This window comes from Dasypus novemcinctus, chromosome 8 (genome assembly GCF_030445035.2).
Source record: "Dasypus novemcinctus isolate mDasNov1 chromosome 8, mDasNov1.1.hap2, whole genome shotgun sequence".
Lineage (NCBI taxonomy): Eukaryota > Metazoa > Chordata > Mammalia > Cingulata > Dasypodidae > Dasypus > Dasypus novemcinctus.
Window position 1 is genome coordinate 33,393,682 of NC_080680.1, and position 72,089 is coordinate 33,465,770.

A 72,089-nucleotide genomic window follows, 5' to 3' on the forward strand; every position below is an offset into this window, starting at 1 on the left:
ATTTTCCAAATTACAAGATGCCTTTGTCCCACTTAGAGCCTTCCTACCATCACTTTCTTTAGCCCAACACACTTTGAAGTTTAGAGAGGCAACATTTTTACTGCATGTCTCCTAAGTCCCTCACTTCCTGCTGATTCTGAAAGTCGGTTTTGGGTTTGTCTGTCTACCATGGGGCTAGAGCAGGATTATAAAAGCACTAGACATGAAAGGGAGAGTAAGAGACAGATGATCAAAAGTCCCCAGGGACAAAGAAAACCAGATATGAAGGACAGAAGCATTGGAAGTGGAGAACATGGAAGGCCAAAGGGGAAATAAACATAGCCAGTATAAAGGTGGATACTCCACGTTTGAGACAAACAAATCTGCCTTTGACAACCATCTAATTTCATAATTTGAAGGATCCCCTAGAGTCACTGAGGTCTAAAATCCTACCACCTTCTCCCATATCGTTGACGCTTGGTAAGTCATTACAATATCTACGTATGGCTATCTCTCACTGTAAGAAAGTTCTTTATGCTTCCACTGTGTAAAAACATAAAGCACAAGTCACATATGGACTTTTGTTTTACATTTAACATCAAATTAAAAAACCCAAAATAAACTATAATATATAAGAAGGTCACTTACAGATTGTTGTGCAAACCAAACCTACTGGGCTTCAGTTACTAAATAAAGACACTCACTTTATCTTGCTTGTGCTGATGTCCAGGAGTGTTATTAAGTTTTATATTTAGAACCTTTTAAATTCAGAATGTAAAAACAGGAAAGCTCTGCTTTCTTCAAATTATTCTATCAGCTCAAAATATTAGCTATTTTTCAACTCTGTCTCCTTAAAGTAAAACTAAGAATTTATAGGTAACAGAAATACCTGTAGTCCGTGTTTGAATAAATTCTGTACTAGAGGACACTTCAACAAGAATTCATACCTAATAAATACACACTGTAGATTCTGAGAGAATATCTAATATATAAGCAAGTTAAAACGGATCTTCTTATTGAAGAAGCTCTAAAAAATTATTACTAAATAAACGACTCTTTCAGGTTTCCCAGGTGTTCTATTCTATCTGGCTTGATTTTTAGGAGCCAGTTCTTGGTAATTCCTCACTGCACTCCAGGCGGACAGAGGAGCTTGTGATGGGACGTTCTCTTACTTAAGAGGGAGGGCTGTAGTGAGAGGGACAGAGGAACAGACTGAGCCGGTTCTTGATTTCTGGAGGACCCTGCTAAGGATGCAGGTATTGAACCCTATACGGCCTCATTTCTCTCTTCTCAATTTTTATTTTTTGTGTTATACATAAAGTTCTATATTTTAACCACTTTTAAGGGTGAAATTCAGTGGTATTATTACATTTACAATGTTGTGCTGTCTTCACTACCATTCACCCCCCCCCAAAACAGAAACTCTTTACCCATTAAGCATTAATTCACGAACCCCCTCCCTCCCAGCCCCTCGTAACCTCTAACCTACTTTTTATCTCTCCAAATTTGCTTATTCGAGCTATTTCATGTAAGTAAAAGCATGCGTATTTATCATTTTGTGGCATTTTAGTTCACTTAGCATGATTTCCAGCTTCATCCATGCTGTGGCATACATCAGAACTTTATTCCACTTTATGACTGAATAATATTCCATTGTATTGATATACCACATTTTGTTTATCCATTCATCTGTTGGTGGACACTTGGGTTGGTTGCACCTTTTGGCTATTGTGAACAATGTTGCTATGAACAATGGTGGGCCAATATCTGTATGGGTCCTTGTTTTCAATTCATTGGGGTATATACCTAGAAGTGGGATTGCTGGGCCATATTGTAATTCTATGTTTAACTTTTGGAGGAATTGCCAGACTGTTTTCCTCCTTTCTGGATTTTGAATATCACTTAAATCAAGGCTGGTAATTTTCCAGAATTTCATAAGGCACAGTGCCCATACATGGCTTTCCGCAGCTCTCCTTACCCTACTCTTGTCCACAGAGTAGTCTCAATGACCACTAGAATGATGAAAAACATGAGTCCCCACATTAGGATACTAATATGATTTCATCGTCTCTCAGAGTCGTTTCAGGAGAATGGACTTTAACAGACAGTCAGATTGGCCGTGGAGTATCCTGGGGAAATTTCCATGATAGAATCCCAAGAGCACACCCCTATCACTAATTTGCCTCAGTGTCTCTCTTAGAGAATAAGGTTTTCCGCAGTCCAGCAGCTATAGAGCCGCATGATGTCAGTCCTGAGATGGACAGCTCCTTTATGCTCAGGCATCTTTCTTTCATACCTGACTTATGGTTCTGGAAACCCATCTGACTGAAATTGCCGAGCAAGAGAAGAGCAAATCACCATTGTTATTGGAAGTGACTTGGGATACCAGCTCTTGATTTTGAGTAACACCAATTAGTATTGTGGAACTAAGGTCGTCACTGGAAAAAAATCATTGTATATATAAAATTAACATCATCACTGATGATTGAAGCACTGAGATGCATCCATTCATATCCAAAAGGAGCCTCATTTGTGTTTACACAACGTGTATTGCAATGTAGGAGACAAGTGGGTGAAGAATCCTTGTTGCAAACCTTTAGTTAGGAAATCACGTTGAAGTAATACATATAACTCTGACTCTGACTTCTAATTCCTTACTAGGGCATTTTTAAATACTTTGCCTATGCTGACTAAATTAAACATCTCTACCCTTGACCAAAATGGATGCCATCTTCTCTTTCCCCATCTCGGCCTCCTCTGTCCTCTTCCCTTCTCTTCTCTTCCACCCCTTCTTCCCATATCTCTTTTTTCTTCCCTTCTTGTATCCCTTCCTCCCTCCCTTTTCCCTTTCCATTGTTTCTTTTCTTTCATTCTTTCCATCCTCCTCCTTCCGTCTTCATCTTTTCTCTCTTCCCTTAAGAAAGGATATGTAAATTAAACAGAAAGTTTTCCTTTCTTCAAGGAGCTAATGAGTTAAAGTTAACAACACTAACATTAATGCATGTTGGTATATATACAGCATAGGGCATGGACAGAGTCTCTTCCAATCACTGGGGAAAGAGTCTTTGAAGAAAATAGAATTTTAATTGGGTTTTGAAGGTTTAGAAGATAACCAGGAAGCTGAATATGAAAGAAGTTGCACATGCCTGTTTAAAAAAAAAAAGTTTTGTTTTATCAAGTTTGTTTATTGTCAGAAGGAAGAGAATCTCTACTTTGGAGAGTAAAAGCATCTTTCCATTACAGATGACCTATATTAACATAAGGAAGTGAAGCCAAAGAATTGAAGTTCAGGACCTCAAGGCTAGGAATCTGCAATAGTTCCAGTAAACGATCTTCAAGGAGCGCACTGTCACTGGGAAGAGTAACATATGTTCAAATGTGGAAGTAATCAGAAGGGAAGATAACAGAAAAAGGCCACCTTATCCTGAGCCTAAAACACGGCTGGCAAAATGCCAGCTACGATAGGAAGCTGCTGGGAAGAACTGGATACAGTTTTTCAATTACAAAAAGGAATAATAAAAATTAGGCTTGGAAACGAAGGAGACATTTTGGACAAGCAAATCAGAATTTATAGAGAAATAAAGGGAGCTTATAGGTCAAACTCATTTGCTCATTCATTTTGAAAAATCTGCAATGAAAACCCCAAGGTATTTTAAACTGCAACTCTAGCCTATATTTGACCTTTAAGAATTTGTCACAATTCTAACCAATGTTTTTTTAAACAATCTGCTTGTATGGCAGGTCCCTCTTTCTCCTATGTTTTGTTAAAAGTGAAATAGTTTATGTTTCTATCACTCCTTGGAAGTGCTTGTCCCTCTTTGTTTTTTTTTTTTTATTGACTTTGTAATAATATTACATTAAAAATATATATATATGTGAGGTCCCATTCAACCCCACCCCCCCACCCCCCCTCTCCCCCCCCAACAACACTCGTTCCCATCATCATGACACATCCATTGGATTTGGTAAGTACATCTTTGGGCACCTCTGCACCTCATAGACAATGGTCCACATCATGGCCCATACTCTCCTCCATTCCATCCAGTGGGCCCTGTGAGGATTTACAATGTCCGGTGATTACCTCTGAGGCACCATCCAGGGCAGCTCCATGTCCCAAAGACGCCTCCACCTCTCATCTCTTCCTGCCTTTCCCCATACCCATCGTCCACCATGTCCACTTTTCCCAATCCAATGCCACCTCTTCTATGTGGACATTGGATTGGTTGTGTCCATTGCACCTCTATGTCAAGAGGAGGCTCAGATTCCACATGGATGCTGGATGCAATCCTCCCATTTTCAGTTGTAATCACTCTAGGCTCAATGGTGTGGTGATTGTCCTTCTTCAACTCCATCTTAGCTGAGTGTGGTAAGTCCAATAAATCAGATTGTAGGTGCTGGAGTCTGTTGAGGCTCAGGACCTGGCTATCACATTGTCAGTCCAGATATTCAAATCCCCTAAATATATCTTAAACCCCAACATTAACTGCACCTCCAGCACATTAGCATGAAAGTCTTATGAAGGGAGATCTCATCTGAGTCCAGATTCATTACATATAAGCACCATTTCCAAAGAGGGGCCATCTGCCCTGGTAGTTAACCCCATCGGCCATGACCATAACTCTCATGGGTCTCTTTAGCCTTCAAAGGAACCAATATCTGGGGGTTGTATCTGCTTTATCTGTCTCTCTGACTCTGCTCAGTTGTGCATGAGGGCAATCCTTCTGCCAGCCTCCAGACTCTTTTTTAGAAACTCGTAGCCATATAAACTCATTTCTCCTTTCCATTTCCCCCTTACTTTAGGTCAAACAGCATTTTAAAGTCATGTTATTTTATGTAGACATGGATATTCTGCTGATCTGCATTGAACCTTCTGTATAAGGTCCTTTTCCAGTTGCATCATCAGTTGGTAGTTGATAGTGGTCCCTCGTTGCCAGGGAGGCTCATCCCCGGGTGTCATGTCCCACGCTGGAGGGAAGGCATTGCATTTACATGCTGAGTTTGGCTTCGAGACTGGCCACATTTGAGTAACATGAAGGCTGACAGGAGGAAATTCCCAGGCACAATGTTGCTCTAGGCCTTGTTCTTATTTTAGGTTTATCAGCTCACAAGCATAGTCATTAGCATCAGGGGCTCACTGTTGAACCCTCACTCCCTCCCGGTCCCCGCCGCTGTACCTGGGAGACTGTCACTGCTCCCCTAGGGACCACGACAGAGCACCACTGGCCAGGAACCCAGTACCCCCCCTGCTGTGGTTTTTAATTGTTGCCACTATGAGTATATCCAATCATTACCATGCACCCTGGACATATGTTCTGTACAGCTCCCTGTCAGCCATATATCACCTGTCATTGGTATCCCATACCAGTATCCCTCCATTGCCATTGTTGAAACATTCTGTGATCCAGAACTCCCCGTAATTTGAAGCCCAATATAATGTCATGGTCCCTTACTAGGGAATGGCATATAGCGATGGGTTTAAAGGATAGATAAAGAACTTGGATAAAGTTAGATAAAGAACTTAGATAAAGAATGTTGATTTGAAAAAATTCCACATCCTATCCTTTTTTTTTTTTTTTCCCCCTAATTATTCAGCATTTCTTCACAGGAGTCCTAGACCACAGCAATGCATATATATAATATACAGCACTCCCACACATCCACCAGAAAACCTTTTCCCTTCCACAGTGATACTCTTACACCCTATTCATATCATATTTACTTAAGGTGATGTACAGAGTCTGAAATATTAGCTTTCTAACAAGGTAACATCTGTGCTTACATTATGGTGCATACTTTAGGATACACAGTTCTTTACATTTTTAGTTATCCTATGTTTTACATTATGATTTACATTATCAGTCTGTCATCTCCTATATGTTATGGTGTAATATTACATGTTTTATATCCATCCTTGTGTACTCTCAAGAAACTCCTCTCTTGCCCCCCATTTACTTTGGTTCCACACATTTAACGTCCATTTTCCCTTCCACCTTGGTGCCCACAGTGACAGCCCACCTCCGTTTCCTGAGGAGCCACTTCCAGAGATAGATGGAATAGTGTTCAGGGCCTAACTTGCTCAACTGCCCCAATGCCCTGGGAGCCACCCTTTCTCTCGAGGGATACAGTTCCCTCTATTTGATGGCATTAGTCCTCCCCAGGATGTGGGTCCACCCCCACTCTCACTACTTGGGATTCCACCCCATGGTGTCACCCACTCTGGCAGAATGAGCATTTAGACATTCCCCAGGAGCCCGTCCTGCATCAGACCCTCCCCTCCGAGCATTCTAAACAGGTAACCCTCTTTATTATATTTTGATATGATTTTCTCGGCATTTTACTCTCCACCACCTCCTGACCCTCTCCTGTGTTCGTATGTTACCCCTCCCTCCCCCCACTTTTGGGCAACGTTACCCATCCGTCCCTCCCCAGCCACCCTCAAACCCGTAAAGCCCCAACCAAAGGCAACCCCTTGCCCCCCTTTTATCTCTTCTTTGTGTTCATACTTACCACCATCTCGTCTTAAATTCCACCCCTGCAGGCTTGTCCCTCTTTGAATTCAGTTTACAGGTTGCCTTGTAACCTCGCTCTCTGAACGGCTCAAGAAATTTTATGATTTTTATCTCACGTTTTCTTCATGGGTAGATTAAAAAGGACATAGCAGCATTTTATATCCTAAGTGTATGCAGAAGTTAGTTTTGCCTCTTAGGAATAAAGCTGCTGTGAACATTTGTGTTTTCCTTTCTCTTGGGTAAAGGAGTGGGATGGTTGAGTTGTTTGGCAAGTGCATGTTTAACTTTTTGAGAAACTGCCATTAGATTTCCAAAGAGGTTGTATCAATTTACATCTTCAACAGCAGTATATGAGAATTTCAGTAGTCCTAGACATCCCATCAATACTTGGTATTATCTGTCTTTTAACATTAGTTTTTATATGGGAAGGTAAATAATGTTATCTCATCATGGTTTGAATTTTCATTTCCCTGTGACTAATGATATTGTGCATCTTTCCATGTACTTATTGGCCATTCATATATTTTCTTTTGTTATGCACCTGTTTAAGTTTTTTGCCCATATTTTTATTGGGCTGTTTAGGGTCTTCATCAGTTGTAAAAATTCTTTACATAGTCTGTAAAAAGGCATTGGCCAGATATAAGTATTATAAATATTTTCTTACATTTTGTAACTCAATTTTCATTTTCTTAATAGTGTCTTTCAAAAAGTACAAGTTCTTAATTTTATTAAAGTCTAATTTTTCAAATTTTCATTTTTGATAAGTGTTGTCTCTGTCCTAACTAAGAAATATTTGCCTGCCCCAATTCACAAGTATTTGCTCCTATTTTTTCTTCTATATGTTTTATAGTTTAGCTCTTACTTTTAGGCCTGTATTCCATTTGGACTCAGTTATTGTTTGTGTGTATATAAGGTAAGATAAGGATTGATGTTAATTTTTTCACAGATAAGCATCATTTGCTGAAAAGACTATCTTTTGCTGATTCAAATGCCCTGACACCTCTATCAGAAATCAGTGGATCACGAAAATATCGTTTTTGAGTTTCGAACTCTATCTTTTAGGCAGTACCAAACTATCTTAATTACTATAGCTTTATAATAAATCTTGCACACAGCTGATGTAAGTTCTCCAACTTTGGTTTTAAAAATGCCTTTGGCTTGTCTAAGTTATTTGCTTTTCCATATGCATTTGTCAATGTTGCCAAAATACTCATTCAGATATTAATTGGGATTGTGTTGAATTTATACATCAATTTAGGTGTATTTGGCATTTAATAATATTGCGTCTTCTAATCCATGAACATTTGTTTTTGTTTTATTTATTTGTTTTTGTTTTATTTAATTTTGTTCAGTAATGCTGTGTAGTTTTAGTGTAGTGGTCTTGCATGTCTTCTTAAATTTGCTATGAAGCATTTTATTTTTTTCTATATTGTTGTAAATTGCTGTTTCAAATTTCATTTTCTATTTGTTTGATGAACATTGATTTCTGTTTATTGACTTTATATCTTATAACATAAGCTTGTTAAATTTATTTATAAGTCCTTTGTATTAGGCTTACTTTCTGTATGCTTGCTGTTACTAGTCCCCCTTATTAGTCCTGGAAATTGTTTTGTACATTCATTTGGAAACTCTATACGTGCAGTCATGCCTTCTACAAACAGAAATAGTTTCACTTGTTATTTTCTGATCTTTATGCCTTATTGCTTTATTATAACAGTTAGGACCTCCAGGATAATGCTGAAATGATGTGGTGATCATAGTCTTCTTTCTTCTGTTCCCAGTCTTAGGGGGAAAGAATTCCGTTTTTCACCATAAAGGAGATTTTAGCTGTAGGTGTTTTATAAATGCCCTTTATCAGTTTGAGGCAATTTCCTAAAATTCCTAGTTTGCTGAAAGTATTTATCTTGAATGGGTGTTATATTTTGAAAAATGTTTTTTCTGCATCTATTAAAATGATCATATGGTTTTTAACTTTGATTCTTTTAATATGGTGAGTTACATTAATTGAATTTTGATTAGTAAACCATTTTGTATTCCTGAGAGAGACCTTACTAAATCATACTATATTATCCCATTATGTATTTACAAATTTTAAGTATCAGTTTCTATGTCTATTGTCTGTAATTCTCTTTGAAATGTATTTGTCAGGTTTTGTTAGGATTCTGCTGACCTCATAAAATAAGTTGAGAAGAGCTCCTTACTTCTTTACTGTCTGAAAAATGTTGGGGGTAAGATTGGTATTATTTTTCCTTGAATATTTCATAGAATTTTAAAGTGAAACCATCTGGACCTGATGGTTTCTTGGTTGGAAGGTATTTTAGTTTGCAAAAGGGCTGCAAAGTACCAGAAATGTGTCGGCTTTTATAAAGGATATTTATTTGGAGTAAATGTTTACAGTTCCAAGGCCATGAAATGTTCAACTCAAGGCCCCGTCAGGGGTACTTTCTTACCCAAGTCAGCTGCCACGTGTGGAAGCAATATGGTGGGAGATCTGTGCCTGGTCTCTGCTATTCCCTCTGGGCTGTACTGGCTCCCTGAGCTCAACTTTGGGCAACCAGGCGTAGGTCTCTTACCAGTCCTCCTCTCTCTGGCTCAGCAGCTGCACTTTCTTCCTGATTTCAGCCCCAAGCTATCAGATACACATCTCATCTCTCCCTAGAGCCTCAGCAACTTGAACCTCTCCTTTCTGTCTCAAGGCAGGATCAAACAAGCCAGACTGCTCTTTTCCTGTGTGTTTCCATTTTTTTAAATCAGACCCAGCAAGAGGGCAGACTCAACCTGAGTCATGCCTCCCTGAGGTAGCCCAGTTGAAAAATGTTTCTCACCCATTGGAGTGGACCAGCCCACAGACATAATCTTTCTTTTTTGGGATTCTTAAAGAAATTTCAAATTTCCACAAAAGGTGTTTGATAATGAAGTCAATTTAGTTAAAAGATATAGGACTATTCAAATGTTATGTTTCACTTTGTGTTGATTTGGTAACTTGTATTTTTTAAGGAATTTGTTCTTGTCTCCTAATTTGTTCAAGTTGTTGACACTAAGTTATTCATAATAGTCTCTTCTTTAAAAAAAAAAATCTTTAGGATCTGCCGTGATAATCCCTTGATTTGTCCTCTCTCTCCCTTTTTTCTTACTCAGGCTTCCAAGGATTTAATGATTTTATTGATTTTTTTTTTCCAAAAAAAACCACCACAACAACAGCTTTTGGAGAGCTAATGTGGCTTAGCGGTTGAACACTGGCTTCCCACATGTAAGGTCTGTACAATTCCTGGTCCTGGTACTTAAAAAAAAAAAACACCACCCACCAAAAAACCGAAATCTGCTTTTGGCTTTGATACATTTTTATATATCTTTCCCATTGTATTGGTCTTTGTTCTTCCCTTTATTGTTACATTCAGTCTGCTTACTTTTGACTTACTTTTTTCATCTTTATCTAGCTTTTATGTGGAAGCTTAGACTGTTGATTTTAGATGTGTTTTTTTTTTTTCAAATACAAACATTAAAAGCTATAGATTTCCATCTAAGGACTACTTTAACTGCATTCCATAGATTTTGATACTTTTTTTTTATCATTCAGTACCACATGTCTTCTAATTTCCCATGTGATCTTCTTGACCAATGGAAAACTTATAAATATGTTGGTTTTAGTCTATTGTTTGCATGGTACATATTCTTTTGCTTCTGTTTTCTTTCAACCTAGCTATGATTTTTATTTTTTAAAGTGTATCTCTTATGGAAAGCATAGAGTTGAATCTTTCTTTTTATTAACCTATATTGGTAATCTCTGCCTCTTAATTAATGTGTTAGGCATTAATATTTAATGTAACTATTGATATGGTTGCATTTAGGTCTGTTCTATTTTTTGTTATTGTTTTCCCCCATTGTTTTTTTTCTATATTCTCCCTATCATGTTTTTTACATTATTTAAATAGATTTTAGATTTCCATGTAACGTATTATTGGCTATAACTCAATGCATTTTCTAGTGATTGCTCCAGAGATGATAATATACATTCTTAAGTTTTCACAGTCTACATAAAGTTAGTATTGTACTACTTCACATAAAACACAGAAACCTTGGGATCATATATGTCTCTGATGATATTTATGCTGTAATTTGTATTGTGACAGTTTGAAGCTGGATGGGTCCCCGAAAATTATGTTTTTAGGGTTAATCCATTCCTGTGGGTGGAGACTTTTGATTAGGTTACTTTAGTTAAGGAACTTTTGGTTAGGTTACTTCATTTAGGGCATGGCCCTGGGTGAGACTTACTCTTCTTTCTGGAGTCCTTTATAAATAGGATGAATACAGGAGAGAGAGAAAGCAGCAGAAGCAGAGAGGAAGCCAGAAGCTGAAGGCAAGGAAGCCAGAAGAGTCCAGGATCACTGGCAATCAGCCTTCAGGGAGAAAGCATTGCCTGATGATGCCTTGATTTGGACATTTTCACATCCTTAGAACTGTAAGCTTGCAGGCAAATAAATCCCCATTGTAAGAGCCAACCCATTTCTGGTATATTGCATTTCAGCAGCCTAGAAACTAAAACACACATGTATTTATATGTATTTCAAAACCACAAGACAATGTTCTGATATTTTATTTTAAATAAATATTTGTATTTTTAAAAACAGGTAAAAGAAATATTTTATATTTACCATTTATGATGCTCTTTGTTTCTGTCTACAGATCCAAGTATCCTTCTGATATCATTTCCCTTGAGCCTGAAAAAGTTCTCTTAGCATTTCGTGTGTTCCAGTTCTGTTGACATGAATTCTCCTAGACTTCTTCAATCTGAAAGTGTTATTACCTTCTTTATTGAAAATATTTCTCAATTTTTTGGTCTGTTTTCTTTTCCATTTTGCACTGTAGAGTGAGAAGTTTGAAGTCATTAGAATTGTGAACCTATATAGTATGTCATTTTTCTCTAACTGCTTTCAAGATTTTTTTTTAAGATTCGTTTTATTTATTTCTCCTCTCCCCCACACCCCCCCTTTCCCCCTGTTGTCTGCTCTCTGTGTTCATTTGCTGTGTGTTCTTCTGTATCTGCTTGTATTCTCATTAGGAGGCTCTGGGAACCAATCCTGGGATCTTCCAGAGTGAGAGAGAGGCAATTACTCTCTTGTGCCACCTCAGCTCCCTGTTTTGTTATGTCTTCTTATTTTCTCTCCTCTCTGTCTCTTGTTGCATCATCTTGCTGTGCCACCTCTCCACATGGGCCGGCATTCCTGTACGGGATGGGTTTCCCGTGTTGGGTGGCATTCCCATACAGGGTGGTGCTTCTGCGTAGGGTGGCCAGCACTCTGTATGGGCCAGCTCACTGTGTGGGCCAGCTTGCCTTCACCAGGAGGCCCTGGGCATCGAACTCTGGACCTCCTATATGGTAGATGGGAGCCCTATTGGTTGAGTCACATCCATTTCCCTCAAGATTTTCTTTTTATCTTTGTTTGTTTGTTTTTCTCAGTATTTTCCTTTGCTTCAATGGACATAACTATGATAGCTAGTTTAGTCTCTTCTGATAACTCCAATAACTGGGTTATCTTGGGGTTGGTATCCGTATATTGTCTTTTGTGGGTACTATTTCCTTGTTTCTTCTTTTTTTAAATCATTTTACTTTGTATCTTGAAAATTAAGGATATGATATTGTGGTGACTGTGGATATTACTGTAGTTCTCTGAATAATGTTGACTTGGTCAGACTCAAGCTACAAACTTTGCAACATCTGTGATGAAAGGTAGCTCAAATCTCAGTTTCTATATCCAGTACGGTGGTGTATAAACTGAAAAATCCACATACACCTTTTCCTAAGTTTTGACTCCTTTCCAAAATCTTCTGATAGATTTTTAAAAAGTGTTCCCAAGTTTATAGATGTTTTCTGTGGGAATATTGTTCTGTTAGGGGCATTCACCACCATACTTGAAGTGGAAACCTCTGGGTTTTTATTTTAAAACCCTCTAAATATCCTCTAAAATAGACTGTAAATGTGTGATAGGAATGGGAGTGAAGTGATTTATGTCATGATCAAATCAATAATGTGTGAATCTCCATGATGGTGGTAAGGAATACCGAAACCAAGGAGGAAGTAAAAATGCTTTTCAAGGATGCCCAGTGACTATTATTCCTGATGATGTCATTTGTTTTTTGTGCCCTAGCCATATAATTACTTATAGACTAACTTACTAATTGTTTTTGGTAAAATAAGTTATAACAGATGTTGCTGGTATCCTATTCAACTACCAACCACCAAAACCTGTATTTTCTTGCCTGCTCTGTCCACGTGTACAGCAGACTGGGAGAGGTGGATTATTAAAGCTCCCCAGGAGCAGTACTCGAATGATGGCTTCGACCTGAGTTTAAATACCACAGCTCACTTACCCCTTGGGCAAGATAATGTTGAGGCAGGTGCACTACACCAATACTTCTCAAAATGTTCTAAGGTACTAGTTCTTTGCTTCTGCCCAATGCTTTTATAAAATACAATAAAACCCCCTCCGTGTATCACAGTGTGGCAGTTTGAGATTATTTTATGTATCCCCAAAACAGAAAGATTATGTTTATAAATTAATCTATTCCTGTGGATGTGATACCGTTGACTGCATTAAATTCAGCTGAGATGTCTTTGATTAGTTTACCTGTTAAGTTTACGGGTTTTGATTTAACTGCATCTGTGGGTGTGACTCAGGCTGAGTCCCCACTCCCCTTTGCTAGATCTGATATAAATGGACTCTCACTGAGACAGACACAGCAGAAGGAGAGTTATGTCATTTAAATATATATATATATATTTATAGAGAGGTTACAGACTCACAAAACAATCATCCACTTGTGTAGATTTCCCATACAACACCCCTTCACCCTTCAATTATTCATACAGTACATCTTTGGCATTGATGCAAGAAATTACAATATTGATGCTAACTGTAGTCCATAAGCATTGGATTTTTCCCATGCTTCTCCACATTCTTACCACCTTGCAATAGTGATGCTCATTTGTTTTAGTTCATGGAATGTCATTCTTGTATTTGTATTATTAACCACAGTTCTCATCCACTTCTGAATTCACTGTTACTGAGTTCCTAGATTCTTCTCTAGCTTTCTTTCAATTGTGTCCAGCCACAATCCCATTTATAAACTGGCTGTGTTAGTTCTACTCACTATAATGTGTTGCAAACTCTATCCATTTCCACGTATTTACACTCAAGTTAATTAAAACTTCTACATACATTAACTATCAGTACACCTTCTCACCCTCCTCATATCTCCTAACTATCTATATTCTAGGTTTTAACTCCATGAGTTTAGTCTTTGTACTTAGTTCATATTAGTGAGACAAAGCAATATTTGTCCCTTTGTGTCTGGCTTATTTCACTTAAGGTCTTCAAGGCTAATCCATGTTATCAAATGTGTCCCAATTTCATTTCTTCTTACAGCAGTGTAATATTCAATTGTATGTATATACCACATTTTGACATTTTGTTTATCCATTCATTGGTTGATGGACAATTGGGTTGCTTCCATCTTTGGCAGTTGTGAATAATGCTGCTATGAACATTGGTGTGCAAATATCTGTTAGTATCACACTTTTCAGTTCTTCTGGATGTATTCCTAGTAGAAGAATTGCTGGATCATATATCAGTTCTACATTTACCTTCCTGAGGAACTGCCAAACTGTCTTCCGCAGAGGCTGTGCCATTTTATATTCCCACCAACAATGAAGGAGTGTTCCTATTTCTTCACATCTTCTCCAGCACTTATTTTCTGTTTTTTTTTTTTTTTAGTAATGGCCATTCTATGTGGTATAGGATGATATCTCATTGTTTTGATTTGCATCTCCTAATATCTAGTGATATTTAATGTTTTTTCATGTTCTTTTTTGGCCATTTGTATTTCCTCTTTGGAGAAATGTCTATTTAAGTCTTTTGCCCATTTTTAATTGGATTGCTTGCTCTTTTATTCTTGAGTAATATGATCTCTTTATTTAGAATGGAAATCAAAACCTTACCAGATATGTGGTTTCCAAATATTTTTTCCACTGAGTGGGCTGCCTTTTCACCTTGGCAAAGTCCTTTGAATCACAAAAGTGTTTAAGTTTGAGGAAATTCCATTTATCCATGTTTTCTTTTCTTCTTGTGCTTTTGGTATAAAGTTTAAGAATTCACCACCTATCACCAGGTCTTGAAGATGTTTCCCTGTATTTTTTTCTAGGGGGACCTATCTGGTTGTAGATTTTATAATTAGGACTTTCATCCATTTTGAGTTAATTTTTGTGTAAGATGTGAGATAAGGGTCCTACTTCTTTCTTTTGACTATGGATATCCAATTCTCCAGCACCATTTGTTGAATAGACTGTTCTGCTCCAGCTAGCTAGGTTTGATAACTTGTAAAAAATCACATGACATAGATGTGAGGATCTGTTTCTGAACCATCTATTTGGTTCCATTGGTCTATGTGTCTATCTTTATGCCAGTACCATGCTGTTTTTCCCACTCAGCTAAGTAATAAGATTCAATGTCTAGAAGTGAGAGTCCTCCAACTTTGCTTTTCTTTTTTGAGATGTTCCTGGCTATTTGGGGTCCCTAATCCTTCCAAATAAATTTGATAATTGTGTTTTCTATTTATTTAAAAAATACTTGTGGAATTTTTATTGGGATTGCATTGAACCTATATGTCAATTTGGGTAGAACTGACATCTTAATGATATTTAGTCTTCCAATTCATTAAAACAGAATGTTCCTCCATTTATTTAGGTCTTTTAAAATTTCTTTTAGCAATGCATTACAGTTTTCTGAATACAAGTGTTTTTTGTCCTTGGTTAAGTTTATTCCTAAATATTTGTTTTTTTTATTCACTATTATAAATGGAATTTTTTTTTCTGACTTTCTCCTCAGATTGCACATTACTAGTGCATAGAAACACTACTGATTTTTGCGTATTAATCCTGCCACTCTGCTGAAATAGTTTATTAGCGCTAGCAGCTTTGTTGTAGATTTTTTGGGGGCTTTCTAGGTATAAGACCATAACTGTAAACAGTGAAGTTTTACTTCTTCCATTCTGATTTGTATGCCTTTTATTTCTTTTTCTTGCCTAATTTCTCTAGGTAGGCCCTCTAGCACTATATCACACAACAGTGGTGACAGTGAGCATCCTTGCCTTGTTCCCCATCTCAATGGGAAAGCTTTTAGTATTTCACCATTGAGCACAATGTTAGCTGTGGATTTTTCATATACAGCCATTATCATGTTGAGAAAATTTCCTTCAGTTCCCATCTTTTGTAGTATTTTTATCAAGAAAGGATGCTGTATTTTGTCAAGTGTTTATTCTGTGTCAACTGATAGGATCATATGATTTTTTTTGTTTGATTTATTAATGTAGTGTACTACACTCATTAATTTTCTTATATTGAACCACTCTTGCATGCCTGGTATAAAACCCACTTGATCATGATGAATAATTCTTTTAATGTATTGTTGGATTTTGTTGAGGATTTTTACATCCATATTCATTAAGGAATTGGGTCTTTAATTTTAATTTTTCATAATATCTTTATCTGACTTTGGTATTTGGGATATTGGCTTCATAGAATGTTTGGTAGTGTTCTTTCTTCAATTTTTTGGAAGAGTTGAACAACACTGGTATTAAATCTTCTTTGGATGTTGGTAGAACTCACCTGTGAAACTATTTCTGGGTTTTTCATTGTGGGGAGTTGTTTGATAACAGTTTTAATTGCTGTACATGTGATTGGTTTGTTGAGCTCTGTTCTATTCTTCTAGGGTCAGTGTTGATTGTACATTCTTAGGAATTTTTCCATTTCATCTACATTGTCTAGTTTGTTGGTGTACAGTTGTTCCAGCATACTCTTATGACCTCTTTTATTTCTTTGGAGTCAGTAGTAATGTCCCTATTTTCATTTCTGATTTTATTTGCATCTTCTCTCTTTTACTCTTTGTCAGTCTAGCTAAGAATTTGTCAATTTTGTGAATCTTCTCTAACAACCAGCTATTGGTTTTGTTAATGCTCTCTATTGTTTTTTTTTCTCAATTTCATTTATTTCTGTTCTGATCTTTGTTATTTCATTCCTTGTGCTTGCTTTGGGAATAATTTGCTGTTCTTTTTCTAGTCCCTCCCACTGTGGAGTTATGTCATTGATTTTAGCTCTTCTTTTTTAATATAAGCATCGAGGGCTTAAAATTTCCCTCCCAGCACTGCCTTCACTGCAATCCCATTGGTTCTGCTATGTTGTGTTTCCATTTTCATTCATCTTGAGATATTTATTGCTTTCTCTCTCAATTTCTTCTTTGAGCCACTGATTTTTAAAGTGTGTTGTTTAATCTCCACATAATTGTGATATTTCCCTTTTTTTGCCTGTTGTTGATTTCCAACTTTATTCAATTATGATCAAAGAGAGTGTTTTGTATAATTCTGATTTGTTGAATTTATTGACATCTGCTTTGTGACCTAACATATGGTCTATCCTGGATAAAGATTCATGAGCACTTAAGAAGAATGTATATCCTGCTGTTTGTGGGTACAATGTTTTGTATTAAGTTTAGTTCCCTTATCATATTATTCATGTTCAATGTTTCTTTATTGATCCTCTGCCCAGTAGTCTATCCAATGCTGAGAGAGGTGTACTTAAGCCTCCAACTATTATTGTAGAGACATTTATTTCTCTCTTCAGTTTTACCAGTGTTTGCTTCATGTAATTTGGGGCATCCTGGTTAGATGCATATACATTTATGATTGTTATTTCTTTCTGGTGTAGTGTCCCTTTTATTAATATATAATGTAATTCTTTGTCTCTCATAACAGTTTTTCTTTTAAAGTCTATTTTATCCAATGTAAGTATAGCTACTCCAGCTTTTTGAGGCAAGGTTACTGCATACATGCAATATCTTTTTCCAGCCTTTCACTTTCAATCTATTAGTATTCTTGGTCTAAGGTTAGTCCCTTGTAGGCAGTATAGAGATGGCTCATATTTTCTTATCCATTCTGCCAGTCTGTGTATTTTGATTGGGGGTGTTAATCCATTAACATTCAATGTTGTTACTATAAAGGCAGTTCTTACTGCCTTTACAAATGGTGCAAAATGGGTGCATTTTGACCTTTGAGTTTTATCTGTCATATTTTATTTTCACCACACTTTTTATGCTTTTAGTTACTTTTACTGATATAATCTTCATTTCTAAACTCTCTTCCAAGTCTCTCTCTTCTGTCTTTTATTTACAGGCTATAGCACTCCCTGTAGTATTTCCTGCAAAGCTGGTTTCTTGGTTACAAATTCTAGTTTGTATTTATCTGTGAATATTCTAAACTCACCCTCATTTTTGAGAGACAATCTTGCCACATATATGATTCTTGGCTGGTGGTTTTTCTTTTGCAGTATCTTAAATATATTATACCACTGACTTCTTGCTCCATGGATTTTAATGAGCAATCAGCACTTAATCTTATTGGGTATCCCTTGTATGTGATGCATCATTTTTCTCTTTTCACTCTCAGAATTCTCTCTTTGCCTTTGGCATTTGACATTCTGGTTAGTAGTTTTAAAATAGGTCTATTTGGATATTCAGATGGGAATATGTTATATTTCTTAGACACAGATATCTATGTCTTTCAAGAGGATTGGGAAATTTTCTACCATTATTTCTTCAAATATTCCTTCTGCCTCTTTTTCTTTCTCTTCTCCTTCTGGGATACTCATCACTCTTGTCATCATTTAGCTCCCTGAGAGCCTGTTCAAATTTTCCCATTCTTTTGTATGTTCTCTTTTGGAGCCATGTTTTCAAGCTCACTGATCCTCTCTTCTGTTTCCTCAAATCTGCTGTTATATGCCTCCAGTGTATTTTTAAAATTTCATTTATTGTGTCTTTCATTTCCATAAGATCCACTACTTTTCTATGTATGCTTTCTATTTCTTCTTGGTGCTCACCTGGTGTCTTCTTAAAATCCTTAATCTTTTTAGCCATCTCATTGAGTTTATTAAGGAGATTTATTTGAACATCTGTAATTAATTCTCTCAACTCATTTATGTCATCTGGAGGCTTATCTTTTTCCTTTGATTGGGCCATATATTCTTGTTCCTTGTTATGGATTGTAATTTTTTGTTGTTGTTTTGGCATCTGGCTTACTAGATGTATTTATTCTGAGTGCAATTTCTCTCTTTAGGGCTTTTTGGCCCTTTTCCCCTTGCTGGTTGTATAGAAGGAACCAAGAATGTAGTTGGTGCTGTAAGCTATGGAGGCTGATGCTGCCCATATTGCCACAGGAACTGATGAAGCTTCTCCACATTTATCCTCTGCCAGAGGTAGGGACAGAGCCACAGCCATATGTAGTAATCCAAGCTATGTAGGCCAATACAGACTGTAATTGCCTGGAGAGAGCTGATGAAACTTTAGGCCCCTTCTTCCCCTGCCTGGAGCAGAGATGGAGCCACAGGTGTGAGCAGCAAACTATGCTCACTATGCTGTGCAAGTCAAAACTGACCTCATCCCCAGGTAGAGTGACATAGTACCACCCCTCTTCTCCCCTGCCAGGTGTGGGGATGGACCTTCTGGGGTGCTCAGAAATCTATTCATTGTGGGCCAAAAGTACCTGAAATCACCCTGAGAGGCTGAGAGAATACTGTCCTTTCTGCCATTTAAGGGGTGGGAATGGAACCACAGGCACCCAACAGTCCAGTCTATGCAGGCTGAAAGTACCTGCCATTGCCTAGAGAGGCTGAGGAAACAGCAGCCCCCTCCTATCCATGTGAGAGGGATCCACAGCCATCCAGCAGTCCAGTCTGTGTAGGCCTAAAGTGCCTGCTGTTGCCTGGAGCGGCTGAGCAAACACAGCTCCCCTCCTATTCTATTGAGTGGTGGGGATGAAGCACAGGTGTCTCGCTTTTCAGTCTGTGTGGACTGAAAGCACCTGTAGTTGCCTAGAGAGGCTGAGGAGACTCCACCTCTCTCTTGTCCTATTGCAGGTGAAGGTGGACCCATAGGCTCCCAACAGTGCAGTTTGTGCAGGCCAAAAGTGCCTGAAGTTGCCCAGAAAGACTGAGAAAACACCAGTCCTCTCTTATCCTTTGGGGGGTGGAGTCCCAGGCTCTCAACAAAACTGTGCAGTATGAAAGCACCTGCCACTGCCCAGAGAGGCTGAGGGAACACAGCTTCTCTCCTATTCTATTGGGGGTCAGAGATGGTGTTACAGGGGTCTAAATATCCAGTCTATGCAGGTTGAAATCACCTGCAGTTGCCCAGAGAGGCTGAAACAACACCAGTCTCCTTCTACCTTCTGGGGGGACAGGGGATGAAATTGAAGGTGGTTAACAACCAGTTCATGTGGGCTGAAAGCACCTCCAGTTGCCCAGAGAGGCCAAGGAAACACAGTTCCCCTCCTACTTGTTGGGGTGAGGGGATGGAGCCCCAGTTGTCCAACTATACAGCCTGTTCTGGCTGAAAGCACCTGCAGTTGCCCAGAGAGGCTGGTGCATGTCCCCCCAGCTTTCTCCCTGCTGGAGGTGGGGCTGGAGCTTAGGCTAGAACTGCAATCTGATCTGGATGGAAAGAAGCTGGTCCTTACAGTCATTGTCACTGTGATTTTCAATCAGCCTTTCTTCCCCTCATGCTGGGAGTAGAGTTAAAATGGTGGCTACCAGCTTGTTTCCATCTTGGACAGTTGCAAACTTTAGCTGTTCTTAGAATTATACTTCAGCCAGCCGAATTCACTGATCAGTAGCTGAAGTCAGTGTCCAACCATCTCTTCCTCCCCCATTTTTGGGAAATGGAGCTTTCAATTCCAGCCATGGAATAGTTCCCGAGGTAGCAGGCACCAGTAGTGGAGGATGGGTGCCAGTCTCCATGGTGTAGAGTGCTTTACTTGCAAATCTTCACTGTAGGTGGACAGTCTCCTCCTTCCATTCTTTCAAGGATGTTGCAGGATGCTCTTCTGGTCTCCTGCCCTCTGCCTCAAACATGTCTTTAGATAACTCTGGTTGATTACTTACTACCCTGTAGGACAAGCTGACTCTTGGAGCTCCTTACTCTGTCCCCTTCTTGCCTCTCAGTAGTACTTTTATTTTTTATACTACCATTTGACAGAGAGGAGAAGGCTCAAATAGCTGAGACCCCAAGGAGAGTTGAGCCATTTTGCCTGATAGCTTACCGTTGAAATTGGATAGAGAGCAGAACTTCTGAGACTGATATTGAAAGACCAGGAAGAAACAACTCTATGCCAGGAAAGAGAGGAAGACCTAAGAGACAAGCCCTATGCCAGCTTGCAGCTGAAACTGTGAAGAAAGCAGAGCAGCTGAGCCTGAGAGAGGAAGCCTAGAGGGGAAGACTGAAACCTTGCAACGATCAGCAGCCATCTTGCTTCACAATGTGGCAACACCCTGGAATCAACAGTAGCTGGCTTTGTGACAAAGCATCTCTGCTGATGCCTTGATTTAGCCTTGGAATTGTAAGTTTTACCCCTAACTAAATACCCTTTATAAAAGCCAACAGATTTCTGGTACTTTGCATCAGCATCCCTTTGACAGTTAATAAAAGTGGTATTGTCAAATTGCTATACACGTTTATAAATGCTTGATCTCAATTCTGTTCTATCTCATTGTTAACTGGTAACAAGCAGTTTGTGAACAGGCATCAGCATCAACTGCTCACTATAGTAACTGGCTTCATAAATACATGCTTTATTGACTTTATTTCTTTTCCTGCTCACTTCCCTGCTTCCCTACTGGTGTTTTCTGGGATCACCTCCCAAATAAACTACTTGTTCTCAAATGTTTGCCTCTGGTCTGCTTTTGGGAGAATGCAACTTAAGACATGAAAAAGTCCAGCTAAAGTATCAAATAGACCACTAGTAGAGAGTGGTTAGGATTGAGTCAATAAAATAAATTAAAATATTCGTTTACTCAATGAAAAAGGAACTCATAAGCTTTAGAAGTAAAGCCACTGACTAGAATCTTTAAAGAAGGGAGAAGAAAGAAACTAAAAAAACAAATGTGACTCAGACCCATAATTTCATTCCAAAGTGGGGAAAAATCTGATCTCAGAATCCTGATTATATCCTGGTACTCCATCTGGAGAAAAGATGGCATTTTCTTTGTGAATCATGTCATTTGATGATTTCGTTCATAATGTCATAGTAGACCATCAAAACAAGAACTATTTTCCCCCTTTGGCTTAAAGAATGGTTTATAATAGGATGTGAAATGTTTCTATATCAGTTCAAGTAAGCACAGTCCCTTCCTTTTTGTCCTAAGTTGCCCTTTTATATCCTGTGTTTGACTACAATCCTTTAGCTGGAGAAAGAATGAGCTCCAGTGGCAGAGAGCAAAAATATAATCTAAAAGTTTGGGTTTTTAGAGGAATAGTGCCCAGAATGAGTTATTGGTATAGAAGATACCTTCTTCTTAATGATGCATATTTTATAGAGAAACAGCAAGAGTTTAGTATCATGTAATGGCAAACATATGGTTTTTGAATGTTAATCCTAATTCTGTTCTGGTTTGAATTCTAATGCTACCAGTTATTAAATGTGTCTCGCTGTGTAAGTTTCTGTAGTGGATTTAGTGATTATACCTATTTCTCAGGAATGTTGAAATTTAAATGAGATAATGATATTTTTAAAAATATCTGGGTTAGTGGTAGAGATAAAGAAATTTAAAAATGTGTATTTCATTGAGCAGTTATGCTCTGATTTTTATGGATAGGAAAAAGCACATGAAAGGAATGGTATCATATGATGCTGGGGGTAAGGGATAGTATACCAGGAAAGGTGATTTGCCTAGTGTTGTTCATTATTGTTCTACAAGATAAGTTCCTCAGTCCACCTTCCCCTTCTCCCTCAACCAGAAAAGATCTGTGCTTAAGTGGAGTACAGAGCATGAACAGGAACCTCTCTGGCTTTCTTTGATTGTGCTCTGCGGAATGAAATGAAGCCTGAAAAAAGAAAATCAAAGTAATGCCTGCTGCAGATGAGGCCACAAGGACACTCAATGTAACCATATCATAAATCATCAAAGAGAAATGCCGGGGAAGATCTATGCCTCCAGGCAGCTTGCCTCATTTAATATATCTAATGCCGCCATTATTGCAACTCTTTAGTTCCCCTTTCCCTTTGTTCAGTGGTAATTGTCCTTCTGCCGGACCATTTATCTCCCACGTAGCTGGCTCCTGACTAGGAGATGCATACAACCAGCTCTGAGTTATGGTTTCTCAGCCTGGAAAACCCTATGTGTCAGTTCTGTTGTGTTCAAAGTTAAAGGGAAGGGAAATCCAAAAACACAGAAGAAGAATTAAAAAAAAGGACCTTGGAAAATTTGGTTGAATAAAAGAATGGATGTAGAGAAAAATACTTTCATCCCTGCAGTGTTTCGTTAATAAAGACAAGATAATGAAGGAGTTAGTTTTGGAGAATAAGTATAGGAATATGCCATAGTGATATGAAAAATCATGAGCATGCCAATTTTAAGAGCACAAATGCAGTATGTCACACTTTTTCTACAATCACAAATAGGTCACAGTGAAAAATTCATAGTGTTGTTAGAAGCCAGTGAATTAAAATGATCAAATATATTTTCAGATTTGCCAACTGAAAACCACATTCTATAAACAATATACACTCTACAGATTTCCTTAGGAATTGACATATCCACCAGAATTTCTCACAGCCATTAAGCTGTACTGATACTTTAAAAGCTTAGTCTTTCTCAAGTTGGTAGCTAAATTTCCCACTGGAGATCTGTTCACATACAAAATAGACTAACAGGTTTAGCTCTGAAATGGAAGAGGGAAAATGAACAAAATATAAAGGCTCAGCCCAAAAGAAAACTATGAGTGAGTAAAAATAGAATAAGTAGCATTAGTATTCTGATTTTACTTCAAACACTACTTACGAATCCTTCAGAAATAAAACACAAAAAGAAACATTTTAAACAACATGAAGGATCCAATGTAAGCCTACAAAAGGGGGAAAAAATTAAAAGATAGGAATAAGAGGCATTATAAGAGGATTAGGTAGGTGCCCAAGGGTACCTGGTTAGATGCAGCAGGTATAATAAATATCTTTCTTGATGAGGTGTGTGGGCGAACCTTTTTCTTGATTTTCACCTACAAAAGCAATATGGATTTCCTTATTCTCATACATTTCAAAGATAAAGCGCAACTTTTCTTAGGGACTCTAACACATGCAATTTAAACAAGCATTCACTTTGTCTTCACAAGGACCAAGGAAACATCAGCTGAAAACAAAGCATACCCTATGGATCCATAGCATTCAAATTCCATTTAAATTCATATAGCTTCTGAATTCTTGACCATTTAATTGGCCCTGCCCACATTTTCTTTTCCTGTCTTGTCGAATCCTTTAAAATTGATAGCCAGTGGAAGTAATCATCACCAGTCTACCTTCACTCTTAAAGGAGCATGACATAATATGATTTAATACTTACTCTTGGTTTCTTCTCTTCTCTCTTTAAAGGACATGCCTGGCTTCATGGTTGGAAAGCCATTGTACTCTCCCTTTAGGATAGAAGCAGAGCACTGAGCTTGACTTAACATGATTTAATGCTTACTCTTGGTCACATTTCTTCTCTTTTAAAGAACACGCCTGGCTTCATAGTTGGAAAGCCATTGTACTATCCCTTGAGGATAGAAGCAGAGCATTGAGCCTTGCTAAGCAGCCGTTATATACAGAGTGCACACATATGGTGCCTGCTCACTCCACTTTAGAAATTTCTACAAACCCCACATCATTGCTGCTTGATTGGCAGATGTGAAGATTAGCCCTTCAACCCTGCACACACTAAAATCTCTTCAAGACATTGAATCGTATGCATTACTTTCATGCCACAAGTTTGCATTTGATTCCTGACACTGGATGATGCTGCACTTTCCAACTCCACACAGAACCTTGTATCTTAATGGCTACATTCTTGGCATATTCTAGATAAAATGACATTTTCATGCAGGGAAGACTTTAGAGAAGGTAAATTCATGAAGCCTGGAAACAAAGCTCTTGCTTGAATAGTTTGCTTCACAATCCACAGTTATTCCTGTAGCTTCAATTTCATCTGCAAAGGAGTAAATATTTCAGCACGCTGGACCTGCCCTCTCCCAGCAGGAGTTCCCCAATACAGCCATGGGAACAAAATCCAGCATCCCATAGGCTTTTTCTCCAGTCTCTATAATTCAGGAACGTTGGCCATGTGCAGCATGTTCCTCTACGAGGCAGCCAGCCAGGGCTGGTCATCCCTGCTAGAATTCAGCTCAAAACTCTCTATTAAAAAGACAAAAGAAAACAAACAAACAAAAACCTCTCTACCCATATTTAGCCATCAAGGTTATCAGGAACATTCTTGCCAAAAGGCACAGCTGAAAGCCCAATGCTTCCACTACTAAACATTCCTTCATTTACCTCTTTTAAGCTTCTATACCCATATTGCTGAACCATGATGATTTAAAGAAACACACACTAGCCTACACCATAGACAAGTGACTAAATGATTGAAGAGATGACAATAGGGACAATAAACCATCCAACATTAAGCATCCAACAAGACAGCATAAGAATGTGTCCACAAAGGAATAACAGAGAAAGATTGATGTCTTTAGGTCTAGTCAAGAAAGAGTCTGAAAAGAGATGCATCTTGGAGTTGGGGAGTGTCAAAGATGGTGCAGGTTGGATGAGGGCTTTTCAGTTGGAGGCATGAAGGAAGAAAGGAGTCCTGGTGAACATCATGGACTTTGGTTAGATTGCTCTGGATCCAAGTTCTGGTTAAGCCATGTCCTGACTATGTCACCTTTAATGAATTGTTTAACCACTCTAAATTTTAGTGGTATAATCTGTAAAATGGGGATGAGAATTCCTACCTACAGAGTGTTGGTGTGAAATGCAAAGGATGATGCATAAATCCTAGTTGAAGTTACCAGAACAGGGATGAGTAAGTGTGTGAGGAGGGGCACCCGGCTTGCCTCAGTGGCAAACAGTGCGGCAAGAGGTGACACTGCCTCTGCCCACTGGGCCTAGACAAGGTGACCACGCCTGACTAGGCCTTTGCTACTAACGGCTAGCCAGCACCGCCCTCCCCCTTCCTATCTCGCGCCTAGCCCAGCTCTCACTTCCCCTCCCCCTCCCTTAAACCTAATCTCTTAGTATGCTGTTTGCCCAGCAACAGCTTACAACACCTATCAGCTTAGTAACAGTGTCAGCCTATCAAGAGTTAGCACATACTCTACTGGCCAATCACTAGCCCAATGCCAGAACATTGCCTTATATGGAAACAGCATTTGCCCTAGCCAATCAGAACCCGCCACACCACTCCTTAATCCTATAAATCTGCATCCCCTTCCGCAATAAACCAGACTTGTGCCATCAGCCTGTCTCTGCAACTTCTTCCTGGGTTGTGCGCCCTCCATGCCTTCGGAGCCCCCGAGGGAAGCCTCAGAGGCCGTACGAGGCTTTCTTCCCCACGCCAGGGACCCCTCTTGTCCCACAACGGGACCCCACTCGTCCCGCAACAGGGACCCCGTTTCGTCCCTCAAGTAAGACCTAAGCATAAGCTAGAAATCAGCCTAGTAGGGTCAAAGGTTACACAGTGAGAGACGATCATGAAAACTTATGACTAGGCCAATTAAGAGTGAGCCTTAGATATCCAGATAAAAAGTTTGGGCTTGGAGATAGGGAATCACTACAGGTTGTCAGAACATTGAATGACATAATCAAAGAAATGCTTTAGAAGTCAGACTGCAGGTATGGATAATGGTAGCCAACCTTTTTGGAGCACTTACCATCTGCCAGGCAGATGTAAGTTAAGGACTTTCAGTGTTTCTCATTTAATGATACTGTAGAGGGAGAGCAGAGGATGGCTGAATCAGGGAAGGCAAAGAGGCAGTGGGAAGAAAGTAACAGTGAGTAACAAATAACATGGTGCCTATGGCAAGAGAGGCAGATGCATTTTTTTGTGTGACTTTAGAAGGAATCCAGTTGCAGCTTTTGCATTTTTTAATACAATGAGAATTTTTCAGTTGTTGTTTTCCTCCATTACACCCTCTCAAGTGATGTAAGCTGATTTTTTTATTTTTCAATTTGCACCATATTTTCAGGTACTTATTCCTCAAAGTATATGTGAAAACTCTGAAGAGGCAAAAATCCTACTGACTTCATGTACGACTTATTGGGAAAACCATTAAGCTAAGATGATTCCTAACTCCCCAGACTGAGAAATAATGAAAAATTGATAATATCATTTAGAAAAGAGTGGGAAGAATGCTCTAAGCTAAGATTCATTCTGGGCTTCTCATTCCAAAATAATTCTTTTATAGAAAAGTCATAAAGTACTGAAAATAGAAGTTTGTTCTTGGAAATGTGACAGACCCTTCCTAAGTGACAAGATAGGTCATACTTTTCATGAACACTATGACATACCCGTCAATTATCCCTGAGTGTGATTGTGACCATGTGAGCTTGCAAAACTTGGGAGTGGGCAATTTCAGCCAGCATGTTCTTGCACTTTAGTCTGCAGTTGTCAAGAATCTAAATGACCCATACTAGATAAAATTAATTTTATGTTTAAAAAGGACCTCAGCTGCATATTTAGAACTCTTCAAGCTTAGGACCATACAGAGAAAATTACAAAGCAACCCACAGTAAAATATGGGATTGAAGTACAGTAATAGAGAAATGGGGTAGGGGGTGAGAAACAGAATTCAGAGCTAAAGAAGTTAAAATTATGAATGGAGGCTCATGTTGTCATGGAAACCTGATGAACTTGAGAGGCCAGGAAAGCCATTGCTGAGCTATATCATACAGAAAGTTTCCAATACTATTCAGAAAAATAGTATTGTTGCCTGGGAAAGTGACTCTGGGAAACCAAAAACTGAGTTAGTGAAGGGTCTTAAAATCAAGAACAAGAGATGTGAATATAGTGTGTAAGGAGATGAGATGTCTCAAGTAGAAAAAAGAAATACCTTGGGCCTGTAGGACTGAATGGGAAATGAATAGATGATAAAAGAACAATTAGGACTAACAGGATAAAATTTGAGGGTAACATTTAAATTGAATAGAAAAGTGGGAAAATTGTAAAACAAGTAAAGAACACACTCTCATAGTATTGATCACATAATAATGTACTAATTGTTTATTTATCTACCCTGTAAACTATGAAGCAGACAGGGCAAGTCCCAAAAATTTTCCCCAAATGAATGCCATTACAGCTACGTGGAACTGACCTCACAGAGCTCCTTGGGGAAGGTTAGGCCCCTTCTTCCAGTGAAGCGGTTTGAAAAACGGGTACACTGCAGCCTAAAAAGTGGTCTTGCTACCTCGCATTTCAGAGCGCACAGCCTTCAATGAAATGCAGCAAGGCCCCGTTGTAAAACATCTTGCCACGGAGGTAGTTGTGCTCCAGACAAGGCCATCCCACTCAGGCAGTGCTTGAGATGACGTGGAGAATAGTGATTTGGGATGGAAGCAAAGGAAGGTATGCCAAAGGGGAGATAGGCGAGCTCTGAAGGCAATGTCAACACCAGCGTTTACTGAGCATTAGCTATGCCAGGCATCATGCCATGCATTGGGCTCACTGCTAACATACATAGGGCACAGAGCCTCTGGAAGGTGCTCAAGGCTGAAAAAAGGTTTTCTTTTTGCTTCTTTTTTCAAATTAAATTTTGTTCATGAATATTGTGGTATATATCATATAGCTCAGAAAATCTAGTGCATATAGCTTGCAAATCTAACGCAATCATGGGAATCTGCTTTTCTCCCTATGAATGACTCTGCTTCATGTTTATCAGATGTTATGGCCATCTTAGATATTTACAAAGACGTTTCTGAAGTCTCAGCAAATGAGTCCATTGTTAATTTGTGAGCTTTGTGAGAAATATTCAAGTATTTCTAAATGTTGTATAGAAGTTGATTTTTTTTTTCCAAAAGACCATATTTTTTTTTAAAGTTTGGATCTGATGGTTAAGGAATAGAAGGTGGAAATGGCAATTTTTAAAAAATCTTCTCCATTTTATAAGAGAAAAGAAGGATTATGCATCTTTCAAAGGAGAAACTTTTCAGTGCATATGAGCTCCTTTCTTTTTAAAGATTCAGGAGTCAACATCAATAGAGCTCACACCTTGCATATGACAAACAAGACTCAGGCAATTAAATAATTACTGTGTCTGTGAGCTCTACAGAAAGGCAAAATGGTAGGCATCAACAAACAGTGAATGGCAATAAAACTGCTTTCACTGAAATTAAAAAGTACTTCCTGTTTCTTGTCATTCTGTTCCAGACAATAGAATAGAGTAACTCATCTCAGAAAGAAAACAAAATGAATGACACTGATTATGACCAGGTCTAGACAGGATTTTTAAAGAATAAAAAAAAAAGGAAGAAGAAGAGGAAAAAAAAACCATTTCAAGGAGAAATTAAAGCTCCTCTTTACTGCCTTGTAAGAAGAACTATTAATGTTCTTTTTCTTTGATACACCTGCTCTCTTCTCAAGAGTTCATTTCAATCTTTGTTGCCATTGTCATTATATTTGTTCTTTTGCCAAGATCACCAGATGGTTTAAAAGTCATTTCTTGCTGAAGTTAAAGGTCTGTCTAATTCCAAGATTTTCCTTATCCCATTTGTATTTTCTTTTCAGAAAGTTGTAAATGGTGAACATAATAAGAAAACTGATTAGAATTATTGTAGTATTGCTTTTTAAAAAAAATGCCTGTCAATACTAAAAGCCTTGAATGGCATTTCTCAAAGTGTAATAATTGGACTGCTAGAATTAGAACCATCTGTGGATGATTAATTTATTTAATAACTTTACTGAAATATAAGTCATATTCCCTGCATTTAACCACATTTAAAGTGTATAATCCAATGGTTTTTAGTATATTCACAGAATTGTGCAATCATCATTATAATCAATTTTAGAATATTTTCATTTCCACAAAAAGAAAGAAACCCTGTACCCAGTTAGAAGCCACTTCCCTTTTTCCCCCAATCCCTTCAGCCCTAAGCATCCGCTCATCTACTTTCTGTCTCTAATGATCTGCCTATTATGGATATTTCATGTAAACAGTATCATACAATATATGCATTTCTGTGATTGGTTTCTTTCCTTAGTATAATGTAGTGAAGGTTTATCCATGTTGCAACATGTATTAGTACTTCAATCCTTTTTATTATTATTGAATAATTTTCCATTGTGTGGATAAACCACCATTTATTTATCTATTCATCAATTGATGGGTATTTAGGTTGTTTCTACTTTGGGACTATGATGAATAATATTTCTTAGGAGTATTTGTTTACAAGATTTTGCATGGACAAATGTTTTTACTCCTCTTGGAGATATATCTGGAATGGAATTGTTAGATCACATGATAACTCTATGTTTAACCTTTTGAGGAACTGCCAGATTGTTTCCAAAGTAGCTTCACTATTTTAATTCCTCCCAGCAGCATTGAGGGTTCTAATTTCTTCACATTATCACCCATATTTATTATTATCTGTCTTTTAAAATATAGTCAACCTAATGGGTGTGAAATGGTATCTGATTGTGGTTTTATTTGAATTTTCCTGATGTCTGGAATTTTTATTAAAATGCAGATTCCTCAGCTACACCATAGACTTAATGAATCAGAATCTGGAAGTCTGCATTTTTATAGTATAGTTGTTTTTGATTGACCATAAAGTTTAAGTTCTACTATTCAGTCTGTAAATTGACATGTACTATCTAAGTGGTATGCATTATTTGGGACTATAATTTCTAATCCTTTCATAACCTGGATAATGTCTTCGGAGTTAGTTGTTCTCATATCAAATCTGGGAAGCTAATAAATTCAACTTTAGAATTAACATGAGCTCCTGGTTCCAGAGGGATAGTCCTCTCTGGGAAAATCCAGGCTTACAATCTAATATCCACAGAATAAAAACTATGAACTGCATTCAAGGCAAAATGGTGCCACCTGGGATTGTCAGCAGAGATATGTGGGCAAATTTGTACTTGTTATCTATTACTGCGTAACAAATATTTCTTATCTTTCAGTTTCTGTGGGTCAGAACTTTGCAAGAGGCTTGGTTGAGTGGTTTTGGTTTGGGATATCTCAAAGGTTTATTTAATTAGGTATAAGCCAGGACTACACAAATCTGATAGCTGTCCACAATGCCCTGTAAGCATAGAATTCTATTGGGCCCAAGATGTGTGGGAATTCAATGAGACACAAAGTAAATAGAAGATAAGTTTGTTAGGGCTACAGCCAGGTAGATGGAGATACTGACAGTCCTGAGAGGCCACGCTTTCTGGATCAGAACTTGTTTCAAACACAGATAGAAGGTTATAGTGTTCTAAAAGGCACAAATTATCAAGGAGCCCTACCATATTCTTTCTTACTAATGTTACTTCATGTTAGCCTACCACTTATGCTGAAAATGATGACATGGAAGAAAGGGAGAATAAGGTAATTCATAGTTCCTTTTCCTTTCAGTTCTTCCTTACCAGTAAGCTGACAGTAGAGCATGTAGGCAGAATGTTCACTTATCAAGAAGTGAAATAAAAATAGCTGATGAGTTGCTCTGCACTCACTTCTCTGGTAAGAACAAAATACATATGTATGTAAGAGCTATGAAATATAGATTAGTAACTAGTGATTTCACATCATTTAAAGCTGGCATTGCATAATATAAAGAAGAATGTTAAAGTTCCTGCTAATAATTTAAAATTTTAATTTTTCTTTGCTTACAATGACATTAAGTAGCAAATAAAAGACATGTTGTAGGCAGAATGCTATGCTGCCCCTGTGATCTCGGCCCCCTGGTATTATATACTACATATTAATAATTCCCTTCCCTTGAATGTAGCCAGGACCTTTGGCTTACTTCTAAGCAATAGAATATGGAAAAGGTGATAAGATGGCACTCCTATGATTAGGTTACAATATATATTTATATGACTCAGTCTCACTAGCATGTAGTACTCTCCTATCGGAGATGGGAGCTCTTATCTTGTAAGAAAGTTGTAACAAGCACACTGCTTCAGCATGCCTGGAGCTACAGTGATGTGCTCCTTATTATTAGCTAGGCCAAAAGGTGATCCTCCTTCAAAATCCCATTTTAGAGATTCTTTCCTAGGGCCACTTATGGTACCAGCCATCTTAGGTCACTTTCCTGAGAAACAGACTCCAAGGGGAGATTTGCATGCAGGAGGTATATTTGGGTGTCCCCTTAGGAGCAACATCTGCAGAGAGTGAAGGAATGAGGATTGAACAGAGGGAGAATTTGAAAAGCAATGAAGTTGTGGAGGGGCCTCAGCTGTTCCCATGGTGTTTGAGTTTTCTATGCTGCTCAAAGCAAATATCAGGAAATGACTTGGCTTAAACAATAGGAATTTATTTGCTCACAGTTTTGAGGCCAGAAAAATGTCAAAACCAAGGCATCATCAGACAGTATTTTCTTCCCAAAGACCAACTGTAGATGATCATTGGTTCTTCTTTTTTTAAAAGATTTATTTATTTATTTTCTTTCCCTTCCTGCCCCCCCCACCCCAGTTGTCTGTTCTCTGTGTCTATGTGCTGTGTCGTCTTTGTCCACTTCTGTTGTCGTCAGCGGCATGGGAATCTGTGTTTCTTTTCGTTGCCTCATCTTGTTGTGTCAGCTCGCCGTGTGTGCAGCGCCATTCCTGGGCATGCTGCACTTTTTTTCACGCTGGGTGGCTCTCCTTATGGGGCACAATCCTTGCACGTGGGGCTCCTCTACACGGGGGACACCCCTGCGTGGCAGGGCACTCTTTGCGCGCATCAGCACTGCGCATGGGCCAGCTGCACACGGGTCAAGGAGACCTGGGGTTTGAACCGCGGACCTCCCATGTGGTAGACAGATGCCCTAATCACTGGGCCAAGTCTGCAGCTGATCATTGGTTCTTTTGTCACACGGCAAAGCACATGGAAGCATCTGCTGCTCTCTCCCTTCTCTGCCGGGTTTCATTGATTTCAGCTTCTTTTTTCCTTCACTCTTTGTTTGAATTTACCTTCTCTTATACAGGACTCTAGTAAGAGGATTAGGAGCCATTCTAGTTGAGGTGGGTCTCACTTAACTAAAGTAACCTCATTCATCAAAAGGTCTTACTTACAATGGGTTCACACCCACAGGAATGGGTTAACTTTAAGAACATGTTTTTCTGGGGTGCATGCCAGTCCAAACCATCACACATAGGAAGCTCTGGTGCTGGTATGGCCCTTCACATTTGTTTTGAATTGAAGCCAAGAGGCCAGACATTTATGGCCCTGCAGAGACCAATTCTTGGATGTGGGCTGCCTCTAGAGGGATCTAATCTTGAGTGAAGCAAGTTTCTTTCGTTGAGAGCAATTTTTGGAGAGAGAATTAGCTATCATTGATGGTAGCTGGGGGACGAGTGCCTCAACCCTGAAGGGAAACCTGACCAAGGGCATCACACCTTCTACTCTAAATATATATGTGAATATTATAGTGAGTGCCCTACAGCATGGAAATATGGCAGCAAGGGTTTCCTAAGGCGCCAGAGGCCTGTCATCACTCCATTCTAATGTGTGTATTAGAGCAATGCAGAGAAGTTTTACAAAGGGTTTAAGAGTAGGCATTCCTATTAAAAGATAAAGTAAGTGGTCCTCTTAAGGTGACAACTGATGATACCCAACAAAATCATCTAAAATACTTTCAGAATACTCTCATAGAAGAAATGCCTCAGCTGTTAATCAAATCTAAAGAAGACAAGAATAATTATGGTATCCACTTCAAACAGGAGAATAATCACCAGTCTCTGTAAAGCAGAGAATTTAGAAAGTACAGCACCAAGAGCATCAATGTCAGTTTTTGAGGATAAATTTCTGGTGGCACTAATTCATAAAAAGAGGTTTAGAGTTGACATACCTGCCACTTCAACATTCAGGATTTTTTCGCTACCAATTTATTTAGAAAATAAACATATGGCAAATTTTTACAGCACTTATACTGGTGGGATGTATTCTCTAGGTATGGTAATTATATGTTTCCTAAATTCACATTCAGTTTCATATTAAAACAAAGTAGTGATATTTTGTTTAACAACCTATGACATAAAGAGAAACTCTTCATTTATATCAGTCTAGAAGTGTTGGGCTAAGAGAAGATGGTTCTAAAACAGAACAAAAGTAAATGGCTAGCCCAACATCTCTCAGTAGTTAGACATGGCTTAGCACAATGTCCGTCAATATATGATCAATAAACCATGATGAAAAAATGAAATAAACGTGTTTCTCTAATGTGTTCTTAATTGTTCACGCATTAGGGTAAATGACTGGAGCTCAAGAAGGCAGGAGGAAATCAAGAAGATTCAAATAATTAGGTAGCAGAAAAAGAGGAATGAGATGAAGAGGAGAGAAAGAGAATTCGCCTAGCCTAGACAATTTCTAATTGAGTATACAACAAATTTTGGCAAAAAATTCTCTCTCTTCCCTCCTCTACAATTGTTATTGTTAGGTATTATTTTCCATAGGTAAAAGTCCCTGAGAGAACAGGTTGAAATTTTTTGGTGTTGGTGCTGGACAATGTGGTTTCTCAGCTGTGGTTTTGCATGCTGATAGCTAAACTTTGCTGCACATCTCTTGGCAAAGGATTCTTGCTGTTTTAACTCCTCTGCTTCCATAGACTGTGCCTTATATCTAAGGATTATCTGACATCAAACTCCACTTTAATTACTTTTTCCTTCTTCTGTCCAGATAATTTTTAATTCTAATAGAATGGGTTGCCTTACTTGTGGAGCTCAACAACTCGTACGCCTGGGTCTCACCCTTATAAACTGATTTGGGCTGGTCCTGGGCAGCGGGAGTGTGAAAGCTCCACAGGTAATCCTAGCAGGCAGCCACGACAGAACCACGGGGCTAATGGATCGGGGCTCTTCTGCCAACAGGAGCACCAGGGGACCCAGTGGTCCTTACCTGAATGCAGGACTGAAGAGTCAACCGCGTGAAAACCTCTCTCGTGCTGAAAAGCAGGGGTTCCGGGTAATGGAAAATTAATTAGTTTCTGATGTACAATAAAATGGAGAAACTTGCATTTCTTGGCAGCTGGTTTTAGATTTCCACTTAAGGAGAGAGCTGCCTTTTATTGCAAATAAAACATGTATAAATTTGTTGGGAGTGAGTCCCTAAGGAGCTTGCTGTTGGCTAGCACCGAAGCTCTGGGGAAGATGGTGAAACTACTTGGCCTGAGACGAGCCTGAGACGAGAAAAAATAAAAGGGCCTGGCCTTGTGGGAGGGGTGGGGGAGGGAAGAGGGAAAAACCCAGGGCCTTTTCTGTCAGCTTTCAAATCTTTAGTAAAGCTACTAAACTCATGCTTTCTGGGATTGAATGTTTTGTGAAAACCAACAAAAGTTTTTAGTTTCTAGTTTGGGTTGATATGAGGGAAAGAGAGACAGCAAATGTGGATACAGATGCCAGGGATAGAGGGGACCATGAACATTTTTAAGTTTTTAGTACTAACTAAAACCCTGAGAGAAGACTTTGGGCTGTCACTGGCTGCGGAGTGGAGAGTTTGAGTCAATTGTGAGATCTCCAGGGCACATGGAAACCTCGGTTTATTTTAGGGTTTGCTTCCTCCCACCCCCTGAGATGGCTGTTTGCTTGTTCTTTTTGCTCATTGTTTTTGCTTGTTGTTTGCTCGTTGTTTGTTTGTCTTCTTCAGGAAGCACCAGGAACTGAACCCGGGACCTCCCATGTGGGGGGCAAGCACTCACTGCTTGAGCCACATCTGCTCCCCAGGGTTTGCCTTTAAATTCTGCATATGGAAAAAAAAACATATATCGTGATTCCAAATGTATATCTAGTTGTCACGTATCCCCTATATTTAGACATTCTTGTGATGAAAATGTTGTGTGATGTGTATCCCCTCATCTTTATGAGACATATGGGAATGGTGCTCATTTTCTAGATCGGAAAGAGTTGGACTATTTCATACTCTGAATTAAGTGTGCCATAGTTGGTTGGGATCACATCATTGTGGCTGATATTCATTAACCCCCACTCCCCCAAACCAGTGTTGGCCAAACGCGAGGGTGGGAGAACAGAAAGAAAGAAGAGGAAAGGCCTCATTTAAACTTTGAGAGAACTGATCAGGTCTTAGATAATTTGACAACATACAATTTTTGGAAACAGTGGCATTTGAGGAATATGAGGCACAGGATGAGTGGGAATGGAAGTTTCCTGTCTCTAGGTACAATTGCTGCCAAGCCCGGACTAGTCATACCTTGTCCTGGAGCTAATCACTGTGCACTAATTGGCAGAATTCCCTCTTTGTTTTCTTGACTCCATTGAGGATCCTCTTCAGGAACAAACCTGCTGGTCAAAGCCCTGGTTCCAAAGATACAGAGGCTCTTTTATGTGCTTGGTCTTTACGCTTGAAAATCACCAGGTGTCACAGGATATTGTGCACAGGCAGACCAGTAAGTACGAGCCTCAGTGAGGCAAAGGAGCTCACCTCCAGTCTGTAAAGCCTTGTTGACAAGCATCTGCTTTGCAGCTTCAAATGTGCACACAGAAAGACAGCTGTGCCATAGCTCTGAACCAGAGGGTTTTCTTTCCACAAACAATTTGAAAGAAAAAAATTTCTCAGAATTGGCTCTTGCCATTTTTTTTTTTCATATTTCAAAGTCAGTGGATTATTCATTAGGGAGAAATGATCATTATTCTTTTACCTGTGTTACATTAAGGTGGGCTACACTTGTCAGTGTATGTTTTAAATTTTTAGTTATACATGTGCTTTGACTTCTAATCTCATATATCCAGTTATTTACTAAGCATCTACTTTATTTCCAGACTCATCTTCCAGTTGTTTACTCACCCCTTCACTTTGGTGGCCTTATGGGCATCTTAAATGAAACACATCTAAAACCAAACTGGATATCCTACACACTACTGTACCATTCATCCTGCCAAACTAAACCTCATCTCATTAAATGTCCCTTTCATTCATTCATTCAGGTGTTCAGACCCACCCTGTGATTGGCCTTGGAACAGTGTATTCCATATACTCTCATCTGGATGGCTTCTCCTCCAGATATCTCCTCTGCTCCCTCCCCGAGGTAATCAGGTCTCTGCTCAAATGTCAACTTATCAGAGAGGCCATCTGAGGCCATCTTAAGCCCCTTACTTTGCCATTTTCCTCCTCCTACCTATGTTCTTTTTCTGGCATTATTACCATCTGAAATGTACTTATTTCTTTTCCATGTCCTCCTATTGAAGTGTAAGCTCCTCGAGGGCAGGGACATCCTTTTGTTCACTGCTGTATACACAGCACAGAGAAGTACTTATACATAGCAGGTGCTTAATGACTATCTGTTGGATGAGGCAATGAACCATAAGTGAAATAATGACTTGAGTGTAGATCCAAAAGATGATTATCCATTCTTCAGTGTCAACCTGCAGAGAAACTGAGGGAAGGTGGCTTTGGGAAGAGACAGCAAAAAATTCAATAGGAATCCCCATTAGGGAGTGCTTAAATGATGATTTCTTGGGGGTGATTTCTCTCTGACAATGCTTAAATCTAAAGTAAAAACAGAAAAAACAATACAGCATTTTATTTAAGAAAAACTTAGCAATCATTTGACGCATGCATGGTGTTGTAAGGATATTAACATGATACAGACAGCTCCTTCTTTCCAGGATGTTGCCATCTTATTCATTACTACAACATTAAACCAATCTACTGCCTTGAAAACCCCTCAACCTCTTATTCTTCCACTGAGCAAAGATTAATTATTTCTAAGTAATTACTTCGTTGTTATATTTAAAACATATATTTGAAACATATAGTAGAAATAATTCAAACAATGTGGAAGATATCACCTCAAATCCTACCATGAGAAATAACCAGTGTTATTGACTGAACATATATGTAGAAGAAATCAAGAAATTATGGAAAGATAAAAGGAGAGAAATCACTTAATATAAATGAGAAAACACTATACATAGCATTTTAAACAGGATGTGAATAATTTTCCTTGATTTAACAGAAGAAAAAGAATATGAGATAAAATAAAAGGAATTGTTAATTTTTTTTTACATCATTGGTTAAGTTTATTCCTGACTATTTGAGTTTTATCTGTCATATTATATTTTCACCACTCTTTTGACACTTTTAGTTACTTTTTATTGATATAATTTTCATTTCTGGACTCTCTTCTGGGCCTTTCTCTCCTGTCTTTTCTTTTCAGGCTCTAGCATATCCTTTAATATTTCCTGGAAATCTGGTTTCTTGCTTAGAAATTCTCTCCGTTTCTGTTTAATGGTGAATATTCTAATCTCACCCTCATTTTTGAAAGACAGTCTTGCTGGATATAAAATTCTTGGCTGAAAGTTTTTCTCTTGTATTATCTTAAATATATCAGACCACGGTCTTTTTGCCTCCATGGTTTCTGGTGAGAAATCAGCACTTAATCTTATTTGGTATCCCTTATATATTATGTATTTCTTTTCTCTTGCTGTTCTCAGATTTCTCTCTTTGTCTTTGGCATTTGACATTCTGATGTCTATGTGTCTCAGAGTTGGACTGTTTGGATTTTTTTGGATGGGAGTACGTTGTGCTACTTGGACATGAATATCCATGTCCTTCAATAGAGTTGGGCGATTTTCTACCATTATTTCTTCAAACATTCCTTCTGCCCCTTTTCTCTTCTCTGTTCCTTCTGGGACACCCAAGACATGTATGTTTGCATGCTTTTTGTTGTCATTTAGTTCCCTGAGAACTTGTTCAAGTTTTTCCATTCTTTTCTTCATCTGTCCTTTTGTATGTTCACTTTCAGAAACCATTTCTTCAAGCTCACCAATCTTTTCTTCTGCCTCCTCAAATCTGCTATTATATGATTCCAATGTTTTTTAAGTTTCATTTACTGCACCTTTCATTCACATAAGATCTGCTTTTTGTATGCTTTCAAATTCTTTCTGCTCATCCAGTGTTTTCTTAATATCCTTAATCTCTTTAGCCATCTCATTGAATTTATTAAGGAGATTTGTTTGAACATCTATAATTAGTTGTCTCAACTCCTTTATGTCATCTGGAGGCTTATCTTGTCCCTTTAACTGGGCCATAGCTTCCTGTTTCCCGGTGTGGATTGTAATTTTTTGTTGGTGTCTAGGCATCTGGTTTACTAGAGTATTTATTCTGGGTGCAGTTTTTCTCTTTAGTTTAGGTCTTCTTGCCCTTTCTCCCTTGCTGGTTGTACAGTAGGAGCCATGGTTGTAATTGGTGCTATAATCTGTGGAGGCTCAAGCTGCCCTCACTGCACCAGTGACCAATGAATCTTCTCCCAACTTTCTCCTTTGCCAGGGGTAGGGACAGATTCGCAGCTGTGTGGAATAATCCAAGTCATGCAGGCCTAGACTGTAGTTGCCCAGAGAGACTGATGAAGCTTCACATTCTTTTCTTCCCTGCCTGGGGTGGGGATGGAGCTGCAGGTGTGGGCAGCAATCTATGCAGTGTGGGTCCAAGATGACCCTGGTTGCCCTGGTAGACTTCTGATTTTCAGTCTGTGCCAGCCAAAGATACCTGTAGTTACCTAGATAGGCTGGTGCAGGGTCTGCCAGCCTCCCTGCCAGAGGTGGGGCTGAAGCCTAGTCTAGGGTTGCAGACTGATCTGGGTAAAAGAAACTGGTTCCTACCATCACTGTGATTTTCAATCCTGGCTTCCCCTCAGGCTGGGGGTGGAGTCAGAATGGCAGCTACTGGTCTCTTTCTGACTTGGGCTGGTTCACACCCTAGCTGTTCCCAGGGTTATATCTTAGCCAGCCAAGTGTACCATTCAGTAGCAGAAATTGGCAGCCAACCTTCTCCTCCCTGTTTTTGGGAAATGGAGCTTCCAATTCCAACCACAGAATAGCTCCTGGGGTGGCCTCTGCCACCAGAGTAGGACAATCACTGGCCTCCATGGCTTGGCCGGTAATTTCCTGGAGAGGTTGGTGCAGGTCCCTGCAACTTCCTCCTTGCTGGTGGTTGCACTGGGGCCTAGGCTGGAGCTGCAATCTTATCTGAATGGAAAGAAGCCGGTCCCCACCAGCACTGGGATTCTCAGTCCACCCTGCTTCCCCTCCTGCCAAGTGCGGAGTTAAGATGGCGGCTCCTGGCCTCTTTCTGACTTGGACAGGCTCAAACTTTAGCTGTTCTCAGGATTATACGTTAGCCTGCCGAATTTACTCATCAGTAGCTGAAGTTGGTGCCCAACTGTCTCTTCCTCCCCTGTTTTTGGGAAGTGGAGCTTTCAATTCCAGCCCCAGAACAGTTCCGGAGGCAGCTTGTGCCTCCAATGGAGGATGGGCCTCAACCTCCGTGGCTTAGAGCACTCTATTTATGAGTCTTCTCTGCAAACAGGCAGTCTCCTCCTTCCATTCCTTCAAGGATATTGCAGGATGCTCTTCTGGTCTCCTGGAGCCCACAGACAGGTGCTTCAGCTAGCTTCAGAGAGCTCTGGGTGTTTGCTAACCACCCTATAACAGGAGTTGACTCTAGGAGCTCCTTACTCTGCTGCCATCTCACTGTCGGGAATTGTTAATTTTTATAAAATCTTTCTTCACTACTCAAAAATATTGATTTTGAAAATATCCTTTTAAGTTAAGAAATTGCACCACAAAGATCACTAGATATTAGAATCACTGTGCGTGTGTGTGCGTGTGTAGCTATGTTCAATTGCAGGCAGTATCGCTGGCCTCCCTGCTATGAAATAGAGGGGATAGCAGTGTTGTCATTCTCCCCATTCCATCTACTGTTTGTAGATTGTTCTTTTGTTGATTGTTCTTCATGTTTTTGTTTGCTTGTTTTTTTGGTCAGAGTTTATCACAGTTTCCTTCTCCTCTGTGCATAGTCCTCCCACTTGCTAATCTTAGTTCTGTATTAAGATGGATCCAACAATCTTGACAATGGCTTCCCCAAAGCTGAATTCATTAATTCATCTCTAGTTCACTGGATTTTAGTATCAAGTAGATTTATTTTTTCTAGAAAGTCCCACAGCTGCCATGTTTCCAGAATTCTTCCACTGTTTGAGAATGGCTTTTGTCTTTAAAATTGAATGGCAACTCAGTTGGCCAAACTTTTTTTTCTCAAAAAACTGTAGATATTGCCGCCCTGTATCTAATATTGAATTCTACTGTGGAGAAGTCTAAGGACAACTTGGTGTTTCCTCCCATTTGTTGTTGTCAGAAATCTTTCCTCATTTTTAAAATTCAAAAATATATTCCGAAATATATGAATGTGATTTATACCACTTTTTCTTGGTGTAAAGAGTGATCTTTAAATGTGCTATTGTTTTTGAATGATGTTTTACATGTGGAAACATAATAATAAAAAAATAAACTCCTCTAAACTTACTACTATCTTTCTGAAGATAAAAAATTTGTCAAGATCATTGTACCTACTAACATTGTTCCCTATTGTCCCAGTCCTTTGTATCACAGAAATAAAAACTATCTTGAATTCTGTCCTTACCATTTCTTAGCATTGTACAAAGAATTTTATCATATATATATAAATACATCCCTAACCTATATATTGTTTAGTTTTGTGTACTTTTGAGGTTTTTCAACATATAATATGTGTAGTGTTTGGCCACAGTCATGGTTTTATGATTCATCCATCCTGTTGCATAATATTTCATTGTGTGTCTATGACCTAATTCCATTCTCCTGTTAATGGCCCCGTGAGTTGTTTCCAGTTTCTCTAGTTTAACAGTGCAGCTATTAACACTTTTACTTATATTATGATGCACACATGCAAGGTTTCTCTAGGGGGAATACACTTAGGAGTAGAGTCGTTGGATTTCAGGTCATTTGAACATTTATCTTTACAAGATAATGCAAAATTGTTTTACAAACTATTCTGACTAATTTACTTTCCTACCACAAGTATATAAAAGTTGCCATTTTTCCATATTCTTGCCAACACTTGGTATTTCAGATTTCTTACATTTGGCCAGTTTAGTAGATGGAAATAACATTTTATTATGGTTTTAGCTTACGTTTCTTCTGTTACTAATAAGGCTGGGCAACTTCTCAAATGTTTATTGATCATTCATGTTTCTTCTGGGAAATATTTGTTCACATTATTTGTCCATTTTAAATTGTTTTTCTTTTCTTTTTTTAAATGTAGATTAGTTAAAAATATTTCCTCACTTTTTTGGTTTGTCTTTTTACTTTACTTTGTAATTTTTGAAAGTCAGAAGTTCCTAACTGGGATATAGGCAAATTTGTCGATCTTTTCTTTTGTTTATGTATTTGGTGCATTTTAAATTTGTTAAGAGATCTTTTCTTATTCCCAGATCAAAAAAATATTCTCCTATACTTTTTTCCTAAATGTTTAGAAGTTTTGCCTTTTACCTATAAGTTTTTAATTCATCTGGAAATAATTTTGTACATGGAATGAGGTAGTGGTGCAATTTTATTTTTTCCTCATTTAGATAACTAATTGTCTCAACAATGTTTATGAAATAGTAGCACCATAATACATCTAGTATTGATAAATGTGTATGTCTGTTTCTGGCTTTCTCTTCTGTTTATGACAGAGATTGTACCACTTGCATCCCTCTCATAATTAGTAAAGCTTTAATAAGTATTGATATGGGGTTGGGAAAATCCCTCAACCTAGTCTTCTTTGGGATTATCTTATCTATTCTTGTCCACTCCTGACTCTTTGTTTTTCCATATATGTTTTAGAAACAAGTTTTCCTGTGTCTTTGAGAGTTCTATTGAGGGTTTTTGTTAGTTAGTTTTTTGGGGTTTTGTTTTGTTTTGTTTTCTTCTTGTAACTGCATTGTATCTATAGATCAGTTGGGAAAAATTAATATCTTTAAGATATTGGATTTTTCTATCTGTATACCTGAAATTTATTTAAGTCTTCTGTAATATATTTCCATAAAGTTATTTTTTATTCCATAAAGTTTTCTCCAAATAGGCCTTGCACAATTTTTATTATATTTATTCCCAAGGATTTTATACTTTACATTTCTATTTAAATATCATATATTAAAGAAATAATTTCAAACTATTGCTGGGGATTTAGAAATGCAGTTGATTTTTGTATATTGATCTCATATGCACCCAGTTTGCTTTATTCTCTTGTTTATTCTAATAATTAACAAAAAAAAATCAATCTGCAAATAATGAGCATTTTGTTGCACCCTTTCTAATCTTTATTCCTTTAATATTTTCTTCTTGTCTTACTGCACTTACAAAGGTCTCAGTAAATGTTGAATATATGCAATGATAGTGGACTTTCTTATCATGCTCTTAATTTTAAAGGGAATATTTCCAACATTTTCCCACTAAGAATGAAGTTTGCCCTAGGTATTTGTAGATAATCTTTATTGGGATAAGAATGTTTTCTTCTATTCCTAGATTGCTAACACATTTTTAACTGGAAGAAATGTTATATTTTGTCAAATGAGTTTTCTGTTTCTATTGCTTTGGTCATATGACTTTTGTTCTTTAATCCATTAATGGATTCTTAAATCTATTAATCCATTTATAATTTTTCTAGTGCTAATCCCCTCTTACATTCCTGGGATAAACTCATTACATCTGTGATACAAAGGTCTTTTGTATGTTGCTGGTTTGGGCTTGATAATATTTCATTTAGGCTTTTTTACATCTGGGTTTAGCAGAAAAGTTACTCTGAAATTTTCCTAATTTGTATGTTCTTATCTAATTTTGTATAAAGATTATACTGTCCTCATGGAATAAGTCTTACTCTCTCAAAAAGTGTAACTGCTTTGCTCTTTGAACATTTATTATAACAGAGCTTATTTTTTATGGACCATATGTATTTTATTTTACTTCTTTGTTTGTTTACTACTAATTAGAATTTCCCTAATTGCTAGACATCCATTCAAGTTTCTACTTATTTTTGAAGTACTTTTGTAATGTTATGTACTTTTCAGTGCATTTTTCATTTTATCTAAGATTTCATTTTATTAATACAAAGTTATTCATTGTATTATCTTAAGTTTTTAATGTCCATAATTGTGTCCTTCTGATCTGTAATTATTTTCTTTATTCATTTCAGGGAAGCATTCCTGAATTATATTTTGCAATTTTTTTTCTATCTATATGTTGGTTCTTCTATATTAGTAATCCTAATAATCTTAATGTTGTATTATCTTTTTCTGTTGTCTAATGATCATGTTTTTTCTAATTGTTTTAAGCTCTTGCTCTTTAATTTGTGGTCATTGTGATTATAGCATGTCCTTTTCTCATCCCATTAAGTCAACTTTCAGTCTTACCTATTTTGTTCCTTGCTCTTTCTAATTTATTTATTGGATATATATTGATATTGTTTTAATTTCCAATTTGTTTTCTTTAGCCTGCAATTTCTTATTTAATCTTATTCTTGATTTATCATCCAGCTTTTGATGTCCTATTTAATCAATTCTTATCAAATTTTTAAATGCCAACATCTGGTAGGAAATTTGCCTCTGCTCTTCAGCATATTTTTTTTCTTCTAGACTGGATTTTCTATTTTATGTGAGCATCATTCTCCTATAATTTTGGCTGTAGTTTGTTTTCATAGTTGCAAGGTGATTTTGTTCCATCTTGCTCAGGAATGACATGGGTGGCTGCGTCCAGGCTTTCTTTTCTTTTGATATAGAATTAGTACATTCTCTTTGCCTCCTACCTGCTTTATTGGGATAAGCTTATCTTCCTCTAGGAGCTACAGTTTGAGTGTTTATAATCAATGAGTTTTATAGCTTGAGAGCATGGAGACAGCATGGGGGCCATCTCAGCTATGGTTAAGTCCTTTCTCAATGTGGGACCTGAATTCGGCTCTCTTTGAGATCAGCAGGCTAGTGCATTTAGTAGCAAATTGGGACAGAGATGCTGACGGTAGAGCAAGGCAGTGGCATTTGGAAAGATTTGAGAGATATTAGGAAGGCACAATCAATAGGACTTAAAAGTTGGGAAGGTTACAGCAATAGGGAAGGTAAGGATGAGGGCAACTTCAAGATAGAGCCCTACTTTCTGCTTTAAATAACTGAATGGTTGGCAGTGCAAAAACTGGTGCAGGGCTGAGGATGGGGAGGATGATGATTACAGAGTCCATCATAAACATGGAAATTAAAACAAGTCCATGTTTCTAAATATTATCTATATAATGAATAGAAAGAAAACATTTCTAAAGCAAAAGTTCTGAAATACCACAGTGAAAAAATTATTTTGTGGAAGGGGAGATCCTTGTTCACAGAGTAGAATTTCCTGACTTTAAGTAGAATATCTTCTCTCTCCAAGAATACTTTTCACTAAGAGTCTCTAATGCTGCAGTGGAAATTCAAAGGGACAAGGTAATTGATGGTACCCTCAGTTCAGGGTGTCACTTGTTACTACAGTAATTAGGCTCACTGTCATCCTCAGATTCCTTGTCTTTCACCTTCCTCAAACATCAGAATTCAGGTTTGTTTACCAAAATGGTTTTATATATGAACGATCATAAGAATCAGTCCATTTTAATCTCCTGGCTATTGGCCCCCAATACAACACTGGTCTTTCTTCATTTTTCTTTGATTTAATCATCATTTCAAGGCTTAATATCATTGTTCTATCTGTTACCACTTTTTGCAATGTATCATGATATTTCTTTATGGTTTACTTTCATAAACCAAGAGATATAAAAAGAATCAAAATGAACAATATAGAATGACAATGCAATTCCAAAATAGACAAGCAACTAAAAGACAAATATGTAAGACAGAAAAATAAATACATGACTACAGAGTGAAGGGTAATGCAGTTTGATGACCCAGATTTTCCCCCTGTAACAATGACCCTGAAATTAAGACATATCAAGAATAATCCAAAGCACAAATGGGCCATGAAATGTTCTTTTTCCTGAGGAGAAAGATTTCACACATGAGTATCCTCTCAATATATTATTTTTATCCTTTAGCTTATATGAGAATTATAGAAGCTAACAAGTGACTTGCTTTTGCTAAGATAAAAATAGAGAGGGAGCAGTGTGACAGGAATGTGTCTTAGGCTGTTACTTGGAGGAAATGGCCCAAACCCTGAGACATAACTAAACATGGAACACAATGAAAGCCATTTAAATCTAGCCCTGAGACAAAGACTAAGCAACAAAAGGAAAGTCTTCAAATGAGATGCACTGTGAGGGTCAATTTTATTCATTTCTGAGTTTTACCAGGTGGAGCGACATGCCTCATTTTCAAGAGTCTTGAGCCTTATCTATTTAAGTAACATTATATGACAACTCCTATCCTGGGTGCTACTAATCCACATTTCTGTCACTAGGATGTTTTATTAGTCTTCTATCCAGCAAACTCACTTCTTTATGACCCTAGGGGAGGACAATGACAGTTGTTCCAGAAAGAGTAAAGTTGCAGGTAAAAATATATATATATTGTTTAAAAATATTGAAGAGTTTGGGGAATCCAGAATAAAGCTCTCCAAATGAGCATTCACTTTAAAGAGTCAATTAATGTTAAAAGTAGTTTCTTTTACTTTCTGCCCTTCAGAATAGCTTTGAGGTATTAATAAACTTTTATGAAGCATCTATGACACATTAGCAAAAGAAAGGACTTTCAAAGGAATACACACATTTAAATTAACATTGGCCTTCTAACTCCACAAGAAGCCATAGAATTTTAAGTGGGACTTTATGGGTTTGTTCTGTGCCCTGTACAATTACCCTAGATTTTAATGAACTATTTTTTTAAAGGGTTCAACTTGTATTTCTTTTTTTCTCTCCTTCCTTCTCCCCTTCCCCTCCCCTCCCTCTTCCCCTCCCCATTCCCCTGCTGTTTTTGCTGTCTGTATCATTTGCTGTGTGATCTTCTGTATCTATTTCTCTTTTGGTCTTCTCTTCTTGTGTTTCTCCTCTAGGATTCACCAGGATTCCATCCTGGGGACCTCTGATGTGGCAAGAGATTCCCTGTCAATTTGCCACCTCAGTTCCTGATCTCTGCTGCGCTTCACCCTGACTCTCCCCTTCCTCTCTCTTTTGTTGTGTCATCATCTTGCTCTGTGACTCACTTGCGCGGGCACTAGTTCACTCCATGGGTACCTTGCTTGCTGTGCGGGCATAAGGCTCACCACACGGGCACTCATGTTGGCACTAAGCTCACTGTGTGGGCACCCACATGAGCACTTGGCTTGCTGCATGGGCACTTGGCTCACCATGTGAGCACTTGGCTCACCAGATGGACACTTGGCTCACCACACAAGCACTGGCTCGCCACACAGGCATGCTTTCTCTTCTTTTTCACCAGGAGGCCCCAGGGATCAAACCTGTTCCTTATCATTTGAGCCACATCTGCTTCCATTTAATGAACTATTAAAGTTGACTAAACAGTGAAAAAAGCATTTGACCTAAAAAGAAAATTGAGAACTCCATTTCTATAATTCTCATTGGTAATACACCTATATCATTTATGTTTTTCACTAATATTTTAGTGTATGCTCCTGAGACATGTTATAAAGACCAGAGATAACAAACTCACATCCGCCCATGTGCCAGGGCAGTGTAAGCCACCACCCTCAACCACAGAGGTTTCTCCTAGGCAAATGGGGGAGTGAGGAAAAATTCTGAATTAACATTTAAAATCTGAAGTTATTGAGTTATTCTAGAATGGATTAACAATATTTTCTCCATAATTGGACAGAACAGAGTTTAAAATAGATATTAAGTTGAGTTATAAAAAGTAAAGAACTCTATCCACCCCACCCCTATACACACAAGAGTTAGTGACCATAAACTTTGAACCCGCTACATTTCCTTTTGATTTGCATATTAGTTATCTATTACGGCGTAACAGATTTCTCTCAAAATGTGACAGCTTAAAACAAACTATAAGTATTTATTTCATACAGTGCCTGTGGCTTTGCTGGATGGTTCTGGATTGGAATCTTTCATGAGGTTGCAGTAAATATGACTGTTGTGACTGTAGTTATCTGTAGGATTGACCAAGGTTGAGGGAATCCGATTCCAAGATGGCTCACTCAATTACTGGCCTCAGCTCCTCACCCCATGTACCTTTGCATAAAGCTGCTAGAATGTCTTCATGACATGGTGGCTGACATCCCCTCAAATGAGTGATCAAAGAAAGCTCAAGGTGGAAGCGACATGTCTTTTATCACCTAGTCTTGGAAGTCATGCATCGTTATCTCCACAATATCCTATTGGCTTCAACAGGTCAACTTATTCAATGGAGGAAGTGATATTCATTGAGGGGCACCTTGGAGTTTAGCCACCACAATTTGTGTATCTAGAACTGCATATGACTTAGAAGACACTTCAGAAGTAGCTATGAAAATAAAAACACTATTTGAAAAGAATATATGTTTACATATGCAGGCCCAGCCAAAAGTGAGAGAACTCAGCATTGCACTCTTAAAACACTGATAAAAATAACAGTGTTTTCAATGGAACCTAGTTCCCTTGTTCTATTGTAAAGTATAGATCAAATGTCATTTTTTCAGCCCTCACATAATGCTGATGCACAGATTCCATGTTAAGTCATCAGAATATTAGAGAAGAAAGGGGCTTCGACTGAAGTTATTACATGTACAAAGCGTTTCATCTACATTTCATTGCTACCACAGATAAGAGCCAGTAAAACAAGAGGGTTGGAAATAAATATCTGAGTAAAAAAGAGAAATGCAAACAGTAGCAACTGACTGACAGTGTTATAAAACACAGGCTTCTTCTTCCCAAGTAAAATAAGTGGTGAAAGCAATCTAAAGAAAGAGGAATAAAGCAAAGATGGACCTCCAGTTGGGCCTTAATTTTTCAAATGGTAAAACTATGTCTCAGCAAATTTAATTGTCTTATCCAAAGGCATACGATGCAGTTAGCCAGTTATATATTCACAGGAGATTTCACAGGTCTGGGCTCTTTACCCTTAATTAATTTTGTATCTATATACCACCAAGCAACAGGTCAAAAATACAAAATTGAGGCAAAACAGTTCTTTATTATCACCTACTTACAATTTTTTAAAACAGATTGTTCTTTCACAGACTTCAACTACTCTCAATTTTTCAAAAATACATTTGGTCAAACAACTTGGCACTGTCAAGACACCTCATTTCACTAGAGAAAAGCTTAATTTTTTGAAACAAAAACTTTAAATCGAGGTATTATTTAAATTTAAGAAACATTCTGGCACTCATAAAAGCAAAATATTTCTATTCCTTTTCCTTTTAAAAGATGGTCTCATGAATATAAAAGAAATGTCTTTAATGTAGAAAACACTAATTATAGAAAATAATTTTACATAGTGCCAAAAATTCTGTTCAAATGGAACTGTTATCCTTTAGCTGAATGTCTTGTTATGTGGCATTTTACAAGTGTGTTTTAGGAAGCATTTTCTAAACTGCAGTGTGATTCATTTCTCCTTTCAACTCTGCATTGTCTGTTCCTCTTTAGTGTGCAAAACTTTCTGATTGTTGTAATTTTATTTTCATGACACATTACCTTAGAAAATGTTCTTCCAAACAAACAATTGCTGTCAAAAGGCAGAAGATGCACTGTTTATCTTGGATTCCAGTGAATGAAAATAACTTATAATAGTCTATAACTTAGTTTAGAAATATCGCTGCCTCCTGTGGAAACTGAATTAGCATATGCTAAATGGCAACTCTTAGTTTCTAGGACAAAGTGGAAGAGGTCCTTGGACCAACTGATTGGAAAAAGTGAAAATGAAAGGGCTCTGTAGATGAAGAAACACAGTAAAAATACACAGGCACTTGAGTTTCTTTATACAATCAAGTATTTTGATTGCCTACCATTAATTCTGGACGGTGGTATTTTCAAGGACCCCAGACTGAGTTTTGATTTTGGGGCCCACATTCTATCACACACCTCTTCTATCTTCCAAGTGTTTTGCTGAATGTATTAAGCACAGAGGAATAATGGTCAAATATATTAGAAAATTACCAGCTAATGAGAACCTTTCTAGCAAAGGCTATGTAGCATGGCTAAAGCCAAGAGGCTTAATGAGGTCTTGGCCCATATCAACACTCACCTTTGCCCCCGTCCATTGGGAAGCCAACTCAAACACACCTATCAGTGACAGGACAAGGAAACAAGAAAGACATGAAGAAATCATGTAATTATCACCAGTGGCTGCCTCGGCTAGCCGGCCTCCACAGGCCTGGGCTGTTGAGCTGAGATGAAGCTGTCATGTGAGATGAAAGAGGGTAAAGAAGGCATGGTTTGCCTTCCCCTTAGAAGGGAGAAATACCCTTCTAAGGTAAAGGGGTCAAGAGCCCTACCCAGGGCACCTTACTGTTTGAGAACAGAAAGCACCAGAGACGACTGAAAGAAGTAAAAAAGTAAGCATGGGGTGGGCCTGGGCATGCCCCTGCCACCCCCCACCCCAAACGCCATCAGAAGTAGAAGAAAAGATAGTCAATGATGCTCATCTGCTCTGGCCCACACCTTTCCAGCTCTTTGTCTTCTCCTTGTCCCAGTAGTGATGGGCATGAGTGCACTTTGCAAGCAACCAAACAGCACCAGTCAGAGGTGAACAGGGGTGGTTCCAGTGAGGCAACACTCTCTACTTGAATGAAATAAGGCTAAGAAGTATGTAAGCACAGCATGCTTATGGAGTCATAAATACTAACACTGATTTTTCAACAGGAATTCATACCTTGTCATGGTGCTTTGCCACACTCCTTACTCTGCTTCAGTGGTGACTGACCTCACAAGGAAGTTTTGGGGAACCTAACTGTCTTTGTATTAGTCAGCCAGAGGGGTGCTGATGCAAATACTAGAAATCTGTTGGCTTTTATAAAAAGATATTTATTTGGAGTAGAAGCTTACAGTCACAGGGCCATAAAGTGTAAGTTACTTCCCTCACCACAGTCTGTTGCCAGGTGTTAGAGAAGATGGCTGCTGATGTCTGCAAAGTTTCAGGCTTCCTCTTCCCTTTAAGGATCTGTGGTCCCAGCTTCTTCCAATATCAGCCATAAGCTGGGGTAAGTCTCATCTCTCTCCCAGGGCTTGTTCCTGTCTGGACTCAGCTGCTCTGCTCTCTCCACAAGGCTAGCTATAAATGATCAGGCGAAAGGCTCATCTCTTTTCCTGGGATCTCTGCTGTGTCTATGGAGCCGTCTCAATTTCTCTGTGTTCTTCTCTATGTATTTACTTCCTGGGGTTCCAGCATCCAAAACTCCAACAAACTCCTCTGCCAAGGGGGTGGGGACTCAGCGTCCTACTGATCTGGCCGAATCAAAGCCTTAATCCTTATTTAATCAAGTAAAAGTGAAACTTCTGAATTTAATACAATCTAATATACCCAGAGAAATGGACAAGTTCACAAACATAATCCAATATCTATTTTTGGAATTCACAAACAATATCAAACTGCTACTCTCTTCTTTTTGCTATGTCAGGTAAAAACATTCCAGTATGTGCATTTTTGGAAGCAATTAAACATTTTTTGGATGGGGTTAAAAAAAGGGATATGTCTGACTTGTTTTAAAGAAGGCAAGTTTTTCTTCCACCAGGAATGTCCTTGCATGCTCTCAAGAGCAGATCTAAATTTTCTCTCCTTTAAACTTACCTGAGCAAAAGTGTATGTTACTTTCTTTATAACATATCTTGGTTGTTCTCCTGATTACATTTTATTGGAACTATTGGGTTTTTCTATTTTACAATATTGTTATTAGTTTCAGAAAGGCAAGGAACTTGTGTAAACTAACTTTGTACTGGCAGTACTGAGCATTATGCTTGGGACAGAGAGGAACTTCAATAAACATTTTGTGTGACTGGGTACATAGATGAATGAATGAATGAATGAAAGAATGTAGATGAATGAATTTTATAATTGGGTTGGGGTATGATGGTATATAAATTTAAAAGATCAATATATGTCTATCCCAACATTTCATAGTACTTTGGGATACCTTGGTCAAATCATACTTTATAGAGATAAAATTCCTAAAAGTGTGTCAATTGTAAGACACAGATTATTTTCCCACATCTTATATTTCTGAAATGGGGAGGCATCTCCCAATCCCTGTCAACCAGGCAGCAGTTGGGATATGTAGATGTGGTTTGTATGTGCAATAAAAGTAGTAAGCTGGGTGGCAGTAGCTTGGAAGGAATTCCTGGAGAGGATGGTTGGAGCACTTTTTAAAGAAACGTGAGCATGACTCATTAATGATGCCACATTAGTATGTGGGACAATAGTATGTGGAAAAATCACAATATCTACAACTTCGAGCTGAGAAGTTTTCCGAAGAGTCAGCATCTGAAATTAAAGAGGTTTTAGACAATTAGACAGTTTAATTTGCTATGTGTTTCTTCTCTAAAAATGCATCAGAGTGCTAGATCATAAAAATCTCTGTCTAAATAAGTCTAAAATAGCTCTTTCAATAGTAGAAAATAAAAACTCTGAGACTAGAACATTATATAAATTTAATTGATAGCATTTTTTTTCTTTCTTAGCAATCCATAAAATAATGGTGCTCCTTACAGTCAATGACATTATATTCCATAAAATATGGGTGCTTGCTATAAAATTAGTGATATTTTTCCCATCTGAGGAAACAAATAGGATTAGTAAATTGTAACTGTTATCTCTTTTTCTGAAAATCTGTTTGTTCCTTTCCCAAAAAGATAAATTTCACACGTTACAATAAGCAGGACACAGAATAATTGCAAATTCTCCAGGAAAAGTTTCTCTGTTCACACGAAGGATTTGTTACTGTTTAATTTAGCTTCTGAGAAAAGGACAGGGACTCCATTGAAAAGAGTTAAAATGCATTTCACAACACTGCCAAGCGTTTCCACCCCTTCATGTTCCTCCTACTCCAAAAGGGAAGTAACAAAAGGGACAAAAGTCTCCCTTACTCACTCACCCCAACTTCAAGGGATACATCATGAAGTTGTTGCCAAAACTCTCTTTTTGCTCAAAAAAAAAAAAAAAAAAAAAGATGGGTTAGTACACATCTTCTTAGATGCTCAAAAATAAAAGGAAAATAAGAGTAATATAGGAAAGAATCTTGTGAGCACAGAGTTAGATTACAGAGAAGTAGGAAAACTTTGGAGAGTTGCTGAACCTGCATTTCCTAATCTTTGCTAATGTTAAAGGACTAAAATTAGGCCTCACCTAAGTGGAAGTCAGCCCTGATATTTTGGCAAGGGCCAAAACACACACAAACCTGCCAATCCAATGTCTGCCATGTCTATTCTTTCATCCTTCCTTCCCAACTATCCATGGCTTTTGAATTCTTCTCACCAGACTTACCGCTCCTGCAGAGCAAACAGTGAGAAGCAGTAGCTGTAAGGATGAAAATTATGTCTTTGCCCACGTTATACAGATGGAGCACTTGATTTCTTCGAGTCGTATATGTAACATAAGAACCAAAAACAGAAATGATAGGACTAGAGGGATAAATAACAGTCTCCCTCCATGGAGCTGGCCCAGTGTGCCAATTACAATTACAGCAAGGCCTATAATTCCTAACAGTATCATTTGAGTTCTTGCCTTTTCAAATCCTCCTTGCTGATTGTGGAAATGCTGATTTACCTCCTTTCTTGGTGAGTTCTCTCTGAAAATGCTCACCCTATTCTACTCAACATTTAATGAAAAACTTGTGTCAAAAATGGTTGTGGATTCATCTTTAAATTCCATGTTTGTTCCAAGGAAAAATAGTATTTGTTGTTTGGGGGATCCAAAAAAAATAGTAGGGAAGAAAAAGGAAAATATGTGATATTTCAGAGTGCCAAGCCCCAAAGCCTCAAAATCCTCTCCTGTAGCATTCTTCAATATTTGTAATCCCTGTAGCTTTGTTGGGTTTTGCTCAGGTATCCAGCTAATCTCTATAATTGCATAAACATGCAACTTTGTTGTTTTTAAAGAAAAGTGGCTCACTTTCAAAATTTTAGTTACTATATTACTTCTCTTATTAATAAAACATGCTGGGTTCCATGTGGGAAGGTTAGACATCACTTGGGGCAGGTTACACTATGGCGTGGCAGCTGCAGAGAGCAAAGGGGAGAGTGTGTGTAGTCGATGAGGTAGCATCTTATCTGAAGGAAATGAAATATTGCATGTGGAGGGCTTATTAAAAGCTTTATGCATGAGAAGTCCACAGTGAAGGCAAGTCTTAGGAGGCAGACAGCTTCCCCTTTGGTTGGTCATGTTAAATTTACAGTTGGAAATGTGAATATGACATTGACATTTGTATGGATATAAAAAAAAGATAGTGATGCATGAAGTCCCATTGAGAAAACATGGCAGAGAACAAACTTCTCAAGTCAGTTCTTTGCCAGTGACTAAGGTGCAGCCTTCTCTTGCGGGGCCTTGCATAACATGGAGTCTTGGCTACAATGAATGAAAAAACAAAGCAGCTCAACGCTGGTGGAGGCCATGGCTCTTTTTCTAAAGTAGTCTGACAAATGACTAGAAACTTTGCCACGATATTTCAGGAGATCTTACCCCCAGGAGTAACTAAACAGCTTATTGTGTCCTCCAAAATTAACTTTAAAAACTCAGTGAGGTTTATTTTTTAACTAAAAAGATAAATTGTCCTGCCAGTCAATCAAGATGGCGGCACCAGAGGCTCCAAGATGCCATTCCCATCCACACAGAAGCTTTGAACAACTAACAAAAACTTGCAGAACCATCTCCCTCAGAACTCTAGAAAACAGCTAAAAGTTATAGTCACTGGGCAAGTGCTGCATTAAGAAAACAAAGGTTTATAAAAAGGTAGAAGAAACTTGTATACATGCTGGCCTCCCCCCATGCCCCTCACCCCACCACCCAGTGTGGAGTGGAGCTAGCGTGCAATCCCATTGTGGGTCCCTGGTCCTATTTCAGCGGCAGCCAGTCTATTGAGCGGCTGCCTAAAAGACTGAACAGGGAAACTCATCTACTACGCAGAAGTAGCTTGCTGGCAGCTAAAGCAGTGTATGAAACAAATAAGTCATAGTGACCTGGGGCAAAGAATTACCTGCATTGAGTCATACAATACAGCACCCAAGAGGGAAAGGAAATCTATTTCATAGGGAGTAGAGGGGGCATTCAAATTCCTATAAACAGAGGAATTCCTAAGGCCAGAAACAAGAACAAGCCAGGAGAAGAGGAAAGCTCAGAAAAGGAGAGGATCTGCATTTCACTTTTGCCTTGGATGATCTTCTTGATAAAAGAACTAAACTCTAAAGGAAAGCAACAGTCAATAGAGAACAAATTTGAAAAGGTGATTTTTACTTTGCTTTGTTTGTTTTTGTTAGCTCCTGGCTCTCAAGGAAATCTCTGTCATGTCACTAGCTGCAAGCAAATTTAAGGAAAAGACTACTTGGGGACTATATCCCGGGGTTAACACCTCAAAATGTTAATGAACAGTGTACAACAAAAGATTACAAAACAAACAAAGAAATAGGAAATGACTGGCCATCAAAAGGAACAAGATAAAAATCCAGAAATGATCAGTAAACAAGACCAGACTTTTTGTATACTGGACAAAGCCTTAAAAAAATGTTGCTCAATATGCTCAAGGAGATAAAGAAAAACACACAGAGAGAACTAAAGGAAGTCAGGAGAACAATGAATGAACAATATGAGGACTTAAAAAAGAGACAGAAAATTTAAGATGGACCCAAACAAATGCTGGAGTTGAAGACCACAATAACTGAGATGAAAAACTCCCTACAGGGTTTCAACAACATATTGGCAGAAGAAAGAAACCAAGAACCTGAACACAAAACAGTTGAAATGATTCAGGCTGAGGAGCAGAAAGAAAAAAAAATTAAGTGAACAGAGCTTACGAGACTTGTGGGATACCATTAAGTATACCAATATATGTATTATGGGAGTCCTAGAAAGAGAAGAGAGAGGGGCAGAGGCTTATTCAAAACAATAGTGGCAGAGAACTTCCCAAATTTAATAAAGACATGAATATGCATGTTCAAGAATGCTGACAAACCCCAAACAATATAAACTCAAAGAAAATCATGCCCAAGCACAGAGTGGTCGAACTGTTAATGCCAAGGACAAGGAGAGAGTTCTGAAAGCTGCAATAAAAAAGCAACATATCCTGTAGGAGGGAGTCCCAATAAGATTACATGTTGATTTCTCATCAGAAACCATGGAGTCAAGAAGGCAGTAGGATAAAATATTTAAAGAGCTGAAAGACAAAAAATTTCAACCAACAATTTTATATCAGGCAAGACTGTTAAAAAAAAAGAGAGAGCAAGATTATGACATTCCCAAATAAAATTTGAAGGAGTTCCTCAGCACTCTATGTGTCCTGCAAGCAGTACTAAAGGGAATTCTTCGGACTGAAAAGAAAGGACACTAGACAGTGGATTGAAGCAGCATAAAGAAATAAAAACCTCTGGTAAAGGTAATTATGTGGGCAAGCAAAAATTCAATATTGTTGCTTTGTAGTTTTGGGCGTAACTCCACTTTTTCTTCTTCCTCTTCTTCCTCCTCTACCTTCTCTCTTCCTCCTCCTCCTTCTCCTTCTTCTTCTTTTTTCTTTTACTTCCTAAAGGTCCTAAAAAGCAAATGCATTAAAGTAATGATAAATATATGGTCTTGGACATATGCTATATAAATATTTTTTGTAACAAGTACAACAAAAAACTGGAGATGTACTGAAACTATGTAATACATGTATGCTACTATACTTAAGTTGTTATCAAATCAAACATGATTTTTATAGATTTAGGATATTAAATTTAAGCCCCTCTGTAACCATCAAGAAAATATACGAAAAATATATACAGAGAAAAAAATGAGTGCATTACAAAAAAATCAAATATATATGAATGTAAAAAATTTAAAATAAAAACAAATAAATATGAATGGAGGTATTAGTAGAAGAAAAAGTCCTCCATTATCAGTAGTTACTTAAAAAGTAAATGGATTCAAATGTTCTACATCAATGCAAGGTGTTAGTGGTGGGGTGGTGTATGAGATTCCTGTACTATACATGATTGTTTTGTTAAACCCACATCTTCTCTAATTTAAAAAAAAGATTAAACTCTCCAGTCAAAAGGCAGAGATTAGAAGAATGGATATGAAAGTCTGACCCATCTATATTCTGTTTACAAGAGACTCACCTTCAATTCAAAGACATAAGTAGGCTGAAAGTGACAGGATGGGAAAAAATACACCATGCAAATCACAACCACAGGAGAACTGGTGTAATTAAACTAATATCAGATATAATACATTTTAAGTGTAAAACTGTTACAAGGTACAGAGAGGGTCACTATATACTGGAAAAGGAGTCAATTCAATAAGAAGACATAACAATTATAAATATATGTGCACTTAATGGCAGTGAACCAAAATGTATGCAGCAAATATTGGTATGTTTGAAAGGAGACTTAGATGGGTCTACATTAATTGTAGGAGACTTCAGTACACCACATTAAATAATGGATAGAACATCTAAGCAGAAGATTGATAAGGAAATAGATGAAATGAATGATATTATAAACCCATTAGACCTAACAGAAATATATAGAATGATTCATCCAACAGCAGCAGAATATATATTCTTCTCTAGTGCACATGCATCATTCTTCAGGATAGACCATATGTTAGGTCACAAAACAAATCTCAATAAATTCTAAAATACTGAAATCATACAATGTGTCTTCTCTTACCACAATGGAATGAAACCAGAAATCAATAACAGAGGGAGAACTGGAAAATTCACATATATGTGGAAATTAAAGAAAGCACTCTTAATCAGAGTCAAAGAAGAAATCACAAGGGAAATTAGAAAATATCTTGAGACAAATGAAAATGAAACCACAACATATCAAAACTGATGGAATACAGCAAAGGTAATGCTGAGAGGGAAATTTAGAACTATAAATGCTTCATTAAAAAAAGACCTAACCTCACAAGTGGAAGATCTAGAAAAAGAAGAGCAAATTAAACCCAAAGTGAAGGAAGGAAATAACAAAGATTAGAGCAGAGTTTACTGAAATATAAAGTAAAAAATAATAGAATCAACAAAACTAAATATTAGTTCTTTGGAAAGATCAATAAAATTGATAAATCTTTAGCTGGACCAACAAAGAAAGGAAGAGAGGACAAAATAAACAAAATTAGAAATGAAAAGACAGATATTATTATTGACCTTGCAGAAATAAAAAGAATTATAAGAGAATACCAGTAACAATTATATGCCAACAAATTAGATGCCCTAAATGAACTGGACAAATTCCTAGAAACATACAAACTACCTGAATTGACTCAAGAAGAAATAGAGAGGAGTGGATTTAGTTCAAGTGGCTGAATGCCTGCTGCCCATGTACAAAGTCCTGGGTTCAGTCCCTGGTACCTCTTAAAAAGAAAAAAGAAGTCCTTAACAGGTCAATAACAAATAAAGAGATTGAATCAGAAATAAAAATCCTCTCAATATAGAAAGCCAAGACCAGATGACTTCACTGGTGAATTTTACCAAACATTCCAAGAAGAAATAACTCCAACCCTGCTCAAACTCTTCCAAAAAAAAAAGAAAAATTGAATAGAATGGAACACTTCCTAACTCATTCTATGAGGTCAACATCACCTTCATACCAAAGTCAGATAAAGACACCACAAGAAAATTACAAATATATCTTATGAAAATAGATACCAAATCCTTAACAAAATACTAGTGAACCAAATTCAACAGCACATTGAAAGATCAAGTAGGATTTTTCCCAGGTATGCAACGGTATTTCAACATAAGAAAATCAATTAATGTAACATACTATAAACACAAAAAAAGATCACACACAAGACCATCTCAATTAAGGCAGAAAAGGCAATTGACAATATTCAGCCCCACTCCTTGATAAAAACACTTAGATAACTAGGATAAAAGAAAATTTCCTCAATATGATAAAGGCTTATATGAAAAACTGATAGCTAATATCATACACAATGGTATATGCATATAGTCAATTGATTTTTGACAAGGGTGGCAAGTCCACTCAATGGGGAAAGAATAATCTCTTCAACAAATGGTGTAGGAAAAATTGAATATTTATATCCAAAAAAATGAAGGTGGATCCCTGTCTCACACCACACACAAAAATTAACGCAAAATGGATCAGAGTCCTAAATATATAAATATCCAAACTAAAATTACAGGAAAAAAAGCATAGGGAAACATTTTCAGCAACTTGTGTTAGGCAATAATTTCCTAGACTTTACACCAAAAGCATGAGTAACCAAAGAAAAAATAGGTAAGTGCGTTATCATCAAAATTTAAAATGTCTGTGCATTAAAGGACTTTATTCTGAAAGTAAAAAGAAGACCTATAGAATGGGAGAAAATATTTGGAAAACACATTTCCAGTAAGGTATTAATGCCCAGAATATATGAAATATCTTACAAGTCAACAAGAAAAAGACAATCCAGTTTAAAAAATGGACAAAAGGTTTAAATAGACATCTCTCCAGAGAAGATATATAAATGGTCTTTAAGCACATGAAAGACACTCAACATCATTACCCATCAGGGAAATGCAAATTCAAACCACAATGAGATTCCATTTCACACCCACTAGAGTGGCTGCTATTTTAAAAAAGAAAATAAAAAGTTTTGGAGAGGGTGTAGAGAAAGAGGAACACTCGTTCATTATTGGTAAGAATGTAAAATGGTGCAAGTTAGCAACATTGATGAAGAGTTAGCAGTTCCTCAGAAAGTTAAGTAAAATATTACCATGTGGTCCACTTCTAACTATATAACCAAAATAGTTGAAAGCAAGGAGTCAAACAGATACTTGCACACCAGTGTACATAGTGGTATTATTCACAACTGCCAAAAAAATGGAAGCAACCCAAGTATCTGTCAATAGATGAACAAATAAACAAAATGTATGTACATATAATGGGATATTAATCAGCCATAAAATAGAATGAAGTTGCTTATACATGTGACACGTGGATGAACCTAGAATATACTATATTCAAAGAAATAAGTCTGACACAAAGGACAAATATTGTATGATCTCACTGATATGAAATAATTAGAAAAAGCAAATTCATAGAGTCAGAAACTAGAATACAGGATATCAGGTGCTGGGGTGGATATAAAGAAGGAGAAGTTCAATCTTAATTTATAGTTTCTGTTTTGGTAAATGGGAAAATTTTGGTAATGGATGGTGATGATGGTAGCACAACATTGTGAATGCAATTAATACCACTGAATTATGTACTGAATGTGATTAAAGGGGGAAATGTTAGGATAATATATTTTACTAGAATAAAAATTTTTAACAAAACCATAGGCATGTATAACACAAACAGTAAACCTTAATATAAACTCTGGATTATAGCTAATTATATAATTATAATAATATTGTTTCATCAATTGTAACAAGGTTACCACACTGATGCAATGTGTTAATAATAGGGAAAACTGTGTGTATGGGGAATATATGGGAACTCTGAATTTTTTGCATAATTTTTTTGTAAACCTACAACTTCTCTAATAAAAATAAAAAATAAGAATAAATTATACTTAAATTCTTTCTGAATAAGTAATTCATGCACATGACACAAAATTCAAAAGTACAAACGAGTATATGCTGAAATGTAGGCCCCACCCCTCCCCTACTAACTCCTCTTCCCGCTCTAGATACAAACCTTGCTAGCACCTATTGTGGATACTTCCAAGCTGTATGGCATATACTTGCATGCCCCTTTCTTTTGTTTCTTATATGGGCATTTTCACTCAAAGAGCTTAGTATGTACATGGTGAATTTGGTGAAATGGACAATTGTTAAGGATATCTTTTTTATTTTAACATCTTTATTGAAATATAATTAACATTGCATAAAATTCTCCGTTTTTTCCTAAACACTCCCCCTACCCCATCCCGATAATCTTTCATTTTTTTTAAGATTTATTTATTTATTTATTCCCGCCCCACCCCTGCTGTCTGTTCTCTGTGTCTATTTGCTGCATCTTCTTTGTCTGCTTCTGCTGTTGTCTGCGGCACGGGAATCTGTGTCTCTTTTTGTTGTGTCATCTTGTTGTGTCAGCTCTCCGTGCGTGCGGCACCATTCCTGGGCAGGCTGCACTTTGTTTCGCACTGGGTGGCTCTCCTTACGGGGTGCACTCCTTGCACATGGGGCTCCCTTGCGCGGGGGACACCCCTGCGTGGCACGGCACTCCTTGCACACATCAGCACTGCGCATGGGCCAGCTCCACACGGGTCAAGGAGGCCCAGGGTTTGAACCGCGGACCTCCCATGTGGTAGATGGATGCCTTAACCACTGGGCCAAGTCTGCCGCTGATAATCTACTTTCTATCTCTGCACTTTTGCTATTTCTAATCAACTTTTAGAAAAGATATCATGCAATAGTTGTCCTTATGTGACTTGCTTATTTCACCAAGTATAATGTTTTCCAGATTCTTCTATGTTGCAGCATGTCTCATAACTTCAGTCTTTCTTTTTGCCAAATAATATTCCATTTTGTGTATGTACCACATGTTTTTTTATCCAGCTATTTCTTGATGGACATTTGGGTTGTCTACAGCTTTTGGCTATTATGAATAATGCTGTGGAATGGAAAAATATTTTAAAAAGCTGATGAGATGGATTATTTTACTAGGTTCAACTAATTATTTTTAAAGTTTTAGGATGCTATCCTTTCGCAACCTACTTTAAAAATAATTTTTTTAATGTATAGATGCATTGAAAATATCCACAGCTGATAAATCCCAGTGTGAGATTGTTTTCATTCTTCTTATTCTTCATAGGATTATGTCTTCCATTAATGGAGCGTCTTCTTTACCCCACATTATTACCATCGTTACACAGTCTCATTCATCAGCTTTTCTTTAAAATTCTTAAAGGAACTGACCAAGGTTTTGTGTTTAAAGATGGCAAAAGTCATTTTTTTAAATGTCCAACAGAAATAAAATCACTGTCCTCTGGCCATGTGTAGCTGGTCATTGACTGTAGAAAGAGCGCTTGGCTGGCATTCAAGTGGTTTCTAATCTACTCCTAAGACTTATTTTAACATCAAGAAATCAACTAGGTTTATAAATCTCTCTTGTTCCTTATTTCCTTCTCTGTAAAATGAGGGGATTCTATTACAGATTTCCTGTTTAAGGATTCTGTGTCTCACCTGACATGTTCCAGTGTTTTGCCACATGCTTCTAGTCCCAAAGTCTCAAACTGATCAATGCAACAAGCTTTTTTGCATCAAGTTAAGATAAAAAAGGTAAGCACAGTCAAACTGAAATTTGCTATGCATTTCCTTGACAGCAAACAGGTTAGCACCTCAAAGACGTGGTTTCAACTGATGTCAGCTCATCTTTGTTCCATCTAGTCGGGTAAGACTTGGTGCCCTCAGGACTCCATGTGTCATTTAGTAATGGGCAAGTCCCTTTTCTTCCTACCAATGCAGGTCACTGGGGCCATTCCTAGCTCCTATGGCTCTCATTGAAAACAAAGAGCCACAGTTGGGCAGTGGCATATTCTGTCCAACTCGCCTCTGCAGCCAGCCTGAATTCTGGGTGACAGAATTGAGCCAGGCCATGTGCGAAGATGTTACACAGATGTGACAGTGGGCTGCAGAAACGGGAGCAAGAGAAATGTGACAAATTCTTTCCATGGGCTAGTCCAGAGTCAGGAACCACCAAACTTGCCTCCTGAAGAAATGGGTGAAGATGAGGAAATCAATTAAGAGGCAGTATCTATTTTGTTATTCTCATTGTTACCTTTGGAACCTTAAATGTGTGCTTCACACAACAAATTTTTATTAAGGACAAATTATGTGCCAAGCCCTGTTTTAGGTGCCAGGGATAAAGCAGTGAAGAGTCATCCTTTCAGATCCTGAAAAAAAAATCCCTACCCTCATGCCTCTAACTTTCTAACATTATGTTCTCCCAGCTCTGTGCCATCTACCTAACTCAGCAACCCAACTAATCCCTGCCATTTAAGGTAAGACTATGAGTGCCCTACTCTTCTAACTTATAGCTGCACTTGTATTTTTATATATTGTCAAGGTTTTTAATGTTTATATTCTGTTTTTCAGATCAAAATAGGTTTTGCCCAAATAGGTTGATTCTAAAAATAAAAAATCCATAAAGGATCTAATAGCATGAACCCTGGGGTCAATTAAAAGTGAATATTCTTTTTCAAAGCATTAAGGTAAAATGAATTCTCTTATACTCAATCAATTAAATACTTTAAAGTGTGATACATTCTTCTTTACTTCATATCTGAACCATAATTTCTTGTATAACTTATTTTTCCTGAAATCTGTAATTGCTTTCCTTTACCTTATTGGTAAAAGAATGACTCACTTTTGTCTTATCCTTAAGATTATCCAGGCATTAACTCATACTGTCCAGTGTATAGAGTCTACCATTTCCCCACCAAACATCTCTCCCTGAACTCTGCATTCTTCTGCTCCCACTGGGAATAGTCACTCCTCTGACCTGTTGTACAGCTTTAGTCCTCATACATCCTTTAGATATCTTCCTGGGAGCCTTTGTTTCTTGGATATTATGTATCCCACTTCTTCCTTGGTTTCTTCCCTTTGTTTTCTTAGAGGATATCCCCAAATAACTTCTAAGAATGGATCTCTTAGGAGGCCCTGAGACATCTACAGTTAAAAATGTTTTCATTTTTTATCTCATACTTAGTGGACAGTTTGGCCAAGCATAGAATTCTAGCTAAATTTAAGAAATGAAAAGGCAAGCCATAGACTAGGGAAAAAAAATGTACAATACATATACTCTGGAAAAAAGGCCTACATCCACAATATGTAAACGACTTCTAAAGATCAGTAAGGGACATGGATGTGGCTCAAGCAATTGGGCTCCTGTCTACCATATGGGAGAACCAGAATTCGATTCCTGGTGCCTTCTGGTGAAGGAAAGCTGCCTCACATGGAATGCTGGCCCATGTGGCGAGCTGACCCGAGTGGAGTGCTGACCCATGCAGCAAGCTGGCCTGAGCAGAGAGCTGGCACAGCAAGATGATGCAACAGAAAAAGGCACAGAGTTGAGACAATAAGAGATGCATCAGACCAGGGAGCTGAGGTGGTGCAAGAGATTGAGCACCTCTCTCCTACTCCAGAAGGTCCCAGGATCGGGTCCTGGTGTCACCTAAAGAGAAGATAAGCAAACACAGAAGATGACATAGCAAATGGACACAGAGACCAGACAGCATGGGGTGGTGTGTGGGGTGGAGGGGGAACAAATAAATAAATAAATCTTTTTAAAAATCCATAAGAAAAAGACAAACCATCCAATTTTTAAAAACTGGGCAAATTCTTGAGCAGCAATTTCAAAAAAGAAGATAACCAAAGACCAAGAACTATGGAAGAAGCTACTAAGGATTAGTGCTCTTCAGGAAAATTCAAATTAAATCCACAAGAAAATATCATTACATCCTGTCCGAAATGGTCAAAGTTAAAACAATTGCTACTACCAAGTATTGGTGAAGACGTGGAGCAACTGGAGCTCTCAGGATGCATTGCTGATGACTGATTAAAATGGGTCAAACTGTGAAATACTGTATGGATGTTTCTAACAAATTTGAACACACACCTACCCATGACCAGCAATTCCACTCCTGGTTATATACCCAAAAGAAATTATTACAAAGGCCCCAAAACCTGTGCAAGAATGTTTATAGGAACTTTATTCATAATAGTCTCAAACTAAAAACAACTCAATATCCATCAAAAGGAGAATGGATAAACAAATTATGTGTAATAATACAATGGAACACTATTCTACAATATGAGCATATGAACTTCCAATTCATTCAACAACTTGGATGAATCTCAGAAATATTATATTGAGCAAAAGAAACCAGACATAAAAAGCATATACTCTATGATTAAATTTGAATGAAGTTCAAGAACAGGGTAAACAGATCTAAGGTGATAGAAGTCAGAACACGGATTACCTGGGGCATGGGACTGATATGTAGTGAAAGGTATGGTGGTTTGATGCTATATGTACCCCAGAAAAACATATTCTTAACTCTAATCCACTCCTGTGGGTGTGAACCCATTGTAAGTAGGACCTTTTCATAAGACTACCTCAGTTAAGGTGTGACCCAACTCATTCAGAATGAATCTTAATCCTCTGATTGGAGTCTGTTATATATGGAATGAATACAGAAAAAGAGATTGATTTTGACATTTTCCCAATCTCAAAACTGTAAGCTAAAGATTTCCCATTGTTCAAGCAAACCCATTTTACAGTGTTTGCCTGGAGAAGCCTAGAAAACTAAAACAACAGGGAAAGGACATGAGGAAATTAGGTGGTGGAAAAAGTCAATTTCTTGATCTAGATGGTGTAACACACATACAATCAGGTTATGCACTTAATATTTGTGCATGTCACCATGTCCATTTTACATCAATTTTTTCAGAAAGAATTCTAGATTGAAAATAATTTTCCTTCAGTACTTTTTTTAAAGATTTATTTATTTATTTCTTCCCCCCTCACCCCCGCACCCCCCTACCCCCACCCCTGTCCCAGTTGTCTGTTCTCTGTGTTTATTTGCTGTGCGTTCTTCTTTGTCTGCTTCTGTTGTTCTCAGTGGCACGGGAATCTGTGTCTCTTTTTGTTGTGTCATCTTGTTGTGTCAGCTCTTTGTGTGTGCAGCACCATTCTTGGGCAGGTTGCACTTTGTTTCACGCTGGGTGGCTCTCCTTACAGGGCGCATTCCTTGAGTGTGGGGCTCCCCTACGTGGGGGACACCCCTGTGTGGCAGGGCACTCCTTGCGCGCATCAGCACTGCACATGGGCCAGCTCCACACAGGTCAAGGAGGCCTGGGGTTTGAACCGTGGACCTCCCGTGTGGTAGACGGACGCCCTAACCACTGGGCCAAGTCTGCTTCCCTTCCTTCTGTACTTTGAAAGCATTTCTTCATTGTCTTCTAACATCCACTGATACTGATAGGACATCTTATGCCTGTCTGATTCTCATTCCTTCAAAGTAACCAGTTTATCCTCTCTTAAAGCTTAAGAAATTTTCTTTAACCTTCTTGTTCTGAAATTCTGTGAGGGTGACTCTAGAAAAGAATCTTTTCTTTATTCCTCCCATTTCCCCCTGTATGCCTTTTCAATTTCAATACTTGTGTCCCTCTTTATCTCTGGGACATTTTCTTCTTTTAATTTTATTCAAGAGTTCTCATCCCTTCTTTTTATTGAAATTGTCCATTAGTCAGAAGGTAGACTTCTTGAAATAATCCTTTGTGTCTCTGGGTTTTTTTCTTTCATTTTTGTCTTCTCTTTATCTTTTTGCTCTTTGCAGTACAGATTTTCTCTCCTTTATCTTAGAGCAACTACACTTAACTTCTGAAAACTCTTACTTGTTCTGCATCTATTTGACAGTAATTTTTTTATTTTATGGATATAATATCTTTTCAAATCTCTTTGAGGGTACAGGTGTTTTTTTTTTAACATTCTCTTCTGTTTTCTGAATTATATCTATTTCCTCTAATAATTGTGGTCTTTCTCTTTCATGCTACTTGTTTTGATTGTGTGTTTGATCCTCCTTGGTCGTCCAGTCATATGAAGAATGAGGTGTGTGTGTCCCTTCTCTGTTCAGTAAGACATGCCTGGGGAGGGGAGTCTGCCTGGAAGATCTGAGCCAGAGGGAGGGGAAGATGGCAAGATCAGCCTTTCAGCCAGTGGGAGTGGAGATGCCAGACATATTCAGGGCTACCAGATGCCAGAATGAGGAATGTTTTATTCTCAGGGGTCAAAACTCTCAGAATAGATCATGACTTTCCCTGATTTGTTCAGTATCTTTAGAAGAAGATGCTAGAAGTAACAGCCAGGCTGCCTGCAGCTGTGCAGAAGTCAGGGAGCAAATGGGACTGCGAGGGACCCTTCATATAACCCTCCCTTGTTTAACCCTTCCACTCACTCCTCTCTTATCATTCCTTTGACTCCACCCCTTAGATGGCCACTCTCCTCCACTGCAGACCCTCATAGCATGTTCTTTTAAAAATGGTGGATGTCCCACTCTCTTTCATCTGTAAACATGCACTTCTTATCTTCCACACATTTCTTAAAGTCTCTCAACTACTGCTGCCTCCATCCCATTCTCCTCTCACTCTCTTTAAAACTTTTATCATTTCAATATTGCCTCTAAAGGTAGGGAGATAAGCATTATGTGTTCAATCTGGTTTTTTTTTTAGATTTATTTCATTTATTTATCGCCCCCCCCCCCATTGTTTGTGCTCACTGTGTCTGTTCCTTGTGTGTTCTCTGTGTCTGCTTATCTTCTTTTTAGGAGGCACCAGGAACTGAACCCAGGACCTCCCAAGTGGGAGGGCAGCATCCAGTCATTTGAGCCACCTCCACTCCCTGCTTGTTGTGTCCCTCACCGTGTTTCCCCATTGCGTTTCCTCATTGCATCATCTTATTGCATCAGCTTGCCATGCCAGACTATTGTGTCAGCTTGCGCTCTTGCTCATCTTCTTTAGGAGGCATTGGGAACTGAACCTGGGACCTCCTGTGTGGTAGGCAGGCACCCAACTGCTTGAACTACATCTGCTTTCCTGTTCAATCTATCTCGAGTTAGAATGTGTTTTCTCGTACTTTCTTCTTTGGCTTTCTTCCCTCAAAGTAAATTAAGCTATTTAGGAAAATCTGATAAAATTTTAAATACAGTTAAGATTTTCTAAGTTTTCTAGGGCCATTGGAACAAAGTACCACAAAACTGGGTGAGTTATAACAGCAGAATTTTATTGTCTCAAGTTCTAGAGACTGGAAGTCCAAAGTCATGGTGTCAGCAGGGCAAGCTTCCTCTGAAACCTACAGGGAGAATCCTTCCCTGCCTCTTCAGCTCCTGGCAATTCACGGCATTCTCTGACCCAGTCATTGCATGGTGTTCTCCCCTCATCTGTCCATCTTGTCTAATTTTCCCCTTCTTAGAAGGACAGTCATTTGGTACTAAAGGCCCACCCTACTCCACTATGACCTCATTTTAACTTGCCTAACTCCATCTGTAGCAACTCTATTTCCAGATAAGCTCACTTTCTGAGCTTAGGGGTTAGGACTTAGACAATTTTGGGGGGAGACACAATTTAATCCTTAATAAGGATATTACCAAACAAAACTCCTTCATTGTTAAGGCATCTAGTGCTCCTTTGTTGCAGATGTTTCTATCCTCTCACCATCTTTCTGTCTTTCCATCTGCCTTCTGGTCATTCTACCTCTTTGTCCTACTTTTATCTCACTTCCACCAAGTCTCAACCCAAACCCACTCTCTACTGACTGCTTTCCTTCCCCATCCTGACTGATTCTTGTCTTTTAGCAGGTTGTTTCTGCTTCTACACAAGCTAAAAACTTCACACAAGTCTTTCACTTTGCTTTGCTCTGTTCCTTTTCTAGTCTTTGAGTCTTCAAATCCTCTCAGTACTTCCTTTCTATTTTATTCTATGTTTTGAGTGAATTCTCTCCTTTAGTTCATCTCATGCCTAGAAAACAAGGGGACTCACTGTAGTCACTTGTACCATGACTGCTTTACTGTCTGAAAAAGTGCAAAGGAATCACCCATCTATACAAATGTGCTATTTTACCTTAGCAGAAAAATTAAATTGTGCTGATTAAACAGTTAACAATAATAAAATAAAATGCATTTGCACAGAGAAGAATGAAAAAACATCCTCTTAAGGGCTGAATGCAAACTGCATCTATTCTTAGATTTAAAATTAGTTTTGAGCTCAGTAGACTGATTCCAATCTCTCCTACTCTAATAATTCTGAAAATATCCCAACCCATCTCAGTTCTTTCCTTCATGTAAATCTGATACTAGAAGTTGCATGTAGAATCAGAATTACCATATTAGATAAAGACATGATCTTATGATAATGTAAATATATGTGGGTAAAAATCACAGAACACTTGACTCCCTCAAATGCCATTGTACCTGTGTAGTTTTAGTGCTGGTCTGATGTTCGCACCATCAGCTCTTACTAGAAACATAAAATTCCTATCAGACTGAACTCTTGATAACCTGGGTCAAGAATTCAACTAGTTTCTCCTTTAGCTCATTCTCTTATCTCTACTGAGATATGATTACAAGGTTTACATTTTACTTGGAAAACTCAACTTGCCATTAAGTTACTACCTCAGTGCCTCTGGGATAAAAATAAATTGATTAGACAGCAACCCTGAGATCTGTTGGAAAGGCTTGGTGGTGGAGGTGGGGGGTGTAGCAGAGAGAGGGATTGTGATGGTAGGAAGGGGGTATTTATATTCCATAAAATTTTGGTATTAAGCAGAAGGGCATTTCTATTCATTTCCAAAAATTTACAAACAACCGTTTTAACAATTCTGCATAGATTAACCTTCAGCTTTCCATTCTCTAACCTCCTATTTTCTGAGACCTAGATTCTAATTATTAACTCTTGAGTTTATAAAATATATTTAGTTCATAATAGCACTAGCATACAATATTTGTCCTTTTGTGTCTGGCTTGCTTCACTCATCATAATGTTGTCCGGGTTCATCTATGTTGTCATATGATTCATGACTTCATTTCTTCTTACCACTTCATAACATTCTAGATCATGTGCATGCACCAAAATTTGTTTATCCATTCATCAGTTGATGGACACCTGGGTTGTTTTCAACTTTTGGCAATCGTGAATAACACTGCTATGAACAGGGGTGTGCAGATGTTTGTTCATGCCACTGCTCTCAGTTCTCCTGGGTATATACCTAGGAATGGTATTGTTGGGCCATGTGGCAAATCTATAGTCAACTTTCTTAGGAACTGCCAAGCAGTCTGTATTAGTCAGGGTTCTCTAGGGAAACAGAATCAACAAGAGATATCTTTCAACGGTATGTGATTTTATAAGAGTCTCTCGTGCAGCCGTGGGGATGCACAAGTCCAGGTTCTGCAGGCAGGCTGCAACCAGGGGGTGCAATGAAAGTCCAGGAAGGTTTTCTCTCAATGCTGGAATCACTTCGCCTTTTAAGGCATTCAACTGACTGGGTTAAGTGTCACTCATTGCTGATGGCAATCTCCCTGATTAATGTAATTGTAATCAGCTATCTATGATTTACCACTGCAGTAAAGTCAGTGGTGACTAAAGTCCATGAATGCCCCTGTATTACAATTAGCCCAGTGCTTGCTTGACCAAACACCTGGGCACAATTACCTGGCTGAGTTGACACAAAGCCTAACCATCACACAGTCCTTCACAGTGGCTGTACCATTCTACATTCCCAGCAATAGTGAATAAGCATTCTTATCTCTCCACATCCTCTCCAACACTTAGAGTTTTCTGACTTTTTAATAGTGGCCAGGCTAAAAGGTGCGAAATGATATCTCATTTTAGTTTTTTTTTTTTGCATTTCCCTAATCACTAGTGATGTTGAACATTTTTTCATGTGTTTCTTCACCAATTGTTTCTTCTTTGGGCAATTGTCTTTTCAAGTCTTTGGCCCATTTTTTAATTAAATATTTTGCCTTTTTATTGTTAAATTATATCATCTCTTCATATATCATGAATATGAAAACCTTATGGCATATGTGACTGACAAATATTTTCTCCCATTGAGTCAGCCGCCTTTTCATCTTTTTGACAAAGTCCTTTGAGGTGCAAAAGTGTTTAATTTTGAGGAGGTCTCATTTACCTATTTTTTTTTTTTTTTTTGCTCATGCTTTGGGTGTAAGCTTTAAGAAACTACTGCCTACCACAAGATCTTGAAGATGCTTTCCTACATTTTCTTCTAGGAGTTTTATGGTTGTCACTTGTATATTTAGGTCCTTGTTCCATTTTGAGTTAATTTTGATATAAGGTGTGAGATACGGGTCTGCTTTCTTTCTTTCGGATGTACCGATCCAGTTCTCCCAGCACCATTTGCTCAATAGCCTTTCAGGTCACCTGGGAGCATTTGACAGCCCTCTAAAAATCACTTGACTATTGATGTGAGGGTCTATTTCTGAATTCTTTTTTTTAAAAAAGATTTATTTAGTTATTTATTTCTCTTCCCTTCCCCCCCTCCCCATCCCAGTTGTCTGTTCTCTGTGTCTATTTGCTGCATCTTCTTCTTTTGTCCACTTCTGTTGTTGTCAGCGGCACGGGAATCTGTGTTTCTTTTTGTTGCATCATCTTGTTGTGTCAGCTCTCCGTGTGTGTGGCGCCATTCTTGGGCAGGCTGCACTTTTCTTTCGCACTGGGCAGCCCTCTTTACAGGGCTCACTCTTTGCGTTTGGGGCTCCCCTACACGGGGGACACCCCTGCATGGCAGGGCACTCCTTGCATGCATGAGCACTGTACATGGGCCAGCTCCACACGGGTCAAGGAGGCCCGGGGTTTGAACCATGGACCTCCCATGTGGTAGACAGATGCCTTAACCACTGGGCCAAGTCTGCCACCCCTATTTCTGAATTCTTGATTCAGTTCCATTGGTCAATGTGTCTGTCTTTATGCCAGTACCATGCTGTTTTTACCACTGTAGCTAGGTAATATGTTTTAAAGTGAGGATGTGAGCATCCTTTAATTTCATTCTTTTTAAGACATTTTTGGCTCTTCAGGGTTCCTTACCCTTCCAAATAAATTTGATAATTGGCCTTTCCATTTCTGCAAAAAAGGCTATTGGAATTTTTATTGAAATTGCATGGAGTCTGTAAATCAGTTTAGGTAGAACTGACATCTTAACAATATGTAGTCTTCCAGCCCATGAACATGGAATGTCCTTTCATTCATTTAAGTCTTCTTCAGTTTCTTTTAGCAATGTTTTGTAGTTTTCTAAATACAAGTCCTTTATTCCTAAATATTTGATTATTTTAGTTGCTATTATAAATGGAATTTTTTTTCTGATTTCCTCCTCAGATTGCACATCAGTAATGTGTAGAAATGCTATTGATTTTTGTGTATTAATCTTGTATCCCACCACTTTGCCGAACTCATTTATTAGTTCTAGTAGCTTAGCTGTGGCTTTTTCAGGATTTTCTAGATAGAGGATCATATCAAGAAGGACAACCACCACACCATGGAGCCTAGAGTGATTACAACTGAAAGTGGGAGGATTGCATCCAGCATCCATGTGGAATCTGAGCCTCCTCTTGACATAGAGGTGCAATGGACACAACCAATCCAATGTCCACATAGAAGAGGTGGCATTGGATTGGGAAAAGTGGACATGGTGGCTGATGGGTATGGGGAAAGGCAGGAAGAGATGAGAGGTGGAGGCGTCTTTGGGACATGGAGCTGCCCTGGATGGTGCTTCAGAGGCAATCACCGGACATTGTATATCCTCACAGGGCCCACTGGATGGAATGGGGGAGAGTATGGGCCATGATGTGGACCATTGACTATGAGGTACAGAGGTGCCCAAAGATGTACTTACCAAATCCAATGGATGTGTCATGATGATGGGAGGGAGTGTTGCGGGGGGGGGGGGGGGGGGGGGGAGAGGTGGGGTGGGGGGTTGAATGGGACCTCACATATATATTTTTAATGTAATATTATTACAAAGTCAATAAAATAAAAAAAAAAAAAGAATGAATAGTGAAAGTTTACTTCTTCCTTTCCTATTCAGGTGTCTTTTATATCTTTATCTAACTTAATTGCTATAGCTAGAACCTTCTAACACAATATTGAATAACAGTGGTGACAGTGTGTATCCTTGTCTTTTTCCTGATCTCAGCTGTAAAGCTTTC